This window comes from Schistocerca americana, chromosome 7 (assembly GCF_021461395.2).
Source record: "Schistocerca americana isolate TAMUIC-IGC-003095 chromosome 7, iqSchAmer2.1, whole genome shotgun sequence".
Lineage (NCBI taxonomy): Eukaryota > Metazoa > Arthropoda > Insecta > Orthoptera > Acrididae > Schistocerca > Schistocerca americana.
The window spans coordinates 271,257,429-271,329,517 of record NC_060125.1 but is presented as its reverse complement, the minus strand read 5'-3'; the positions used below and the strand labels follow the sequence as shown (position 1 = coordinate 271,329,517).

Here is a 72,089-nt window from a genome sequence, read left to right as displayed (position 1 = left end):
TGCACTTTCGGGTACATGTTCATGTTTGCTATATTTCCAGTCAGGAATCCTTCCCTCCAATTTGTCGGTTTTATGTTCACCCTGTATTGTCACAAAATACGCATATATTAAAAATGCCACACCTCTTACCAAAGAGTAAGTCTGCGTAAGAAGACTAACACAAAAGAAAGTGAGTGAGGGAGGCAAAACACGTCCCAACAGAAGCTGTTTCAACAGAAATTCATTCACATTTGAAGATTCACAGATTAGTTTAACATAAATGTTTTACTACGGTGCATCGCCCCATCTGTGGGTCCGTCAGTTGTCCAGTTAATTTAGAATAAGGGCCAACACATTTTACAACATGAATGATGAAACTAATCGTCATGTAGTCTTTGAATTTTTTGTGTGGCATTTTTTAGGTAACGGTACTAGACTGGTCGTAAGTAGATCTTGAGACTAGATTTTTGATTCATACATTCTACTTACTACATCAGTCAGTCTGGCTGTTGAGTTCAGACCTAAGACTTTCATTGCCTCGGACGGTATTATGTCACCGCCCAGTGCTTTCTGTTCCCTAAGTTCCTGATTTGCTTTCACCGGTTTTAAAACATTAGGACCTCGGTCTTACTTTTTTTTCCCTCCATCCTTTACATAATCTATCCGAAATTCCGTCTCCCCATCTATTAAGCCTGTCTTCTTCCCTCGTTTGTTTAGCGTTCATTGTTTGCTTCTCCCTACTTCTCTACTTGCTAAGGATTGTACTGCTTTGTACAGTTCTTCAATTACCATTTTTTCCTATTGTTCTATTTCCTCACGCTGTTTCCTCATCCAGTCCTCTCTAGGCATATCAGTTTAGATTCCTAGTCAATTGTTGAGGTTTCAGTACTGTCATCATTTATCTGTTTTCTGTGCTCCACCATTTTGTGAAACGTACTTCATGTCGTTAACCCATTCTAAATTCTTGTTCTTTTTTCTCCTACAATTTCTATCTTCACTCCGTCGAACATTGTATTTCTAGTAGTATTCTACATCTATATCTTCATCTACTTGGCTACTCTGCAATACACACTTAAGTGCCTGGCAGAGGGTTCATCGAACCATTTTTGTACTACCTCTCTAGCATTCCACTCCCGAATGGTGCATGGGAAAAAGGAACGGCTAAATCTTTCCGTTCGAGCTCAGATTTCTCTTATTTTATTATTATGATCATTTCTTCCTACGTAGGTGGGTGTCAACAAAATATTTTCGCATTCGCAAGAGAAAGTTAGTGATTGTAAATAGATCTCGCCGCAAAGAAAACCGCCTTTGTTTCAGTGACTGCCACCCCAACTCGCGTATCATATCAATGACACTCTCACCCCTATTGTGCGATAACACGAAACGAGCCGCCATTCTTTGCACTTTTTCGATGTCCTCCTTCAATTCTACCTGGTAAGGATCCCACACCGCGCAGCAGTATTCCAGCAGAGGATGGACAAGTGTAATGCAGGCTGTCTCTTTAGTGGGTTTGTCGCATCTTCAAAATGTTCTGCGAACAGAGGGCAGTCTTGGTTTCACCTTCCCCACAATATTATCTATGTGTTTCTTCCAATTTAAGTTACTCGTAATTGTAATTCCTAGGTATTTAGTCGAATTGACAGCCCTTAGATTTGTGCGATTTATCGTATACCCAAAATTTATCGGATTTCTTTTATTACCCATGTGGATTACCTCGCACTTTTCTTTGTTTAATGCCAATTCCCACTTTTCGCACCATAATGAAATTCTCTCTAGATCATTTTGTAACTGGAATTGATCGTGTGATGATTTTACTAGACGGCAAAATACAGCGTCATCTGCAAACAATCTAAGGGGGCTGCTCACATTATCACCTAGATCATTTATGTAAATCAGGAACAGCAGAGGGCCTATGACACCACCTTGCGGAACGCCAGATATCACTTCTTTCCTACTCGATTACTTACCGTCTATCACTACGAACTGTGACCTCTCTGTGAGGAATCCAGTCACACAAGTGAGGCGATACTCTATATGCACGTAATTTAATTAGTAGTTGCTTGTGAGGAATGGTATCAAAAGCCCTCTGGAAATATAGGAATATGGAATCAATCTCAGATTCCTTGTCGACAGCACTCATTACTTCATGGGAATAAAGAGCTAGCTGTGTTGCACAAGAACGATATTTTCGGAATCCGTATTGGTTATGTATCAATAAGTCATTTTCTTCAATGTGATTCATAGTGTTCGAATGCAGAATATGCTCCAAAATCGTACTGCAAATTGAGGTCAGTGATATGGGTCTGTAATTCAATGGGCAACTCCTATTTTCTTTGTTGAATACTGGTGTGACCTGTTCTACTTTCCAGTCTTTAGGAACAGACCTTTCGTCAAGTGAGCGGTTGTATATGATTGCTGAGAAAGGCGCTATTGTGTCTGCATACTCTGAAAGGAACCTGATTGGTATATCATCTGGACTGGAAGACTTGCCTTTCTTAAGTGATTTGAGTTGTTTCGCAACACCTAAGATATCTACTTTTATGTCATTCATGCTAACAGCTGTTCTGGTTTCGAATTCTGGAATATTTACTTCGTGTTCTTTCGTGAAGGAATTACGAAAACTGTATTTAGTAACTCATCTGTAGTGGCACCATCATCGGTAACATTTCCATCGCTTTCGCGCAGTGAGGGTATTGACTGTTTTTCGCCACTGGTGTACTTTATATACGACCAGAATCTCTTTTGGTTTTCTACCATACTTTGGGACAATGGTTCATTGTGGGAACTATTAAAAGCATCTCGTATTGACGTTCTCACCAAATTTTGAGCTTCCGCGAAACTTAGCCAGTCTTGAGGATTTTGCGTTCTTCTGAATTTGGCATGCTTTTTTCGTTGCTTCTGCAACAGTGTTCCGACGTGTTTTGTGTACCATGGTGGATCATTCCCGTCTCTTATTAACTTACGCGGTATGAATCTATCTATTGGCTGTCGATACTGTATCTCCAGTGACACCTTCTCCTAACGTGTTCGCCGGCCGGAGTAGCCGAGCGGTTCTAGGCGCTTCAGTCAGGATCCGTGCGACCGCTACGGTCGCAGGTTCGAATCCTGCCTTGGGCATGGATGTGTGTGACGTCCTTAGGTTAGTTAGGTTTAAGTAGTTCTAAGTTCTAGGGCACTGATGACCTCAGCTGTTAAGTCCCATAGTGCTCAGAGCCATTTTTCCTAACGCGTTCCAATTTGTTTTCCACATAGTTACTGTAATAATTCTTAAAGCTCTCATTATTCAATTTGTTGTTTTTATTAATATGCTGTAATCTTGGCGACGAATAAATTATTATGTCTATCAGCATCTGGACCTGGAAAGGTTCTTTTAATCTCTAACTCTAACGAAGTCTGTTCGATTTCTAGCAGTATCACCTGGAGCTTTCCATGTATTTAATCTTCGATCATGGTCCTTGAACCGAGTATTAAGTATCCAGAGATCAAATCGTTCACAGATGGCTGTAGGTTTTTCTACGTTTTCGTTGGTCTTTCCTGGCCGTGGTCTCCAACTACATTGTTTCTTCTCTCTTTCTCACTGCGCTTTTCCAGTCCCCCGTCAGTACGATACTCATTTGGGCTTTTCCACTTTCATCAAAGACTTCTTCAGTCTCCTCATATATTTTGCTCGCCTCCTCTTTTTTCGCGTGTGTTATTGGCACATATACTTCAATCATCTTTGTATCCGCAAGGTTACTGTTTAATTTCACTGCTAACACTCCTTCAATAAGTGGAATAACCCTCATTATGTTCTTGTCCAGACATTTCTTGAGTGTAACACCGACTACGTTTTCAGTTCATCCCGACCCATTGTAAGTTACGTTATATTATCCAGATTAAAATTATCCGTCCCATATAATCTCACTTAGGCTGAAAATACTGGTATTTTGTCTCTCCAGTCTTCTCTTCGCGTTTTCAAGTTTTCCTTTCTTATACATCGTCTTCGCATTCCACGTAGGAGTCCTTAGTGAAGATGTTTCGAACTGTAACTATATGGTTCCAGAGACCTTTTCAAGTCTGGAACATTTATGTTCTATATATAGAGAGTGAAGCGAAGAATGAAAATTTGTGGAAAGCCAGGTGTCCTGCGCACGAGGCAGATGCTCTAACCACCACGGCACCCTGGCACAGTGGCTTTGTATAACTGCACGGACTGTCCTACCATTCCTCGCTCCACAATCCAAATTCGCATTCACGCCTCTGCCCACTTGGTATTACCCATAAACTGAAACAGCATACCAGAGGTTCCCCAGTTGTACTGTAATAGCACCTAAGCCTTGAATGAAACGAGATAGTCAGCCTGAAACGCAGTCATAGGTGCTTTAATCAAATGAAAATATACGGTTGTAGACACATGTCTATGATATATACAAGGAGTTCGGAAATTCCAGTTACAGTGTTCTAGAACATGTAGATGAGAGTGAGTACTTTATATTTTGCATACGAAGTCATGTCCTGAAACCTACGGTCTCCGTCCTACGACGATTCCAATTTACATGTTTACCTCATTCACAACTGCTTGAGGAATTGAATTAGGTGTGACGCTGTACAGTTATCAGGAAAAAGTTAGAGAGTAGTCATATCGAAATACCCTTTTATCACTTAAGGACATTTCTTTGTGTTAACACTTGAAGAAGACGTGTTTACATTATTCCAAAACGAAAAAGAACACAGCATAAGTGACGTTAAGTAATATTTCGTAACCGTCTGACGTAGTAAACGTCACCCTGTCTGCTCTGTTGCGTACTAGGACAAGCAGATCTGAGACGTTTCTCTTTCCCTCAGCAGACGTACATGCGTTACACATCTGTAACAGTATGTTTCCAGATATGTGTACCTACGAAAATATTATGTACTCATTCTCCTCTACAATTCACAGAATTTTCCAAACACTCTGTAAATGCAAACTGAAGCGACGTATGAAAATTTGTACCAAGGACAGGATTCGAGCTGAGGCGTGAATGGGAATTAGGATCGAGGAAGTAGGCATGCTAGTGTATTTCGTGGAGTAGTCCATAGTAGTCCATAGTAATCGTGGCGTTATGGTTAGCGTGTCTGCCTAGTGAGCTGCAGAAACCGCTTCGGTCTACATTGGTCCATTGATAGTGACCGGGCCAAATATTTCACGAAATAAGCGTCAAACGAAAAAACTGCAAAGAACTAAACTCGTCTAGCTTGAAGGGGGAAACCAGATGGCGCCGCCATAGGTCAAACGGTTATCAACTCCTTTTTTTAAAATAGGAACCTCCATTTTTATTACATATTCGTGTAGTACGTAAAGAAATATGCACGTTTAAGTTGGCCCACTTTTTTCGCTTTGTGATAGATAGCGCTGTAATAATCACAAACATGTAAGTACGTGGTATCACCTAACATTCCGCCAGTGCGGACGGTATTGCTTCGTGATACATTACCCGTGTTAAAATGGACCGTTTACCAATTGCGGAAAACGCCTATATCGTGTTGATGTACGGCTATTGTGATCAAAATGCCCAACGGGCGTCTGCTATGTATGCTGCTCGGTATCCTGGACAACATCATCCAAGTGTCCGGACCGTTCGCCGGATAGTTACGTTATTTAAGGAAACAGGAAGTGTTCAGTCACATGGGAAACGTCAACCACGACCTGCAACAAATTATGATGCCCAAGTAGGTGTTTTAGCTGCTCTCGCGGTTAATCTGCACATCAGCAGCAGACAAATTGCCAGAGAATCGTGATTCTCAAAAACGTCAGTGTTGAGATGCTACGTCAATATCGATTGCACCCGTACCATATTTCTATGCATCTACATAGCACTCCGTCTTCAGGCTACAAGTGGCCCATCGGGACCATCCGACCGCTGTGTCATCCTCAGATGAGGATGCAGATAGGAGGGACGTGTGGTCAGCACACCGCTCTCCTGGTTGTTATGATGGTTTTCTTTGACCGGAGCCGCTACTATTCGGTCGAGTAGCTCCTCAATTGGCATCACGAGGCTGAGTGCACCCCGAAAAATGGCAACAGCGCTTGGCGGCCTGGATGGTCACCCATCCGGGTGCCGGCCACACCCGACAGCGCTTAACTTCGGTGATCTAACGGGACCGGTGTATCCACTGCGGCAAGGCCGTTGCCTACATCTACATACATACTCCGCAATCCACCATACGGCGCGTGGCGGAGAGTACCTCGTACCACAACTAGCATCTTCTCTCCCTGTTCCACTCCCAAACAGATCGAGGGAAAAATGACTGCCTATATGAATCTGTACGAACCCTAATCTCTCTTATCTTATCTTTGTGGTCTTTCCGCGAAATGTATGTTGGCGGCAGTAAAATTGTACTGCAGTCAGCCTCAAATGCTGGTTCTCTAAATTTACTCAGTAGCGATTCACGAAAAGAACGCTTCCTTTCCTCTAGAGACTCCCACCCGAGTTGCTGAAGCATTTCCGTAACACTCGCGTGATGATCAGACCTCCCAGTAAAAAATCGAGCAGCCAGCCTCTGAATTGCTTCTATGTCCTCCCTCAATCCGACCTGATAGGGATCACAAACGCTCGAGCAGTACTCAAGAATAGGTCGTATTAGTGTTTTATATGTGGTCTCCTTTACAGATGAACCATATCGTCCCAAAATTCTACCAATGAACCGAAGACGACTATCCGCCTTCCCCACAACTGCCATTACATGCTTGTTATCGCTCTGCAATGTTACGCGCAAACATTTAATCGACGTGACTGTGTCAGGCGCTACACTACTTATGGAGTATTCAAACATTACAGGATTCTTTTTCCTATTCATCTGCATTAATTTACATTTATATATATTTAGCGTCAGGTGCCATCCTTTACACCAATCACAAATCCTGTCCAAGTCATCTTGTATCCTCCTACAGTCACTCAGCGACACACCTTCCCGTACACCACAATATCATCAGGAAACAGCCGCACATTGCTATCCACCCTGTCCAAAAGATCATTTATGTAGACAGAAAACAACAGCGGACCTACCACACTTCCCTGGGGCACACCAGTTGATCCACACTCACCATCGAGGACAACGTATTGGGTTCTATTACTTAAGAAGTCTTCGAGCCACTCACGTACTTGGGAACCAATCCCATATGCCCGTACCTTAGTAGTCTGCAGTGGGGCACCGAGTCAAACGCTTTCCGGAAGTCAAGGAATATGGAATCCGTCTGACACCCTTCATCCATGGTTCGGAAGATATCGTGTGGAAAAGGGCGAGTTGCGTTTCAAAGAAGCGATGCTTTTTCTAAAGCCGTGCCGATGCATCGAGAACAACTTCTCTGTCACAAGGAAATTCATTATATTCGAACTGAGAATATGTTCGAGAATCCTACAACAAACCGATGTTAAGGATATTGGTCTGCAATTTTGAGGATTCGTCCTTCTACCCTTCGTATATACAGGCGTCACCTGCGCTTTTTTCCAATCGCTCGGGACTTTACGTTGGGCAAGAGATTCACGATAAATGCAAGCTAAGTAAGGAGCCAATGCAGTAGAGTACTCTCTGTAAAACCGAATTGGAATCCCATCAGGACCTGGCGATTTATTTATTTTCAACCCATTCAGCTGCTTCACAACCCCAGGGATGTCTTATCACTATATCCTCCATACGGGAATCTGTACGAGACTCAAACAGCGGTATGTTTGTACGACCCTCCTGCGTGAAAGATTTCTCAAATGCTAAATTTAAAATTTCACCTTTCGTTTTGCTGTCTTCCGTTGCCAGGCCAGACTGATCAGTGAGTGACTGGATGGAAGCTTTCGACCCACTTACCGATTTTACGTAAGACCAGAATTTCCTTGGGTTTTCAGCAAGATCTTTTTCTAAGGTATGTAGGTGGTAGTGGTTGAATGCTTCGCGCATCGCTCTTTGTACAGCAGCACGAATCTCTACTAACTTTTACCTGTCCTCATTCTCTCGATCTTTCTTGTACCGCGAGTGCAACTGCCTTTGCTTCCTGAGCATTCTCCGAACTGCGCTGTTAAACCACGGTGGGTCTTTTCCGTCCGTAACCCACTTTTTCGGCACATACTTGTCCAATGCGTGATTTACAATGTGTTTAAAATTTGCCCATAATTCTTCTACGTTCATCGTACCGGAAGTAAATGAAGTCGATTCATTTACTAAGTGGGATGCTAACAACTGCTTATCTGCTCTTTCTAGTAAGAATACTCTCCTAGCCTTCTTGACCGACTTTTTAACTTTCGTAACCATAGTCGTAATGACAACATCATGATCATTAATCCCTATCTCAACACTGACACCGTCGATGAGGCCTGGTTTGTTCGTGGCTACCAGAACTAAAATATTTCCATTGCGCGTTGGCTGTCGATTTAGCGGCTCAAGACAGTTTTCGGATTATGTGTTCAAAAGTAATTCACACGACGGCTTGTCTGTACCACCTGTAATGAAACCATAGACATCCCAGACTATACTAGGTAGGTTGAAGTCGCCGCAGACTAATATAGCATGATCCGGGTACTTCTGCGATACAGAATGTAGACTCCCTTTGAATGACTCTAGAAATGTCACGGTGGAGCCTGGTGGCCAGTAATAACACCCCAAAATTAACTTTATTTCCCCTAGCACTGTTAAACGTGTCCAGATAACTTCACAATCACACTCTACTTCGACCTCGGTAGACACAATATTTTTGTCAACTGCAATGAGGACACCACCTCCTACAGTGTCTAATCTGTCTTTCCGATACACGTTCCAACCCTCACTAAATATTTCAGAACTTCCTATCTCAGGGTTCAGCCAGGTCTCAGTCCCGAGAATAATTTGCGCGCCACACGCTTCCTAGAGGGCAGTAAATTCAGGAACTTTATTCCGAACACTCTGAAAATTTACTGCTAATATCTTGATAGCTGAAGTGTCTTTACACTGAGCGCGTCCTGATTTCCCTGCCTGCACGTCGACTGGTGAGTGTTCATCAGGACACCTCGCACTTCTGCCTAGCCTAAAAAAAAAAAAAAACCATGTGCACGCCACAAGTACTCTGCTACCCGAGTAGCCGCTTCCTTTGTGTAGTGCACCCCTGACCTATCTAGGGGCGTCCTACAATTCCCCACCCAATAGCGCAAGTCTAGAAATCTGCAGCCAAGACCGTCACAGAGTCGACGAAGCCTCTGGTTGAGACCCTCCACTCGGCTCCAAACCAAAGGACCCCGATCCACCCTGGGAACGATGCTGCAAATAGAGGGCTCTGCTTGTACCCCACGTGCGAGGCCAGCGGCCTTCACCAAATCCGCCAGCCGCCTGTACGAACCGAGGATCGCCTCAAAACCCAAGCGACAGGCATTATTGGTGCCAACGTGAGCAACTACTTGCAGACGACTGCACCCCGTATGCTCGATAGCCGCAGGCAAGGCCGCCTCCACATCTTGGATGAGGCCCCCCGGCAGACAAACCGAGTGCACGTTGGATTTCTTTCCAGCCCTGTACGCTATTTCCCTAAGGGGCTCCGTAACCCGCCTAACGTTGGAGCTCCCAATAACCGGCAAGCCTTTGCCCCCGTGTGCCTGCTCGGGCCCTGCTGAAGAAGCGGCCACACGCTCATTGACAGGACGAACGGGCGAAGCCAGCCGGACAGCCTCCACGCTGACCCTCCGCCTCGAGCGACGCGAACGCTTTGCAGTCCGCCACTCACCCTGAGGTGAGGGCGGCCCCAACGCGCCGGGTACACTAGAAGGTGCCTCGGCGGCTGAGTCAGCCGACGCAGCAAGCGACACCTGGGGTGTCTCAAGCGACGCGCCAGACCCTCCGCCGTCGCTGCACCTCGAGGCAACAGCCTGATGGCGGCTGACCGTGGTCAACAGCACGCTCAGCTGCTCGCGAACCACGGCCAATTCCTCCTGCGCCCGCACACAGCAGGCACACACCCTATCCATCCTACTGTTAACATCTAACGACTCCGCGAATTTATGCTCTACAGCTATCAATAAGCAATGTTACTCCTCTGAAAAACGAGAATACGCAAGAATTTTATGTAATTAAATATGCAAGCTCATAAACACTCGGAAAGAAATTAAGAATCAAACTACAAAACAAATATGAAAGCTAAATATGCGACTCGCTACTGCACTGCTGCTGCACTGATACTTCACCAGCGGCTGCTCAAGGCTCACTCAAGAATTGCATGGCGACGACTTTGAATGTCGTGTACAGTTCTGCCACTGGGCAGAAGAGAAATTACGGGACGATGACAGATTTTTCTGCACGCGTTCTGTTTAGCGACGAAGCGTCATTCGCCAAAAGCGGTAACGTAAGCCGGCATAATATGCACTATTGCGCAACGGAAAATCCACGATGGCTGCGACAAGTGGAACATCAGCGACCTTGTCGGGTTAATGTATGGTGCGGCATTATGGGAGGAAGGATAATTGGCCCCCATTTTATCGATGGTGCAATGTATGCTGATTTCCTACGTAATGTTCTACCGATGTTACTACAAGATGTTTTACTGCATGACAGAATGGCGATGTACTCCAACATGATGGATGTCCGACACATAGCTGGCGTGTGGTTGAAGCAATATTGAATAGCATATTTCATGACAGGTGGATTGGTCGTCGAAGCACCATACCATGGCCCGCACGTTCACCGGATCAGACGTCCCCGGATTTCTTTCTGAGGGGAAAGTTGAAGGATATTTTCTGTCGTGATGCACTGACAACGCCTGACAACATGCCTCAGCGCATTGTCAACGCATGTGCGAACATTACGGAAGGCGAACTACTCGGTATTGAGAGGAATGTCGTTACACGTATTGCCAAATCCATTGAGGTTGACGGACATCATTTTGAGCATTTATTGCATTAATGTGGTATTTACAGGTAATCAAGCTGTAACAGCATGCGTTCTCAGAAATGATAAGTTCATAAAGGTACGTGTAACTCATTGGAACAACCGAAATAAAATTTTCAAACGTACCTACGTTCTGTATTTTAATTTAAAAAACCTACCTATTACCAACTGTTCGTCTAACATTGTGAGCCGTATGTTTGTGACTATTACAGCGCCATCTATCACAGATCGAAAAAAGTGGTCCAACTAAAACATTCATATTTCTTTACGTACTACACGAATATGTTATAAAAAATGGGGGATCCTATTTTAAAAAAACGCAGTTTATATCCATTTGACCTACGGCAGCGTCATCTAGCGGGCTAACCATAGCGCCATCTGGTTCCCCCCTTCAAGCTAGACAGGTTTTGTTCTTTGTAGTTTTCATGTTTGACGCTTATTTCGTGAGATATTTGGCCCGGTCACGATCAATGGACCACCCTGTATACATGAAAGATATTTGACACAGGAAAAAGTCCCTGGAACAATACAGTTTCGCTTGATTAAAGCACTTATGCCTGGGTTTCAGACAGGATTCCCCTCTCATTCAACGCTGAGGCGCTAATCCAATATAGCTGGAGAGCCTCTGCAATGCTGTTTGAGCTTAGGGGGACACCAAATGGAGTGACACTGAGTGGGAATTAGGACTGGAGAAGGAGGCGTGCTAGGGTAGTCCGTCCATTTGTGCAAAGACACTGTGCCATGGTGGCGTATTGGTTAGTACATACGCCTAGCGAGCTGAAGATTCAGGTTCGAACCCTAGCCTAGATCCAAATTTTCGTTCATTCATCCTGAGTACGCTCATGTAATAGCTCCGTGTTCAGTAGTCATATACAAACGCTCTCTCAGGGAAAGATCCGTACCGAACGAGTGAGAAGTGACACAGGCCACACCAATACACAAGCAAGGAAATATAAGTATTCCGTTGAATGACACACACATGTCATTAACGCCGATATTTCGTAGGGTGCGGGAACACATAGTGGTTTCAAACGTCATGATTTACAAAGAAGATAACCATCTGTACGTGCACTGTATAGGGAAATATTTTTCTCTTGGAACAAAACTAGCTCTTCACTTACACGAAATAATGAGTGCTATTGACAGGGGATCTCAAAATGATTCAATATTTCTAGATCTCCAGAAGGCTTTTGACACTGTGCCTCACGCGTAACTTCTAATGAAATTGCGCGCCTGTGGCGTATCGTCTCAGTTGTAAGACTGGATTCGTGTTTTCCTGTCAGAACTGCCACAATTTGTAGTAGCTGACGAAAAGCCATCGAGTGAAACAGAAGTTATGTATGGCGGTACCCAAGAAAGTGTTATAAGTCCTCTTTTGTTACTGATTTAGGAAACAATCTGAGCAACTTAGGCTGTCTGAAGGTGATACTGCCATTTTCTGTCTAGTATAGTCAACATAGTGTTAAATCCAATTGCAAAATAATTTAAACTAGACAACTGTATGGCATGAAAAGTGATAATTAAATCTAAATGATAAAAAGTGTGAAATTGTGTACATGAGAACTAAAAGGAAACCATTTCATTACGGCTACACAATAAACCTCACAAATTTAGATGCTGTCAATACAGCTAAATATCTAGGAATTACAATGAAGAACAATTTAAATTGGAACGATAGTATAGAAAATGTTGTGGAGAAGTCGAACTAAAGACTGTGTTGTATTGGACATACACTAACAAAATGCAATAGATCTGGTAAATAGACTGCCTACACTGGGCTTGTCCGCCTTTTTCTTTTTGAAGCACCTCTGCGCCGTGTGGGATCCTTACGAAATAGGATTGACGGAAATACCGAAAAAGTTCATAGATCGTTTTTTATTACTCCGAAGTAGAGGAGAGAGTGCCACAGATATGATAACGAGTCGAGGTAACAATCATGAAAACAAATGTGTTTTCCGTGGCGGTGACGTCTTTTCAAGAGATTGCAATCAGCAGCCTCCTTCACCGAGTGGGAAAATATTTTGTTGACAACCGCTTCGTGGGGAGAAATGACCATCGTAATAAATTAAGAGAAATCAGAGCTTGCACGAAAATATGTATATATTTCTCCCGTGCATTGTTCAGTAGGTACGGTTTAGAAATTGTCTACAGATGGTTCGACAAACCGTCTGCAGGCAGTTGAGTTTGAATTGCAGAGTATTCATGTAGATATTGATTCATGTGGAATCCATATATATTTAGACTTCGTAAGTTTATTCGTAAAATTATCGAAAAAATAATGTTTCTACAGTTTCTTTATATTTATTTTAGTCTTTAATAGGACAAATGAACCTAAGTCTGAGTATGTATTTCGATTTTTATAAAAATTTCAAGAAATGTTTACAGACTAGGATTTGTATTAGATATGTTCACGTTATCAGTATTCCGACTGGCTTGATGCTATCCTGTATTTTTCCTATTTTATGCTTCAAGCGAGGCCACGAGTGGAACACTATGCTGCTTCAGCTTGCTCTTGCTGCTCGATGTTGCTCTTGCTGAAGTGAAGAGAAATAAGAGATTATAGTGCAAACATTTGTTTTCAGAACTTTAATTGTATAGGCAGTGCATTAACATTAAGTAGTTGCAGACAATACATTTACTGCTTCGTGTACTGTAATGCATTTTGTATCTGGCAGTAAACTGGGCGTTGACATACTGATGTACCTCCTACAGGCTGTACTGGTCGGGTAGCTGCTTGCTGCTGAAGACTTCTGCCATGAAGCTGGCCGAGTCTTTGGGCGTCCTCGTCCTGTTTGTACTGTTGAAATCCACCTCGTACAGTCCAAACTTAACCCTGCACAGAAAACATGAGAGGGTTGTTTAATGAAATGTCATGATCCACTGACACTTATCCGCGAAGTGTAATGACACAGTGAGTACACTAACACACAGCAGTATCTTTTAATATTGGCTGTGTTATACAAAAAAATACAGTGCCTCCAAGCATTATTTCATGTCTAACAAAATGTGGTCCGCACTTCTGTATTCTGGGTACTCAAATACTAGGTGGGAGTGATTGCCCACGAGTGGTAACAATTCATTTTAATAACATCCTTTCTTTCTGTTACTGGTGCCATGTCCTGCAGTTTCACAGAGTCGGCACGGTTAGGACAGAACTGGCAAGGTGAATTTTAATAATAGTGAATTTTAATAATTTTAATAATTTCGTACAGTCCAAACTTAACCCTGCACAGAAAACATGAGAGGGTTGTTTAATGAAATGTCATGATCCACTGACACTTATCCACGAAGTGTAATGACACAGTGAGTACACAAACACACAGCAGTATCTATTAATATTGGCTGTGTTATACAAAAAAATACAGTGCCTCCATGCATTATTTTATGTCTACCAAAATGTGGTCCGCACTTCTGTATTCTGGGTACTCAAATACTAGATGGGAGTGATTGCCCACGAGTGGTAACAATTCATTTTAATAACATCCTTTCTTTCTGTGACTGGTGCCATGTCCTGCAGTTTCGCAGAGTCGGCAAGGTTAGGACAGAACTGGCAAGGTGAATTTTAATAGGTGGCCAGATGCCCTTCCTGCCACCACCCCGTACACCCCCCCCCCCCCACCCAAGATGGAATGAGTGTACCCCCACTGTCTGCATCCAGTCTGCATCGAATAGTGCGAATGTGTTCAGATGTCTGCAAGTCGTGTAAATGAGGCGTAAAGTGAGGAACAGCCCTGCATTCACTTAGTGGAATGTGGAAAACCGCCTAAAATCCACATCCAGGCTGTCTGGCGCACCGACCGAAGTCGGTAGTCCACCAGGGTGGGGGGGGGGGGGGTTCGATCTGGGCCTGGCGCACTTACCAGAGTCCAGGTGGCAGCTTACTAGCGCTCTCGGCTAACATGGCGGGTCAATTCATTTTTAATAACATTTGGGTTCAAATTTCTTACTTTTCTGCAGCAGGTAGCTTATTAAAGTGTTTTTTACAAGCGTATACATTTTGGGTCTGAGTCTCATTATATCATGCAAAATATATATTTAGATGTTTGTAAATGTAATATCTTGAATGCTTAGATGAGAGCTGAAGTGGATGATTTGTCATGTGAAAATGATACAATCACAGTAGGATAGTGTACTCATTAGAGAGATGAGGTTTAAAAGGGCATTGGACTAGCGGAACTGTCACACGTACTCACTTGAGTCATGTGTAAAGTTGTCAGACGTGATTACGCCCGCACGACCGTAATTAACAGACTCTGAAAATGATTGGTAATGGAGCTAGACACGTGGGACATCCCACCTCGGAAATCGTTAGGGAATTTAATGTACCGTGATCCACAGTGTCGAGAGAGCGCCGAGAATACAAAAGTTCAGGCATTACCTCTCGCCAAGGACTACGCAGTGGCCGACAGCCTTCACTTAACGACCGAGAGCAGCGGAGTTCACGTAGAGTTGTCAGCGATAACAGGGAAGCAACACTGCTCGAAATACTAGCTGAAATCAATGTGGGACATACGACGAACGTATCCGCTAGGATAGAGCTGCGAAATTTGTCGTTACAGACGACCGACGCGAGCGCCTTTGCTGACAGCACGACATCGCCTGCAGCGCCTCTCCTGGGTTCGTGACCATATCAGTTGGACCCTAGACGACTGGAGAGCCGTAGTGTGGTCAGGTGAGTTCCGATTTCAGTTGGTAAGAGCTGATGGTAAGGTTAGAGTATAGCGCAGACCGGTGAAGACATGGATCCAAGTTGTCAGCAATGCAGTGTTCAAGCTATTATTGACTCAATAACAGTGTTGGTTGTGTTTATATGGAATGGATTGGGTTCTCTGGTCAAGGTAATCGATTTTTATTGACTGAAAAAGTTAATGCTCGGCTACTTGGAGACTATTTGCAGCCATTCATGGACTTCGTGTTCCCAAATAAGGATGGAATTCTTAGGGGTGTCAATGTGCCATGTCACCTGGGCGCAGTTGCTCGCAGTTGTTTGAAGAACATTCTGGACAATTCGATCGAATGTTCTAGACACGCAAATCGTCTCACATCAGTCGCATCGACCATTTATGGGACATAATCTAGAAGTCAATTCATGCACAAAATCCTGCACTGGCAACAGTTTCGCAATTATGGACGAGTATAGAGGCAGCATCGCTCAACAATTCTGCAAGGAACCTCCAGCGACTTGCTGAGTTCTTACCATGTCGAGTTGCTGCACTACACCAGGAAAAAGAAGGTCCGATGCGATATTAGAAGATATCCAATGACTTCTAACACCTCAGTGTAAACTCTCTTTTCTATTATTACTCTTCAAGTTTCTATGGTATTCTCACATGCACTTTCACCTTTTCTTCTTCACTGTACGGCGATGGGGCTTCTATTTCAGAGGCAATTGGAGTGGCAGCACTTAATCATGAGTGAAACATAAAACAGTTCTTAATTATCAGGATGAGCGTGAACCTTCCTAGGTTCTAAGTTAGTTTGGGAGACAGATGGGGCGTGTGGGGAAGATGGAGGCCAACCATTGCTTAACCCTCCCGTTACCAAGCTTCTTCATACCTCTATTTTACCTAGCGGGGTATTTGGACTACCCCAAAAGAGTATTGTGTTTTACTGTAATATTTGTTCTCAGATTTCGTTATTTCCGTTGAATGGGTTTATTTAGTATTGAAAACAGCTTTTCAGGTTATTAGAAGTATTTAATCAGATCACAGATACAAAGTACAAAATTTTTTTATATCTTTTACTAAAATAATCTGGTTCAAATGACTCTGAGCACTATGGGACTTAACTGCTTAGGTCATCAGTCCCCTAGAACTTTGAACTACTTAAACCTAACTAACCTAAGGACATCACACACATCCATGCTCGAGGCAGGATTCGAACCTGCGACCGTAGCGGTCGCGCGGTTCCAGACTGTAGCGCCTAGAACCGTTCGGCCACTCCGGCCGGCTAAAATAATCTATGTACCTCAAGAGTCACTGCAGTAAAATAACACAAGACTTTTTTAAACTTTTCAGTCAAATATATTTCTGCACTGCATGCACTTCACAGTAACAGTATCTTCTCTGTGTATATTACAAACAGATTTCTTGCACGTTACGCAAAAGAATCTTGTTTTACGATCTTCGTTTCTCTTGAAATCTTGGTATCGTGGCACTGGTAACTTGCTACACTGGGTCTGCATCAATGCTGTAGGAATTGCAATACCAGAAGCTTTCAGTGCATCTTGTACATATTTATGAAGACCGTTGATATTTTTGGCTCTTTCTTCCATGTTGTCTCTGCTGACTCCAAATGCCAGTTCAGTCTTGAAGAGTTTACGTCGGATTCGGTTATTCTTCTGTCATTTAGGAAATCTTTGAGTGTACAGAATATATGGATTCAGCGCTGCAATATCTATCATTTACATGAAGATTCTTAGTGGCCACCGCGTCGTTTCTCTAACTCAACTGTATTCTCTTATAATTTTGTCCCCATCATCTACAGAACTTTTGGTTTTTTATGTAGTGCAGTATGATTTCGTGTTTGTGTTTACTTTCTTCACCACTCACTTGTCTCTCATTATGCTGAGTAGAGAATAGTATTACTGCCTGTCCCTTGTTTGGAACATAGGAAACTAGGGTAAAGTCATTTGTGGACCCAAACTTTGAGGAGTGAACTTCTCTCTTTCTGTTTGGCAAGAATTCCTTCGGAATCTCTTTCTTATTGGAGCACAAGGTAGCATCCACTGTCGTGTTTCGTTTTAGTAGTTCAGCAGCCAATGGAAAACTGGTGAAAAAATTATCAGTTGTTACACCACGACCGTTATTCAGAAATGGATCCATCAGATCCAAAACAACTCTCTGTCCTTGATTCACTTCCCGGAAATTGTCCACCATACCTGTGTAAATTTGGATCCGTAATAAGTAAGATGTCTTCACATCAGCACAAACCCAAATTTTAATGCCATACTTGCCAGGTTTGCTTTTCATATAAACCCTAAAATGGCAGTTCCCTCGGTACATTGCTAATCGTTCATCAATAGTCACGTATTCATAAGTATAGAAATTTTTGCACAAGTTAGATTGAAATCTGTCAAACAGTACCCTGATGGCTTGTAGCTTGTTCTTGGTTTCTTCAATTCTCTGTGCTCTTGTGTCTCTGTTGACAAATCGCAAGAATTTCAGTACAGACAAAAACCGGCTTCTGGACATGGCAGCAGAAAATAATGGTTGCCAAAAGGCAACATTACCTCCCCACAGATCGGAAGCACGTGTGCGATTTCCATGAGTTCGACCAGCTCCTATTAGAATTGCTAATACAGCGTGCTCTTCAGTTCCATTTATATCTCTCCATGATACCAGCGGTCGCGGTCGCGCGGTTCCAGGCTGAAGCGCCTAGAACTGCTCGGCCACAACGGGCGGCGACAAGCCACACTGATAAAGGAGTTTCATCGAGTCCTGTAAGAGCTACATGACGAGCTTATAGGAGGATTTGCACTCTATTGACTGGATTAATTATTGAATACTTATCGTTGACAGGTTTCAGTATATATACACAGCAAATGGATGGAATAACGTGAGCTGCATTTCTTTGAAGTTCGTTTCGTTAATTATGACATTGTGAACACTTTTCTCCCTTGAACTGTAACGTATCTGTAACTTCTTGAAACAATGATACGTTGTGAGACTACAAGAAATAACCGACATACATTAATCGTATATTTTATTCGAGGACAGAATGTCTTGGCCATAGCAGATAAGTTAGGCCGGTACTGAGCTGGATCAAGGGACGGGAGAGTAATGGTACTTCTTTCCTAGAATTCCCTTTGTTAAGCACCTGCTCTACCTGTCTGCTAGCAAACATCGCCAGCATTACGAAAGAATATCGGTGGTGGGACATGCTTCCTTAAATGTCGACCAAGAACAGTAATAACGATTCCAGAGTAGCTACAACAATTCTGAGTAACATCTTTGAATGTATAATGAAAAGAAGATCCCAGAAAAATTGAACCACCTATGTAAAACGAGAATTAACAATATTATTATGTCGATGTATCGAATTATTTATAGAAAATTTTTCAGTACTACTGACACCATTAATTAACATGTGATATGTGATCTGAATGGAAATGAAATTACCTGTAGGATGAACCTGTCAAACATTATGTTTAGAAAAAGAGGAATTTGTTATAAAGAAAACTATTCTGTTACTGTAGTGATCTGCCAAATCAGAATCCTCCACAGATACATAAGCAAGGTTAGCCATGGCATGATCTGTTTACACTATTGTCTATTACTGTCATATTTATTTTATAAGATACGAGGGCTATCCACAAAGTACGTTACGTTTTGGAATTAAAAATAAATAAAGTATTGGAGATGTACCCGTGGTCTAGGGGTAGCGTCTTTGATTCATAATCAAAACGTCTTCGGTCCCGGGTTCTATCCCCACCACTGCCTAAATTTTGATAAATAATCAGCATTGGCGGCCGAATACTTCCGGCATAAGAAGTCAGCCTCATTCTGCCAACGGCCTTGTCAAAGCGGGCGGAGGTGCGGATAGAGGTTCAGGGCACTCTCTTGTCCTAGGGGTGGGAAATTGCCCCTAAAGGCGGAAGAATCAGCAATGATCAACGACATGAGGATGCAGAAGGCAATGGAAACCACTGCATTAAAGACACGTAACGTGAATCCACAGGACATGTGGCATGTAATTGAAGAAGTGTCATGATGATCTCTCCATTGGCAAAAGATTCCGGAATAGTCCCCCATTCGGATCTCCTGGAGGGGACTGCCCAGGGGAGGTTACCATGAGAAAAAGATTGAATAATCAACGAAAGGATAACGTTCTACGAGTCGGGGCGTGGAATGTCAGAAGCTTGAACGTGGTAGGGAAACTAGAAAATCTGAAAAGGGAAATGCAAAGGCTCAATCTAGAAATAGTAGGGGTCAGTGAAGTGAAGTGGAAGGAAGACAAGGATTTCTGGTCAGATGAGTATCGGGTAATATCAACAGCAGCAGGAAATGGTATAACAGGTGTAGGATTCGTTATGAATAGGAAGGTAGGGCAGAGGGTGTGTTACTGTGAACAGTTCAGTGACCGGGTTATTCTAATCAGAATCGACAGCAGACCAACACCGACAACGATAGTTCAGGTATACATGCCGACGTCGCAAGCTGAAGATGAACAGATAGAGAAAGTGTATGAGGATGTTGAAAGGGTAATGCAGTACGTAAAGGGGGACGAAAATCTAATAGTCATGGGCGACTGGAATGCAGTTGTAGGGGAAGGAGTAGAAGAAAAGGTTACAGGAGAATATGGGATGGGACAAGGAATGAAAGAGGAGAAAGACTAATTGAGTTCTGTAACAAGTTTCAGCTAGTAATAGCGAATACGCTGTTCAAGAATCACAAGAGGGGGAGGTATACTTGGAAAAGGCCGGGAGATACGGGAAGATTTCAATTAGATTACATCATGGTCAGACAGAGATTCCGAAATCAGATACTAGATTGTAAGGCGTACCCAGGAGCAGATATAGACTCAGATCACAATATAGTAGTGATGAAGAGTAGGCTGAAGTTCAAGACATTAGTCAGGAAGAATCAATAAGCAAAGAAGTCGGATACGGAAGTACTAAGGAATAACGAGATACGTTTGAAGTTCTCTAACGCTATAGATACAGCAATAAGAAATAGCGCAGTAGGCAGTACAGTTGAAGAGGAATGGACATCTCTAAAAAGAGCCATCACAGAAGTTGGGATGGAAAACATAGGTACAAAGAAGGTAGCAGCGAAGAAACCATGGGTAACAGAAGAAATACTTCAGTTGATTGATGAAAGGAGGAAGTACAAACATGTTCCGGGAAAATCAGGAATACAGAAATACAAGTCGCTGAGGAATGAAATAAATAGGAAGTGCAGGGAAGCTAAGACGAAGTGGCTGCAGGGAAAATGTGAAGACATCGAAAAAGATATGATTGTCGGAAGGACAGACTCAGCATACAGGAAAGTCAAAACAACCTTTGGTGACATTAAAATCAACGGTGGTAACATTAAGAGTGCAACGGGAATTCCACTGTTAAATTCAGAGGAGAGAGCAGATAGGTGGAAAGAATACATCGAAAGCGTCTATGACTGTGAAGATTTGTCTGATGTGATAGAAGAAGAAACAGGAGTCGATTTAGAAGAGATAGGAATCCAGTATTAGAATCGGAACTTAAAAGAGCTTTGGAGGACTTATGGTCAAATAAGGCAGAAGGGATAGATAACATTCCATCAGAATTTCTAAAATCATTGAGGGAAGTGGCAACAAAACGACTATTCACGTTGGTGTGTAGAATATATGAGTCTGGCGATATACCATCTGACTTTCGGAAAAGCATCATCCACACAATTCCGAAGACGGCAAGAGCTGACAAGTGCGAGAATTATCGCACAATCAGCTTAACAGCTCATGCATCGAAGCTGCTTACAAGAATAATATATAGAAGAATGGAAAAGAAAATTGAGAATGCGCTAGGTGACGATCAGTTTGGCTTTAGGAAAAGCAAAGGAACGAGAGAGGCAATTCTGACGTTACGGCTAATAATGGAAGCAAGGCTAAAGAAAAATCAAGACACTTTCATAGGATTTGTCGACCTGGAAAAAGCGTTCGACAACATAAAATGGTGCAAGCTGTTCGAGATTCTGAAAAAAGTAGGGGTAAGCTATAGGGAGAGACGGGTCATATACAATATGTACAACAACCAAGAGGGAATAATAAGAGTGGACAACCAAGAACGAAGTGCTCTTATTAAGAAGGGTGTAAGACATGGCTGTAGCCTTTCGCCCCTACTCTTCAATCTGTACATCGACGAAGCAATGATGGAAATAAAAGAAAGGTTCAGGAATGGAATTAAAATACAAGGTGAAAGGATATCAATGATACGATTCGCTGATGACATTGCTATCCTGAGTGAAAGTGAAGAAGAATTAAATGATCTGCTGAACGGAATGAACAGTCTAATGAGTGCACAGTATGGTTTGAGAGTAAATCGGAGAAAGACGAAGGTAATGAGAAGTAGTAGAAATGAGAACAGCGAGAAACTTAACATCAGGATCGATGGTCACGAAGTAAATGAAGTTAAAGGATTCTGCTACCTAGGCAGTAAAATAACCGATGACGGACGGAGCAAGCAGACTCGCTATGGCAAAAAAGGCATTTCTGGCCAAGAGAAGTCTACTAATATCAAATACCAGCCTTAATTTGAGGAAGAAATTTGTGAGGATGTACGTCTGGAGTACAGCATTGTATGGTAGTGAAACATGGACTGTGGGAAAACCGGAACAGAAGAGAATCGAAGCATTTGAGATGTGGTGCTATAGACGAATGTTGAAAACTAGGTGGACTGATACGGTAAGGAATGAGGAGGTTCTACGCAGAATCGGAGAGGAAAGGAATATGTGGAAAACACTGATAAGGAGAAGGGACAGGATGATAGGACATCTGCTAAGACATGAGGGAATGACTTCCATGGTACTAGAGGGAGCTGTAGAGGGCAAAAACTGTAGGGGAAGACAGAGATTGGAATACGTCAAGCAAATAATTGAGGACGTAGGTTGCAAGTGCTTCTCTGAGAGGAAGAGGTTAGCAGAGGAAAGGAATTCGTGGCGGGCTGCATCAAACTAGTCAGTAGACTCATGACCAAAAACAAAAAGTATTGGAAATTTTTTTTATTATATACAAATGAAAGCCACACTTAAATACTACTTTTCTACACAGTTGCCATTTAAATTAAGGCACTTATTGTAGCGATGGACGAGCTTGGAAATTCCTTCGTCGTAAAATTCGGCCGGCTGCACCTTCAACCACGTGGTTACCTCTTCTTTTGGGACAGAGAAGGTGTGATTTTTGTGGATTTCCTGGAAAGAGGCACTGCAATAAACTCTCAAAGGTATTGCCAAACTCTACACAACCTCAGAAGAGCAATACAAAATAAGCGCAGGGGAAAGTTGGGCTCAAAGATCTTGCTGATTCCCGACAACGCCCGGGCCCACACAGCAAATGCCAGTCGTGAAGTTCTCGAATCTTTTAAGTGGGAGTTGTTTCCTCATCCGCCGTACAGTCCCCACCTGGCACCGAGCGACTTCCACTTATTCCCAGCAATGAAGAAGTGGTTGGCTATACAGCGTTTTGATGACGACGCACGGCTTCAAGAAGATGTAACCACGTGGTTGAAGGCGCAGGCGGCCGAATTTTACGACGAAGGAATTTCCAAGCTCGTCCATCGCTACGATAAGTGCCTTAATTTAAATGGCAACTATGTAGAGAAGTAGTATTTAAGTGTGGCTTTCATCTGTATATAATTAAAAAAATCCAATACTTTATTTATTTTTAATTCCAAAACGTAATGTACTTTGTGGATAGCCCTCGTATTTGTGGAATAAGTCTAATAGACGATATTTAAAGAACGCAGTACAGTTTGTGTTAACATTCTACATCAACATCTACATAGATACAATGCAAGGCAACGTACGGGGCGGGCGGAGGGTCGTACCACGATTAGTCATTTCCTTCCCTGTTCCTCTCGCAAATAGAGCGAGGGAAAACTACTAGCTATATGTCTGGGTATCAGCCCTAATTTCTCATGTTTTGCTTTCATTGTCCTTATGTGCAATGTATGTGACGACAGTACAATCGTTTGGCAGTCAGCTTCAGACGCCGGTTCTCTAAATTTTCTCAGTCGTGTTTCTCGAAAAGAGCGTCGCCTTCCCTCCAGGGATTCCCATTTGACTTTTCGAAGCAACTCCGTAACACTTACGTGTTGTCTGAATCTACCGGTCACAAATGTGGCAGGCTGCCTCTGAATTGCTTCGATGTCTTTCTTCAATCTGACCTGGTACGCATCCCAAACACTCGAGCAATACTCAAGAATACGTCGCACCAGCGTCCTATATTCGTCTCGTTTACAGGTGCACCAACCTTTGCTAAAATTCTCCCAATAAAGCAAAGTCGACTACTCGCCCTCCCTACCACAGTTCTCACAAGCTCGTTCCATTTCATATCGCCTCGGATCGTTACGCCCAGATATTTAAACGACTTCTCTGCGTGATATAGGACACTACCAACACTGTATCCGAACATTACAGGTTTGGCCTTCCTACTTATCCATATTAGCTTACATTTTTCCACATTTTGAGCTAACTGCCATTTACAAAACGAACTGGAACTTTTGTGTAAGTCGTATCTTCTACAGTCACTCAACTTCCGCACATAACGTCACCTTCAGCAAGCAACCGCAGGTTGTTGCCCACCCAGTCCGCCAAATCATTTATGTATACAGAGAAGAGCTGCAGTCCTATCTTACTGCCCTGGGGCACTCCTGTCGATATCCTTGTTTCTAATGAATACTCGCCGTCGAGGGCAACATAATGGTTTCTGTTATTCGAGCCGCTCAACTATATGTGAACTTATACCATACGTTCCTAACTTTGTTAACAGCTTGCAATGGTGCACCGTGTCAAATGCTTCCGGAAATCTAGAAATATGGAATCTACCTGTTGCTCTTCATCCATAGTTGGCAGTATATCATCTGAGAAAGGGGCAAGCTGAGTTTCGCACGAGCGATGCTTTCTAAGACCATGAAGATTCGTGAACATAAGCTTCTCAGTCTCAAGAAAGTTTATTTTGTTGGAACTGAGAATACGTTCAAGGATTCTGCAGCAAACCAAAGTTAGGGGTATTGGTCTGTAATTTTGAAAATATGTAACAAAAGAGCATTATTATTCTATCACGAATGTTTGCAGATGGATATTATACGACGGTTGCCCAGAAAATACTGCACCTCATATTTTTTCTCAGCCGAAAACACTGCTACCTATGTGAAACGTTGCGTCCGTATTATTTGAAGTCTGCTGAGCGAGCGCACCAAGTTCCCGTCACTTCCGACTGATAGGGTAACTGCAGCACAGTTTCAAAATGGCGTCTGTAGGTGATGTACGTTACAAGCAACGTAAGACCGTCCACGGTTGTCACACCGGACATATTGCAGCGAGCTGATGTTGTCATTCGCGAGGACAGACGCATACCTATTCGGCAATTGGGGCTGCATCTGTCAATCAGCAAAGGAAGTGTGGATGCAATTATCCGTGCTCTTGGATATTCAAAAGTGTGTGCAAGATGAGTCCTGCAGTGTCTAACGGTGGATTACAAATTGCACAGAAAAAAACATTTGTCTTGATTTGTTGCAATGTTTTGAAGCTAAGGAGAAGGCCTTCTTGTCACAGGTTTTGACAGGTGATGAAACCTTTGTTCACCATTTTGAGGCCGAAACAAAACGACAGTCGAGGGAATGGTGCCATTCCCACACTCCACAGAAGAAAAAATTCAAAGCAATTTCTTCCGCCGGTAAGGTCATGATCACCGTGTTCTGGGACTGTGAAGGCGTGATTTTCATTGATGCGATGCGAAGAGGCGGTACCATTAATTCAGAAGAACATTTCAATACATTAACAAAACTCAAGGTGCGCTTCGTTCGACTTCGGAGCTACAGCAACCGAGGGGCGTTTTGTTGCAGCACACTAGTCTGATGACTGCTGAACCCATGGCAAAACAGGGTTGGACAGTGTTATCCCGTTCACCCTCCAGCCTAGACCTAGCCTCCTCGGACTTCCACTTCTTTCGGCCATTAAAACATCCCATTCGTGGAAGACATTTTGAGGACGATGAGCAGTTGATTTACAGAGTGAAGCACTGGCTCCGCCACCTGGACAAAGATTGGTACTGACAGGGCATACACGCCCTTGTTTCTCCCTGCAGGAAGATCATAGAACGGGAGGAAGATTACGTGGAAAAATAGGGTGTCTAGATAAAACACCATTCTTCCATTTGTGTAATTCTCATTATGTTCAATAAAGAATTTGTGAAGAAAAAATGCGTTCCATTACTTTCTGGGCAATCCTGGTACGTAATTGCCGTGATTAAAGAAACCTGTATACAAGTTTATTTGGAATGGTGCTCATGCGAGTAGTAATCCATTTGACTAGATAGGTTAGTCATGTGACGTACTTGAGGAAAGCAATGCAGACCGGAGCCGGAGTCTTTTGTTACGCTCTCCTATTGGGGGAAGGGGTGAACGGCCATTGAGCCGATTGTGTCAGCTATAACGTTGTTTGCAGTCACTTTGATCTGAGCTATTTTACTGCATCAGCTTGTCATTTACTTAATCGTTGTATATGTAGTACGGACAAATGTCACTGAAGAGCATTATGTGCATAAGGTAGTCAATAGTCTTTAGAGAACTGACTGGAAGTGGAAGATCAGCTTCCATAAACGAATCAGTGCTCTGGACAATGTCACTGGCAATAACTTATTAAAATCTAAGCTTACTTATTTGTAATATTATTAGTCATTTGTTAAGTCACCATTGGTAATAGCTTGTTCTTGTCTTAAATAAAATTGAAATTAATTCTAATTCTTGTCTTAGGGTACATCTCTGTCCTTGTGGATTACTTCTGATTCATTTCAACTAATATTTCATATTATCTGTGGATTTATATTTACACATTGACTGTTCATTAACGTGGATTATCTCTATCTGAAGAATTTTTCTATAGGCGTAATCCAATAGCGCACAACTAAATCTTTATGATATTAGAGGCGCCGCTAAAATTATTAATTAGTTGTGTTCTTGTCCATGGTAGTTAGGCAGCCAAATGTGGGTTTCCAGTGAAGGTCGATTTCACTTCTTGCCATGTTGCTATGGAGGGCGACTATTTCCAGCGTGTACAAACCTTGGGGATTGAACGATGAGAGGATACGGAACAAAAACGTACAATCAACTAATGTCCGGAAATATATGGTTTTCATCCTAGAACCCATTTATTCAGTCATATTGTTACAGAGACTGTTGTCTAATGGCCGCTGTACAATGGTGCCACAGTTACTGCATGTGTTGAAAATGGTTTCAATGCTCCTCAACGCATGAGTGTACGCTCCACAGTATGTTTTCCCTCACACGTTCACGTCGGCCGCGCTGCATCCGAACAGTGTTAAAGGCAGCATGAATACGGTACTCCAGTGTGTCCACATCTGGAATGGGTTCTACATAAATGGTACTTTTGAGACGGCCCCGTAACTAGAAATCGCACGGTTTGAGATCTGATGAACGAGCAGGTCATGCAACTGGACCCCCTCGGCCGATCCATCGGTCAGGGAAGATTAAGATGCATCCGGACATTAAAGGCGAAATGGGGTGGAGCACTATCACGTAGCAGACACATAGCCATTCGAATCGTCAATGGCATTTCTTCCAGCAAGAGAGGCAAAGTCAGCAGCAAGAATTTCCGGCCTGTTAGGCGACGTGGAAGGAACACTGGTCCCAAAATACGGTCGTCAATTATCCCGGCCCACACATTCCGGCTGCATCGATGCTGATGTTTCACTGTCACCATACCATGGGGGCTCTGCATACAATCTCACAGATGACTGTTATGAAAGCTGAAGCGCCACTTCTCGGAAAGCTGGTCTCATCTGTGTGTAGGGTGGATCACACAAAACCCCGGAATCGTTGTTGTCTGGTGAAGGAACCAGTTACAAAACTGTTCGCGATGTGGAAAGTCTGTCGCTAGCAAGCCCTGCACAAGCTGTAAGTGATAAGGGTAGTAACAATTGTCATGGAGAATGTTCCACACAGTCGTCTGGTTTATCCAATATTGGCGGGCCAACTGTCTGGCACTGACACGACGGTCGCCTTCCAGTGTTTATCACATTTTCCTCCAAGTATGGTGTCCCAACTTTTCGGGTACGTGCTTCATGATTTCCTGCTTCCTGAAACGACTGTCTCAAACAAACGGCGAAACACTATTGCAAACATTGAATGCTTTGACGGCGGGAATATGTCTCTTGGTACAATCATGCTGCCCGCCACCCGTTGCCATTTGCTTTACCGTAAGTGAACACTAAGTTGCAAGCTCTCGATGTGAATACGGAACCATTGTGTACAACGCTGTATCACATCCACTAGAAAGTGAGTCAGCAAAGGAAGTTACCAATTACTTTGCCCGGAGAGGGTGCTACGGCACGAAGTATGAGGGTATGAGGAACAGTACCGCCCTTTAAGAGGAAACAATGCATACTGTAACTGTGGCTGCATGGTACAGTGCGTATTAGACCGCAGTCTCCGTAAAAGTATGATTGAATAAATGGTCTCTTGCATGGAAACCATGCATTTACGGACACACGCTCATTAGATCTTTTTGCTCCGTATTCTCTCATCGATCAACCCCTAGAGTTTGTACACGGTGGAAAAAATCACCTTGTATACTAAATAGTACACTACAACTGACTAGATTTCGCCGGAGACTACAGAACAATTGTTCAACATGTGCAATTGTCTCTGTACTGCCGTAGTCACATAGCTGTGCGTCCATTATCATAGTTACTTATCAAGTAGACGTAACTAAATGCAGTACATTGTATGTGGAGTTCAGTGAATAATTTTATCGCTTGGTAAAAGTTAAACTTACTGGTTATGAAAGAAGGATGTTGACATGGATTGGTCTCTCTAATAAGATAACAGTAGTCACGAAAGTAACTGCTGAATTTAGTACAAACTGACATGATACTGCTTCGTAATCTGAAGCATTTACAGGTCTTATCCTGTGTATATACACGTGTTCTGCATTAAGAGGCAGTTTTTGGCTCAATAGAGCACCTAAGAAAGTGAAAATAGAGCGTTCGAACAAAAAGGAGGTAATCCGTTTTGCATTATTTTTAAGTGAACAATAGCAACAGTACAAAATACACGCACCTAACTCACTGCATTAGGCTATCAAAACTGATACGAGATTCTAGGAGAAATAAGCGCTGCTAATGGATCAGCGAACCCATGTCTCGTACGTTGATAGTGAAATGAAGGCAAAGAGCTTCCTGACACGACTGATGTAAACTGCCTTCGTAAAAAGATGTCTTCTGCTGTCAAACTTAATGTAGAATGTAGGAGTATAGTACTGAAACTCACAGTCTCCATTGGTACTAAAAGCTAAACGATGGCAATACTAGGAAATAAGAAACAGATATTTTGAAAGTAACGTTATTCAATGGGTATATACTGTTCTCTTTGTCATTGTGAGAACTGAAGATAGATAGCGTACCCATCGAAAGAAAGAAAGGAAGCAGACAAGCATTAAAAGTTCCGTTCAAGCTGAGATCATTAAAAACTGAGAACAGGCTCCATCTGGGGAAGGGTGAGAAGAAAGTTGGATGTGGCCTTTTCAAAGATAAGTTCTGGAAGCTACTAGAAGCTACATCTTGATAGCTGGACGAAGATTTGAAATGCCCTTCTCAAGAACGCGAAACAACCTTCGTAGTAACTGCACGATTACGTTCATTAAAAGGCCTATGGAAAATTGTAAACTGAAAGAAGAATAATTATGTGGCGAACACGACAAGAGAAGAGTAGTCTGTTTGGAAATGCAGGGAGGTGAAGGTGGTACTAAAGGAGATGTCCAGGATCGGATTACATACTACAACAACGTTGTGACCACTGCCCAACGCGAGTATAAAAGCTGATCAGAGACGAGTGGGGACTCGCTCTAGTGACGATAGACGTCGCAGTTGGTGAAATTTACTGAGACAAGCGCCTTTCACGAAGGGCATGTTGTTACGACCGGGCACCTGAGAACAAGCAACTGGTCGCCTGTTCGCGTGTTACTGAAGTGAGAGTCTATGGAGAGTGGTCGAAGGACAGCGGAATCAGGGGAATGTGGCAAGGTATTGGACTGTCATACCTCATCACAGAGCTCGCCGGTGTGAAGAATACTCCCTCTGTAGAGACGGGAAGGTGGCGGTGAATGATAGATCTGGCGTCGAGTACAGTGGCTGTCCGAGCAAACGTGTTTCTGAGCACATTATCCAGTGCACACTGTTCAACACGGAGCTCCGCAGCAACAAAACCGATACGTCTTCTCATGTTGACCAAACGATATCGTCAACTGAGCCTGGACTGAACACGGAATCATCGAGACTCGACTGCGCATCGATGGACACATGTCGCCTGTGTGGATGATTTACTCTTCATATGACACAGGGTCGATAGTAGGGTCTGGAAATCGCATCATAGAGGCGGACGACTGCTCGAAAAATGATTTGTCTAAGGGATGCAAACATGCCCCGATGGGTGCAATACTGTGCTATAGGTTAGTTTCATGTTCTTTGGATGATTATGTATGATAAATCCTAAAGATTTGTCCATTAAAAATTATTTTGGGAATATGGCTACATGCTGAATTTTTTTTCATATACAGATGTTGGGTGGTAATTCCTACCCACGACCTTTTACACATTATGATAATAGAAATTCTTCTACGGAATGGAAGGAGTTGTGATACAGAAACTTCTTTAGTTTGTTTTCAAATTTTTTTTGCTGTCTGTTTCGTAATTTTGCTTTGCTTTCTGTCGACCAAGTGATTAAATCTTTTTGTCGCAGCATTGTGCACCCCTTTTTGAGCTAAAGACAAACTTAATGTGGTGTAATGACTTTCATTTTACCTTCTGGTTTGTAATTATGTACAGCATTGTTTCGTTTGAACTACAGTGCATCATTTACAAAGACTCCATCAGGGAAAGAATATACTCTGAATAAGGAGATTTAATGCTTAACTCCTTAAACAGATGTCTGCAAAATGATCGTGGGTAAGCACCACATTTTATTTTTACAGGACGTTTTCGAGTAACGGAGACTTTCTTTCATAAAGACGAGCTACCCCAGAACATTATTCCAAATGACATTAATTAATGAAAATATTCAAAGTATGTCAACTTACTCAGTTGTCTCTCCCCAGCATTTGGGATGATTCGAAGTGGAAATGTGGCTGAACTAAGTTGTTTTAGAAGTAACAAAACGTGCTTTGTTCAATTTAAATTCCCATCAATATAGACATTTAAGAATTTTGAAGTTTCAACCATATTTATTATTTTCTCACCTGTATTACACTTGTCATTAGTGTAGTTCCCCAAGATGTGCAGAACTGAATGTTATTTTTTTTTTTTTAATTGAGGGCAAAACCATTCACAGAAAACCAATCAATGATACTTTTAAGAACATTGTTTACCATTTCTTCTGTTTCTGTGTGCATGCTTGAATTGATTACAGTAGCAGTGTCATCTACAAGAAGAACTAATTCTGCTTGCTGTATATTAAACGGAAGATCGTTTACATGTATGAGAAGCATTGGTGGAACTGAGATTAAGCCTTGCAGAATCCCATAAGTGATTCCCTCGAAGTCAGAATTACGTCCACGGAGTGTATTGGTTGTGTTACTAAGTACAACTTTCTGCATTCTCTTGCTGAGACATGACGTTATACCATTGGTTGGCTATAACATAAATCCCATAAAACCTGATTTGTTGGTTGGTTGATTTGCGGGAGGAGACCAAACAGCGAGGTCATCGGTCCCATCGGATTAGGGAAGCATGGGAAGGAATTTGGCCCCGCCTCTTCAAGGAAACCATCCCACCATTTTCCTAAGCGATTAAGGATAAATCACGGAAAGCCTAAATCTGGATGGGCGGACGCGGGTTTGAACAGTTGTCCTCCCGAATGCGAGTCCAGTGTGCTAACCATGGTGCCAACTTGCTTTGTCATAAAACTTAAATTTAACTAATATAATACTGTGATTTACAGAGTCCAATGCCTTAGATAGGTCGCAGAAAATGTCAGCCGACAGTATTTTATTATTTAATGATTAGTAACTTGCACCTGTATATTTTTCTTCTTTTTCTTCAAAATAATAAGCATATGTACAAATTAATAAGCGATGTTGTAACATGACTCGTTTCACATCATTACGATCTATCGTGTAAAATGCTGGCCGATGTGGCCGAGCTGTTCTAGGCGCTACAGTCTGGAACCGCGCGACCGCTGCGATCGCAGGTTCTAATCCTTCCTCGGGCATGGATGTATGTGATGTCCTTAAGTTAGTTAGGTTTAACCAGTTCTAAGTTCTAGGGGACTGATGACCTCAGATGTTAAGTCCCATACTGCTCAGAGCCATTTGAACCATTTATCGTGCAAAATGACCCATTACGGCTATCGTACAAAATGACCCATGGAACTAATTTTAAAATTTGACGAATGAACATGTAAATTAGATGAGAACATTCGCTTAGTCATACATGGGACCTATGACAGTAATCGAAGACATGAATGGCTGCTACGAACCAACAGGACATTATTGAGAACCCCTTATATTCCTTCATGATGACGGTGTCACAACGTCAAAGTCGTGAACAGTGGTTCGAGAAGCTTGATAGTGAGCTGACACTCATATCTTGGCCATTCAGTTCGCCGACGGAACACATGTGCTACCCTGCTGTGTGACAACTCAGCAGCCACGAGCCAGCGGCAAGTATTTTTTGGGAATTGCGTGATCTGTGCGTAAATGTCTCGTGTCATATACACTGGGAAACCTGCCAATGACTTGCCAAATCCATGCACGCAGAACCAGTGCCGCATTGCGTTCCAGAGGTGAATCAACACGCAGTTAAGTGGGTGATCATAATGTTTTGGGGTCTTAGATTGTATGAGATTGCTGAATGATTGTGACTATAGGACATTCAGACTTCTGAAATTCATTTGGAAAGAAGTAAACACTACCGAAATCTTCTAAATTATTAAGTTTGGCTTGCATTGGAGTTGCTCCAATGCTCCAAATATTGAATTAGTTTCTGTAAACACTACTAGATATATAAGTTCGTAAGCTTCCACTACCGGTGTCAATTTGGGTAAAATCCTTTTGAGTATTACACTCCTGGAAATTGAAATAAGAACACCGTGAATTCATTGTCCCAGGAAGGGGAAACTTTATTGACACATTCCTGGGGTCAGATACATCACATGATCAAACTGACAGAACCACAGGCACATAGTCACAGGCAACAGAGCATGCACAATGTCGGCACTAGTACAGTGTATATCCACCTTTCGCAGCAATGCAGGCTGCTATTCTCCCATGGAGACGATCGTAGAGATGCTGGATGTAGTCCTGTGGAACGGCTTGCCATGCCATTTCCACCTGGCGCCTCAGTTGGACCAGCGTTCGTGCTGGACGTGCAGACCGCGTGAGACGACGCTTCATCCAGTCCCAAACATGCTCAATGGGGGACAGATCCGGAGATCCTGCTCGCCAGGGTAGTTGACTTACACCTTCTAGAGCACGTTGGGTGGCACGGGATACATGCGGACGTGCATTGTCCTGTTGGAACAGCAAGTTCCCGTGCCGGTCTAGGAATGGTAGAACGGTGGGTTCGATGACGGTTTGGATGTACCGTGCACTATTCAGTGTCCCCTCGACGATCACCAGTGGTGTACGGCCAGTGTAGGAGATCGCTCCCCACACCATGATGCCGGGTGTTGGCCCTGTGTGCCTCGGTCGTATGCAGTCCTGATTGTGGCGCTCACTTGCACAGCGCCAAACACGCATACGACCATCATTGGCACCAAGGCAGAAGCGACTCTCATCGCTGAAGACGACACGTCTCCATTCGTCCCTCCATTCACGCCTGTCGCGACACCACTGGAGGCGGGCTGCACGATGTTGGGGCGTGAGCGGAAGACGGCCTAACGGTGTGCGGGACCGTAGCCCAGCTTCATGGAGACGGTTGCGAATGGTCCTCGCCGATACCCCAGGAGCAACAGTGTCCCTAATTTGCTGGGAAGTGGCGGTGCGGTCCCCTACGGCACTGCGTAGGATCCTACGGTCTTGGCGTGCATCCGTGCGTCGCTGCGGTCCGGTCCCAGGTCGACGGGCACGTGCACCTTCCGCCGACCACATCGATGTACTGTGGAGACCTCACGCCCCACGTGTTGAGCAATTCGGCGGTACGTCCACCCGGCCTCCCGCATGCCCACTATACGCCCTCGCTCAAAGTCCGTCAACTGCACATACGGTTCACGTCCACGCTGTCGCGGCATGCTACCAGTGTTAAAGACTGCGATGGAGCTCCGTATGCCACGGCAAACTGGCTGACACTGACGGCGGCGGTGCACAAATGTTGCGCAGCTAGCGCCAATCGACGGCCAACACCGCGGTTCCTGGTGTGTCCGCTGTGCCGTGCGTGTGATCATTGCTTGTACAGCCCTCTCGCAGTGTCCGGAGCAAGTATGGTGGGTCTGACACACCGGTGTCAATGTGTTATTTTTTCCATTTCCAGGAGTGTATATTACCGACGTTTCGACCGCCTTTGTTTTGGTTCTCTTCAGAGGGAATAAATTGCTCGCCCTGATTAGTATCCCTGTACAGACGCCAGAACTGAGGGTAATACAACTGCTTTAGCATTTCATTTTGAAACGTCCTAGAACTCCAAGGGATTTTATTTAAACTACTAGAGATATTTCATTAACTCTGTGGTGACATAAAGATGTGTGACATTGTTTGAAAAATTAATGTACCAACACAGGGCAACTTACAACACCGTATTGAGAATATATCGCCGCTGTCCTCGTCCCACCTCTCTCCGTTTCTAATCATCTGTTAGTTCCCGAAGACGAACTGAAGCCATTAGGAAATATGATACATTCCTCAACTTGACACTATGTTGTACCAACTCCAAGGAGGGCGCCATTATTTATTGATAACTAAATATATTTATGTTTTATCTGTATTATTTCATTTAACAGAAGCAAGTACGACAGGTACTCACGTGTATCCCGAGTTCCATTCAAAGTTGTCCATGAGACTCCACGCCGTGTAACCGATTACTGGAACACCATCAGTGTTTATCGCTTCTAGGACAGCTCCGAGGTATTCCTAAAAATAATACCGCAGATTGCTGGTAATGAAATGACATTCGGAGAGTAAAAGCGATTACTAGATTCGTGTGAAAACATCTACTTACTGTAAAGTAATCGATGCGGTCTGTGTCGTTTAGCCCTCCAGAGTTGGAGAGACCGTTCTCTGTTATAAAGATTGGATATCCTGGGTATTCGGTGGCAACCCAATTCAGCTGATTTCGTAGTCCCCAAGCATAGTGCTGAAAATTTAAATACTTAGTTTAGATTTTATTTCTATCGCACTCTACTTCATCAAGATGCATGCACAAATATAATAATTAGTTTGTTGGAAATTTTATCTCCACATTAGTTAAAAGTCTGGCATTGACCATTTACTTACATTCACTTATTCCAGGTCTGTGTTTGAAAGAAAAAAGACCATAGTGTAAAATCCAAGAAATCCTCTGGCGTATTCGTGAAAGTATTAATACAGTGTAATAATTACAGGTTTCTTTCCGCAACCATCGAACTTAAATAGTACATACTACCTGTTTGCTGAGGGGAATTTCGCAGAATAGAAATAAGTTAGTCCTGGGCTAAGGAAATAAGATTTGGAAGAGGATCAGAGAATCTCGACGTACTGTTCTGAAGAAGTTGCTAGTGGAGGCAATTTGCCGTTGCCTTCTGCCGTAGTATCAATCATCGCGTGTATGGCTGTGATGAGAGGTTGTGGGCAGTTTAGAGTGGTATTTTCGCGGTTTTCACTTCTTCATCCGACGGACGAATCACCATCAGCAGTGTCTCACTTTCTCACTCCACGTAGCTGTGGGGCGTGAGCTGGAATGTAACCCTTCTGACTAGCGCAACATCTGATGGCTGAGCAGGAATTTTATGCCACCACCTCTCTTCCTCTTGGCAGCCTTTTTCTCAAAATTCTGCAAAGTTCCATTTTTAACTACCAGTTTGAAGAGGATTCAGGATTACGCTTCTGCTGTTTGATTAAACTTCGAATCACAGACTATTGCATCACTAATACACCCATCAAATCTGAAAGCTGTCGGTTCAAGATATTTCTATGTAGTTTCGAAATTTCTTCCATTTCCATCCTAACTCATCCTTAGAGGAACATGTGAAAAATTATTTAGGCACAACCCGTGTACAAAATTTGGACCGAATTGTTGCTGCCGTGTCCCAGGAAACACACATCTATTCTTCTCTTGAAATATATCATTGGAGATAGAAATTGTTATTTTGTTATATTTACAATTTCCATCTTCCTATGTAAGACTCTAAAATTCCTAGGTTTCGCATTAAAATTATTGCTGGTACCGTATTGGGTTATATTTATACCTCCCTTATGTACACTGCTTACTAACCATCTAGGCTTTATGAGATTATCACATTGCTCAGGGCTTATTTGTTGTGGTTTTATAGGATTTATTCGCTACAGTTGTTGCTGTCTTTACGATACTTTCATATGATACTACTTCTATAACGTACGCTACGTAAGGTTTGTTCTTTCTGTGAGACTGCGCTTCCAAGTACTTAATACACACTGAAGCACGATCTATAGTTGTCGACTGATTGATTTGAGTGAGGGGACCAAACAGCAAGGTTCAAATGGCTCTGAGCTCTATGGGGTTTAACTTCTGAGATCATCAGTCCCCTAGAACTTAGAACTACTTACATCTAACTAACTTAAGGACATCACACACATCCATGCAGGAGGCAGGATTCGAACCTGCGACTGTAGCGGTCGTGCGGTTCTAGACTGTAGCACCTAGGACCGCTCGGCCACTCCTGCCGGCAAACTTCGAGTTCATTGGTCCCATAGGATTAGGGAAGGATGGGGAAGGAAACCGACCATGGCCTTCCACAGGAACCAATCCAAAATTTGCTGTAAAACCTACATCAGGTCCACAGGACGCGGATTTGAAACGTCGTCCTCCCAAATTCGAGTCCAGTTTGATAACCACTGCGCTCCCTCGCTCGGTTTTTGCTGTTGTATTTGTCAGTTTCATTAAGTGCGTAGCGTAATCTGTTGCTGAAAACGTTTAGAGTCAACTGTAAATTAAGGTTTGTGTTAAATTTCATATTAAAATTAAAATACTCACATAATTCTTTGCTCTACAGCACTTCGTGGAGTGGATATTGTGTTGTAGTGAAATATTTAGTTTATAAAATCGATTGTTTACATGATTGTAATGTAATGTATATCAGTTGTTTTTTTTCAGATTTAACAGGCATTGAAATTTGACAGAAGTATTCAGCTTTACAATAGTACTAACGTATGGGTTTACAATATAAACTTGAGACGCTAATTGTGGAAAAGTAACTTATCCCCCACAACAGTTATAACTGCAGGCTGCCATTAACTTTTTTCTCCATCACTCTGCTTTCACAAAGCAGTAAAAAAATATAATAAATAAATTAATCCTACGTCAACATGTTGAGATTGATCTTGTATCGCGCACTATGAGCAGATTGTAATTACGTATTTGGAAACAAACTGGCTATGAAATCCGGTTATGAAAAGCTATTATCAAAATTGAAAAACTGCCTACAAAAAATAGCTTGTTTAAAAGGAATAAAATTCTAATATGTCATCATGACCATGAGCTTCATGGATCGTTCGTTCTGTTCCAGCTTATAACTCATGCTTTTCTCAAATGTCCTGCAATGATTCAATGCAACAACCACCTGCCATGTTTCAAAACTTACCAGCATTAGTGTGTACCAACAGTCGAGAGTAAGAAATCGCATCTGATCCTGGATGGAGTCGTGAGCAATTGCATATGTGGTATCAAAATTTTCTTACCTTTGTGGCCGCAATTTTTAAAAACTCAAGAACCTTCAAGGGTCTTTCCACTCACATGCTTTTGTCCCTTGTATTTCTGTATAAGCAGTAATATGAGCTTACCCCACCAGGCATTGTATACACTCCAGAGTCCCGCGATTTGGAAGGCGATTCACCTATGAGGCCTGGCGTCACGAAGTTGGTTGAGTAGTGGTTCATTCCGAGAAAGTCTGCCGACCCTGTAACAAGGTTTATTTCCTTTTCAGTTGACTGATAAACCGAAACGACAGCTTTAACCTTGCTAAAGAATTTATAAAGCTATTTTTCCATTTCGTCACGACGATGCTGTGGAATCTGAATACAGGTAATGATCCACATGAATGTGAACCATTAGAGACTTAGATACACCAGGAAGGAATCAGTGCCCAGTTAAACCTTTCAGTCGACAACTGAGCTGGAGTCTGATCGTTTGTAAGTTAACTAAGTACGAAAGGCTGGCATCAGAGTAAGAGTCTTGGTCAGCTTCAAAGTTTTACGAGGCCACAAACAAATTACCAAACACTTAACGACAAAAATCGTATAAAATTTATTTTTGTGTCTTCAATAATTATTAAATTAGCATCTATTTCGAATCAGCTATAAAACATGAATTTTTATACAGGGTGCTACAAAAAGGTACGGCCAAACTTTCAGGAAACATTCCTCACACACAAATAAAGAAAAGATGTTATGTGGACATGTGTCCGGAAACGCTTAATTTCCATGTTAGAGCTCATTTTAGTTTCGTCAGTATGTACTGTACTTCCTCGATTCACCGCCATGATTTCATACGGTATACTCTACCTGTGCTGCTAGAACATGTGCCTTTACAAGTACGACACAACGTGTGGTTCATGCACGATGGAGCTCCTGCACATTTCAGTCGAAGTGTTCGTACGCTTCTCATCAACAGATTCGGTGACCGATGGATTGGTAAAGGCGGACCAATTCCATGGCCTCCACGCTCTCCCGACCTCAACCCTCTTGACTTTCATTTATGTGGGCATTTGAAAGCTCTTGTCTACGCAACCCCGGTACCAAGTGTAGAGACTCTTCGTGCTCGTATTGTGGACGACTGTGATACAATACGCCATTCTCCAGGGCTGCATCAGCGCACCAGGGATTCCATGCGACGGAGGGTGGATGCATGTATCCTCGTTAACGGAGGACATTTTGAACATTTCCTGTAACAAAGTGTTTGAAGTCACGCTGGTACGTTCTGTTGCTGTGTGTTTCCATTCCATGATTAATGTGATTTGAAGAGAAGTAATAAAATGAGCTCTAACATGGATAGTAAGCGTTTCCTGACACATGTCCTCATAACATATTTTCTTTCTTTGTGTGTGAGGAATGTTTCCTAAAAGTTTGGCCGTACCTCTTTGTAACACCCTGTATAAAAGATGACTGCCACTAGTTACTGACAATATTTGCATTTCATATGTTTTTGAAAGGTTCTGTGACAGAAATCATTTTCTATGTTACAAGAAACACTTTGAAATCTTCATGCATAAAGTGCTGCTGGCACTTCTACTGCATGCGTTGATAGTTGCGTGTTACAAGACTCAATAACGTAATGTGGAGAACAGACCTGTACTGGTTCAGTGTTTCCAGGAATTTTTTTGAATCGTATTGCCTTAGGCTCTGGACAGCCATTTCTATTATTCCTAAAGACACTTATGGTTCAAATGGCTCTGAGCACCATGGAACTTAACATCTGAGGTCATCAGTACCCTAGGACTTAGAACTACATAAACCTAACTAACCTAAGGACATCACACACATCCACGCCCGAGGCAGGATTCGAACCTGTGACCGTAGCGGTCGCGCGGTTCGAGACCGAAGCGGCTAGAACCGCTCGACCACACCGGTCGGCCTAAAGACACAAGTCATGTATAAAGTAGCGTTTGTATCTATTACATTATATAATTTGGAGACGTCCTTCCATTAAGTTCGTATACACTGACTTTGGAATTTGTTTCCGTTCTTCATGACGAAAAGGTGGTTATTCTGATCTGAGCGAATGGATGTGCAGCGCAACCGATGCCAGAAAGAGTCGGGAAGTTATAGAAGGGTTTTGTAGTGCAGGTTGTGCTTAAAAATAATTGTTGAGAAAAATTTATACACGTTGTGCCATTACCGAGTTAACTACCATTGACGTTAGCCATTCGGGCCGTGGCGCCCGCAAATTCAAGCGGCCCGCCATATATTTGTTCTCATAGCATAGGTTATGGCGCATAAGACTGTTTATCCTCAGTTCGGGTTCCATTCTTACTATCATTCCATGTCCAATTTTTGTATCACTCGCTTATTCGGTTTTAGGAAACCAAGCGAAGAACACTTTTGGCGACACCGTGTCTGGCGGGCAGCTTGTGTTTGCGCGCGCAGTGGCCTGATCGGTTAACTTCAAGGTTAATTAACTCGGAAACGGGGCAACGTGTCGAATCTTTTTACGTAACAAATACTTCTCAGTACAACCTACCTTCCAATGACCTAACGAGCTTTTCAAAGCGTTTCTATTACTCTGTATAAAGGAGAACGAAAATATAGGAGATATTTGAGTATTAAGCCCAGCAGTGTTGTTGGTCTCAAAGCCTGTGGTATCACCCTTGAGGCTGACGGATTTCAGGATCAAAATAGTCAGCTATTTTGCCGCTTTGCCTCTTGAATCATAGCTGACACTTCATATTACGTCAAGAATGCTTTCTAATCCTCCAGCATCACACTGTGAGACAAACAGTGCTGTTTCTTCGAAAGTTTTCCTGGAGAATCTGTTTAAATTCCTTTCGGGTGTATGACTCAGCAAGCTCTCTGGTTCTGCTCAACATACAGGCAACGAAACTTGCCGATGAAACGAATTCCAGCGGCGAGAGACTCAATATCTACTGCTGTTAACACTGGGATGGTGACATGATTCAGTCAGAAAATTTCATTAGAAATAATGGTATAAGCTGAACGAAAATGTGATAGGAACAATTTATATCACAGTCATATCCTGACATTACTAGAAATGTTATATCGTCAGTTGTTGAATCCAAAGTATCCTCCACTGCTGTGTATTTGGAGACTCACCCCTAATGTATTCGATCTCTTCCTGTGTGAATTTTGGTAGCCTTGAGTGGTTTCGTCCCTCACGAGCACTGTTGTCATCCACTAACTGTTGCACCACAAGTGGGTAATCCCCTTCCTCAGTGTAGATTGGGTGTGCGAAGATACCCATCTGCAGAACAGAATGAACATTAGTTTTCTTCACTGTCAAAAAATTCTCGTATGTAGGCTTCATAACTCGCGTGATTGCTATCCGTTGAACACTCTAAGGTACTAGCAATACACGGAAAATTTAGAGGAACTCCAACTGGTTGGCAGCAGGGCTGAAACACCCACCTGAAACTGTCGTGCTCGTTCACTGGCATCGTTTTCCCCTTCTGTGTTACTCGCCGGTTCAAGCCCATCCATATTAAGTGTGATTCCCACACTACCTGTAAAGTATACCAAACCATATACATATACACATACATATAAATTAAATTATATGACATAGTCATGCTGAAGAAGAGAATGCTGCTTGTCTGGACGAGTTCTTGGAATACATCCTTTGAGTTTGTTGGGCCGTTTCTTATGCACCTATAAAGTTACGTTTGACACCCTGTTGATACACGGTGCAGTTTGGAACCCTATAGCGGCAGAGGGTTGCAAGGTGTGTCAGCAAATCTGGAAGTCATGTGAGTAATACACGTAAAATGTAATACCTCATCCGATTATGGGAAGAGAATAAAAAATTCTGAGTCACTACTTTTCAGCACACCCTCGTGTTGCATCAGGTGGCTTGCCGTCTACACGGTATTTCATCGTCCTTCAACCGCTTCAGTTAGTAGGTTAGTTACATGTTTCATAGATCATTTGAACGATTCTTTTATCGAAATGATATGGAACGAGTCAGTTTATAGTGTATGTATACTTGCATACATGATTAGTGTTAATATTAATGAACACATTAACGTTTTATTCCTACCATGCAATTACACTTAAAAACATTTTTAAAATATTTTTATTAGCTACCAGTATTGAAGTAGAAATTTATCAATGGAATAGAAAGAGTTGTCTGGGAAAAATGACTGCAAATTAAATTTAAGACTTGCTCCGCTACTGTCAGACATTTTATGTTAGTGTGCAAATGAGCAAAAATTTTTGTTACTGTTTACTGAACTCGTGTCTGAGCCACTGTCAGCTTTAACAATGAGTAATAAAGGTCATTTTCCCTCCAGTGTTGTAAGTATGTGCATCACTGTTCTTCTTAAATTGTGATGGACGTTTTATGAGTTACTTCATTAGCGAAAATATGTATTGCCATGGCACAGTTAAAATATTTAGCTCCTTTAAAAGATACCTACTGATGTCCATGAGTGAAAACCACGCGTTATTTTTTGTGCTAGCTTTTTTGAATCAATTCTTTCTTCCTATGTGATGAGTTACACCAGTAAATTATTCTGTATAGCAATAATAGAATGGAGATATGCAAAATAAGTCAAGAGGTTGACACATGTTTTCTAAGATTAGGAATTATATGAAGAGTAAAAGTAGCTGAACTTGATTGGTGGAAAATCTCGGTAATACACTTCTTCCAATTCACCTGTTCATCAGTATGAACCACCAAAAATTTGAAGCATTCTCTCCTACTTACTGACTCCGACTAAAGTGCGACATGAATTATTGATACGATTCTGTTTGTTGTACAGAACTGAATGTAGTGTGTTTTTTCAAAATTTAGTGATAACTCATTTGCAGACAACTTAATAATTCTTTGGAAAATATCATTTACTAACTTTTGTTTCGTGTTCTCTCTAATGGGATTCATTGTAAGACTAGTATCATCTGCAGAAAATAACAATTTTTCTTGTTGAATGTTAAGTGAAAGTCATTCAGATATATAAGAAGTAGGACTGGACCCAAAATTGAACCTTCCAGGACTCCATTTGTGATTTTTTTTTCCAGTCGCAATAATTTTCTACCATTCCGACGTCTGAATTATTCAGCACAATGTACTGGATTCTGTCAGTCAAGTATGAGTGAAACCAGCTGAGTTTAAAGCCATCAATTCCATAAAACCTGTTTTTTTTTAGAGAGAATAATGATCTAAAATGTCGAAGGCCTTGGGGAGAAAATATCCACAGGCGATATGTTATTATTTAAGGCTTGTGGTATCAAATAAGGCAGTGTATAAATAACATTCCCAGCTGAGCAGCCTTTCTGAAATCCAGACTGCAATATGCTAAATAAATTGTTTACTAAATGTGTGACTACATTTCAGTATATTACGTTTTCAAATATTTGGGAAAAAGAAGTCAGTAAGGAAACTGGACGATAATTGTTTAAGTCTGTCTTATCATGTTTGTAATGAAGTAGTTTAATAATTCTATGATCTGTCTGGAAAAATTGCCTGTGCCACAGATGCAACGCTTATTACTGATTATATTAAGGACATATTGATTAAGTTGGAACAATTTGTCAGAATTCTGTATGAAATACCAACAACTCCATAAGAGCATCTGTTGTTTAGAATTTCTATAATTGTATTAACCTCAGTGAACCATATTGATGCTACTTCTAGTTGCTTAAAGGTTTGTGGAATGATATTTTAGTATATTTTCTTGCTTCTTCAACTGAACAATTTAATCCTCTATTTCCTGCTATATTTAGAAAGTGATATTTAAAGGTGGCGAAACTTGTGAATTAGCAGTCAAAACCTTGTCATTTAGGTTAGCTGTTATGTAATCGTGTACACTGACTGGCTTTCTTGTCTTCCATTTGACAATGTCCCATATAGCTTTAATCTTATTATCTAAATCATTTATTTGGCTCAGGACATGCACATGTCTGGATACTTTAATGAATTTCCTTTTAAGTTCTACAGCGTTTTATGCAGTATGTAAGTAATGCGGAATCTCTGTTTATCCTGGCCCTTGCATAAACTTTTCCCTTCCTCTTCTATGAGATTTTATATCTGTTAGTTATTCATGACTTATTTCTTTTTTAATGAATCTTTTGGATAATTATTCAGGAAAGTAACTTTCAAATATTGACACAAATTTACTATGGAATAAATTGAACTGGATATTTGCATCTCTTCTGAGATGTACCTAATCCCATTGCACCCCTGTTACGTAACAGATAAGTAAACCTCACTGCTTTATATGGAACTGTCTCCAAGTTGTGAGGTGCCATAGAGATTATTTCTATTTATTGTCCACTATGATCAAATAGTCTATTAGCAACTGGGTAGACAAAATTATTTCACCATGAGCACTGTTTATAAAAAGGTTGTGAAGTGCCATACTATTTATTTATATTAATTGTCCATTACGATCATATAGTCTTTTAGCAACTAGGTAGACATAATTGTTTCATCCTGAGCACTGTCCACAAAAAAGTTATCATTCAATGTTCTACTTTCTTGCTGCACATGAGTTGAGAACTGACTGCTGAAATTAGATTGAAACATCCAAATTTTAATTCTAGTCTGTACCTTTTACGAAATCTTTAGTGTAATCTCCACAACCACTAACTTTTTCTTCTTGTCTGGCAGGCAGATAAATAATGCATCTGGATATCTCATAAATAACTGTAAGTTTTGTAGAAGGGATCTGTTGAATTTTGCAATTATCAAAGAAGTATTCTGGAGTAACAACTCACAAGCACATACTTCTGGGTTTTGATCAACATAAAAACTATTTATTTCAATATTTTTTGACTGCGTGTCCCATTTTTACATATACTGCAATTCCTCCTTTTTCCATGTTAACTCTAGATTAAAATGTTGCAAGACTTTAATCTCTGATACTTAACTTCTCTATCCCTGTGGTTATATCCTATCAGTATTTTCCACATCTTCTAGACATAAAGTAAGCTCATCTATCTTGTTTTTGACCCTCTAATGTTCTGATGAAACAAATAAGTTTTATTTTAATGGAAGATGTTAAGTGTATAATAGCGTTGTCTTGCTTTACAAAGATGCATTATTGCACGAAGAACACCCGACTAACTTCGCCGTTTCCTAAATGATTGTTCCCTGGCTTTGCGAGATAGCAATCTGCCCATTGTCAGAGTCACTTAAGTAGGTTGATTTCACGATCGATAGCCCTTATCATTACTGTAAGCATTCCCCAACCATCTCTGCTGTACTTCCCTTGTCGCCAGTGTCACGGTGGACAGTAGTTACATTGTTCTGTTTTCTTGAGGCACTGACCGTTCTGTGATGCTCTGAACTCTTCATCATACAGATGCCAGACCCGTGCGTGTGCTTTGATGACGGTGTGTGTCGCCAGGTAGTCACCAATGCCCGACGCTGGCTGAGAAGGGGCGATACCTTCCGCCGCGTAGCCGTTCACGAAGACAGCAGGCTCGTTAAATGTGATCCACCACTTCACCTGTGTAACCGTACCGTGTCATTACGCTCGGTAAAGTGAACGTGGTTCAAGCCTCTAAGAACTTTTAAAGTTTTACTCACCCTATCACCGAAGTTTTGGAAGAGTATCCTTGCGTATTGAACGAAGTAGTCGGCCAGCATCTCGTTGGGCCAGCCTCCGATGTACTGCAGTGCTTGAGGGAGATCGAAGTGGTACATTGTAACCTGCAGACAGTGTAGTGTAGTGTAAAACTTGATGAAGTTTTTGGTCAAGTAATCAGATTAGGCCTAGTGGTGTTGAGAGATGCTGGAACAGCGATGTGGGCTTGTTGTTTTCTTATGATGCCTGTAATCTTTTCTGGTAACTGGTATTTTGAGGACACAAGGTGATGACCTGATACGAGACCAATTCTTTTCTCAACCTCCGATTGGTCGCCAGGTTAAAACTGCAGTGAAAATCCGATGAAACGTTGCGCAGATATGTTGCTCTAGTATACCTGCCGATGGCGTCACAGCGTGTTTTTCAGTTCTGAGCTCATAGTGAGCATACAAAGCTGCTTAGAACAATAGAGTTCCTGTCGGGTGTAATGTGCCTGTCGAGGCGTCCGGTTTGTTTTCATGTAGCCAACATAACGTAAATGTCATGAGTTTCATTCATCATGACAGTGCTCTGCCGCATACTCCAGGTGCAGCAACAACGCATCTGCAGCGTTTTCGTTGGGAAGTGATCGCCCACCGTACAGCCTGGACTTGCTCCCTCTGATTTCCGTATCGTCGCTCATGTGAACCGTTGGCTATGAGGACAACGAGCTGCAGACCAACGTAAGCAATTGTAGGAAAGCACAGGTGGGTGCCTTCTACGAAGAGGTTATTGGAAAGTTGGCGAAGTAGCTGGAAGGTGTGACTAAATGTCCCAATAAAACATTTTTGATATTCATCGTGCTTTCCATTTAGTGAGCAATCGGAAGTTGGAACGAAAATAGCCCTTGTATTATGCTACATCAAGAATATTGCTTCCGTTAAGAAACGAGGATGTAATCGTTTTTAATGTGAGGTTAATATCTTCATAAGAATTACTCCAAATCTAGCTTCGTGATGGATGCCGAATATAAAAATGGGTGCAGAAATGAACAGGTTGCAAGAACGATCCAAAGATAATAGCAGTGCAATCAATGACGGACAAACTCTGCCTCAACGTGCGGAAGGTATAACAGATTTGAACTGCGCTAGTTGAAATATGGCTTAATATGTTAACTATAGCTGTTCTTACGCTAGCAACTTTAAGTCTAAGTTAATAACGAAAATGTAAACTCTCTTATTGTGTCGTTTTCTTGATCTCTTACGTGTGCAATGGATTCATTGGAACTTCCATACTGCTGGATATCTGTAAAGTGGCACTGATACAAAAAGTAAAGCAACGTCCCAGCAACAGCTTGAGAGGGGAACGCTTGGTTATGTTCACCAAGGGTAAAGACGGACATCAGCCATTGTCTTACCGAGGGTATTCATGAACCATTCGCAAGAACTGTTTCAGTGTAACTAAGCGGAATGTAACTACGGAGTCCGGAGCTCGTGGTCGTGCGGTAGCGTTCTCGCTTCCCGCGCCCAGGTTCCCGGGTTCGATTCCCGGCCGGGTCAGAGATTTTCTCTGCCTCGTGATGACTGGGTGTTGTGTGATGTCCTTAGGTTAGTTAGGTTTAAGTAGTTCTAAGTTCTAGGGGACTGATGACTATAGATGTTAAGTCCCATAGTCCATAGTGCTCAGAGCCATCTGAACCATTTGTAACTACGGAGCCGCGCGGGATTAGCCGAGCGGTCTCAGGCGCTGCAGTCGTGGACTGTGCGTCTGGTCCCGGTGGAGGTTCGAGTCCTCCCTCGGGCATGGGTGTGTGTGTTTCTCCTTAGGATAATCTAGGTTAAGTGTCAGCTTAGGGACTGATGACGTTAGCAGTTAAGTCCCATAAGATTTCACACACATTTGAACATTTTGTAACAACGGAAATACCAAAAGGAATTTGAGATCTCTCTCCCGTTATGCTTCAAACAATCATAACAATCGGCGATAATGTCAAATGTACTAGAGTTAGTGAAGTTACTTTGCTATTTACCTCACTGAGACTGCTTGTACCACATATACCTGTCCAGTAATAATACAATTTTATAATTTACTTTGTGAATGCATATCATGGAACACCGCTCGTTTGGGACGGATACCAGTGAGCTGATGTTAAATGGGCGTCGGCAACCACCATGGCTGATTTTTTTCTTTTGTTGTTCTCGCAAAGGCTAACAGTACGTTGGAGTAGAATATTAAATTAACCGCTTTACAACTAGCTGTGGAAAATAGATGTACGAAGTAGTTACGTCCGGACGCCGTTTCCATGATGTCACCTGTACAGAATGAAATTTCTCCGCATAACTAAAGTGCACACAGTCGGTGCAACTGTCCATAAATGAACATAAAAGCCTGTAGATTTTCTTCCAGTCCAAGATGTTTCAAAAAGAACGACCTGATAGTTACAAAACATGGGACGTGCCGGCAGGGAAATGTGCGTTGTTTGAATGGCTTAGAGTTTCAGAAAATCACCGTTGGATGTCAGTCTTCTCAGTTTTCAGTCAGCCAGAAGTGAGATGGCGTCCGCTCAACAGAGGAAGTTTTGCATGCTGCAGTCTGCGAAGAGTAAGTCAGAGATTTCGCTCCAGCGTGTTTTCTGTCGGCGTTTTGACATTGATCCGCCTGCACACAAAACCATTCGTAGTTGGTATTGGTAATCTGAAGAGACAAGATTCTTGTGAGAAGGTCAGTGACCAGGTCGACCTTGAACTTCTCGTGACATGGTGGAATGAATTCGTCAAACATTTAAGCGGAGTAAACGAAAGTCTAGTTGCTGCGCAAGCAGAGATCTGGTAATGTCTCATACGACCCTCTGGTGAATGTTAAGGCATCGTTTGGGTTGTGAAACACAGAGACTACAATTGGTGAAAGTTCTTCGGGTTGCTGATGAAAGAATCCGATTAACTTCAACAACGCTCTGCTAGAGGACATGGAATGCGATTCATTTGTACCACGATTAATTTTCAGTGATGAAGCAACATTTCATGTTAGCGGTGAAGGAAACCGACATAACGTGGACATGTTGGTACTCCAGGACCGTCATGGCATGTCTGAGCACGAGAGATATTCATCTAAAGTGAACCTTTTTTGTGCCATTTCTCGTGAAGAAGTATGCAGTCCCTTCTTTTTTAAGGAAAATACACAGATTGGAATGAGCTATCTTCAACTGCTGCAGAATTAGCTTTCTCTGAAACTTCAGGAGCATTCTGGTAAGTTCATTTTCAAATAGTATACAACTCTGCCTTGCTGGTACAACAACGTACGTCACTTTCTAATTACTCTCTGCCCCAACGCTGGATGCGGCACAAGGGACATCGAGACACTGATCTCCATACTGGACCCCATGCGGTTTTTACTGTGGAGATCTGTGAAGGAAAGTGTGATACAGAAGACGTGAAGAGCAGCATAACAGCCGCCACATCTTCTGTAAAACCAGATACATTGTGTAAAGTTTATGACAGATTTAGCTATCGTCCAGCCGCTGTTCGTTCGGCTGCTGGTGGGCACATGGAGAATTTGTAATACCACAGTTAACAGTTTAAGATTTTGTGAGTGTTTTGCAATTCATCCAATATTTGTAGTATTTTTTGTCAAATACTACGGAGTTTTAAATTCAGGTCACTCTTTTTGAAACATCCTCTATATCAAAGATAGCTCCGTTTCTCCTGCCTACAGAGGGACGTCTGGTAACATCAAAAGTTTCACAACGTGAACTAAGTCATAGCAGTCAAAAATGACTGTAGTAGAAAAAGATTTAACGGTGCCGTTGTATAACTTCCTAAGATTAAAAGTGTGTGGTGAACTGGGAGCCATACTTGATCTTTTACTTCTCAGTTGGACTTGAAGTTATGAACCTACAGTGTAGCTCGACAAGAAGGTCTTTACACTACGGAATTGTTTCAGGGTCAAAATATTCCGTGGTTGACTTTAAGGACGTGTGAGAAATACATAAACTTTCTTCTATTGCTACTATTTCTTACTGTGTGTGTTGCACACCCTTAGGACCAATGAAGTCATCATTATACGTGCCGAGAACTCTTGGTACGGAAATAGTCTGTCGCATCCACAGAAGTAGTAGAGAACGAACCAGAATGTGTATCAATCGAACTGGCAGGCCTCATCGAACTTTCCCTGTGGAAGAAATTTGTGCCACCTATGGCTAACCGTGACAGAAGAAGTAGTTTTGGTGTACAGTTTCCGTTGACTAGGCTCTGTGCTACTGTCTACGGTTGAGTCTTCTTTCCACACTGGACTATGGATATGTTGCACTGCTGAGTCTATTCGTCAGTTGGATAGAACAGTTAAGCTCACTAGCCTCCATGGAACTATGCAAGACTATTAGGTGACGTATTGGAGAAATGTAGCATCTCACCCAATTTTTTCTTATTGCTTTCAACAGCACAATCCTTGCACTAAAAAAATACGTTATCAACAAGGAAACTTTATCTGAAACAGTGACTGACGATACATGGCATGAAGTAACATCCACGCTGTTGGTCTAGGCCGCGATCGACACGAGCTGATTTCCACATGACGCCGTTTCCTCTTATTCTCCTCCGTCCTCTTCTCTTACGATCTCCGTCTCACCCCTGTCTCTGTCCAATTCGTCCACCCTTCCAGCCCCACCCCCTCCTCCCACTGTCTGTCTCCACATATTTTCTCTCTCTGTCCATCTTCACCTGAACCTTTTGTTCATCTCCTCCATTGCCCTCTCTTAATCCATCTCACCCTGCCTTTCTACCTCCTCCCTTTATCTCTTCCTCCCCTTTCTCTCTGCACATCTCCTCCTCCCTTCTCTCTGTCCTTCTCACCCTATCCCTGTCCAACCCCCCCTCTTTCTTTATTCTGTCCATATCTTCCTGTCCCCTTCTCTGTCTCCACCCCCTCATTGTTCCCATATGATATTCCATCATATCTGTGACCATACCCTCCTCTCCCTCTGTGTCTCCCCACCTCTTCCTCTGCCATTCTCTTTTCAGGTTATCGACCTCACTCTAGCAGTATTTATTCCCAGATAGTAATTTGCGTAAGACATTTGGCTGAAGCAGATACAGGAGTTAGGTGTTTTTTACCCGGAGTGCACATATACCACACAGATTTAACATATATCTCACATATTTCTACACATATGTCATCTGTATCTGTAGCGAATTTCGTCCTGCAGTTTCGATTTCACGCAGCTCGGCGTCTATGACTTACAGCTCCTGAATACTGTATCGTATAATGATGTAAGTTTACAGGCCCATTCAGTGGTATGGTATTATAGAGTACGTTAAATATTTTGCGAATAGAGTTAGTGTCAGATAAGTAATAACTTTAAACGTCAAGCATGCTGTGACAGTTGTTGACGCATCTCATCTCAGTGCTTCTACGTTAATATCTCCCGAACAATGTGTCATACAACAGTATAATTTTGCATGTACATTCAGCGGTGTGTGTAAATACTGTCTGCAGAATGTGTCCTGAAAACAATAAGCAGTAATAAATTAAAACTTCAAGCCTGGTGCGGCAATTCTGCTGCATGAACAGCGAAAATTTAGTAAGTGAGGATCTTTTTTTCTTTCATTAGTTTTGGGGGTCGTCACCGAGAAAAAATTTCATAAAGTTCTGAAATTATATGCAAAGTTTGTTGCAAATGACTAAGCGCTGTCATTCTCAAATACTGGATGAATGAAGTCTGCGCTTTCGCGCGTCGTGAGCAACACTACTTTTTCACCTCTCCCCCCTCGCCCTCCTCTCCCCTTTGATAGGCTGCAGACAGTGAGTGATGTGTGTAGAGAGTATGGCTGAAATCGCGCCTGTACTTTAGATCGAAATGTGTACATACATACAGACACAGATTCATTTATACAAACATAAGTATATCCATTTTTATAATATGTAGACATATGGGACCAGTATATAGGCTTACTTATTTTTCTTACATAACTGGCTTATTACATATATAAATTATAAAGGTGATATAATCCCATATTTTTGGGTATGTTAATTATTATTGCTTATTATATGCTATCATTACAGAAACCTGCCTGTTACAAAACTTCTATTGATCCCTCACCCCATTACCCAAATTCTAATATTTGTGTTCCTATTCTCGCCGTGAGATTTGGCACAGTGGTTAAAATACTGGGTTCAGGTTTGATAAACAGAGGTCTAATCATTCAGACTGGATTTTCCCTATGTTTCCCTAAATCGATTAAGGAATTGTTTTCACTAAGAATCCAATGGCGGATTTCTTCATAAATCTTTCTTAATTTCCTCTATTGTGCCCTGTCTGCGTAAACATCCCCATGGAAGGTTCTTAAATTATAATCTTGCTTCAGTTTCACTTGGTCTCATGATTTCACCAAATGTGCCCGCCTTTTCCTTGTAGAACCAATGTCATCAAATTGCTGACGGTTTTCTTTTTCCCTCTGTAATGGTCCTGGGACTAATTAAGACAACAGAAGTGCTCAGTTGTATTGCTTGAACACATAACGGCAATGTCGTTCCATTGAAACGTGAGAACTTATACACCGCTGCAGAAATTATGTTTCTGATACCACTCTCACTAACTCAATGAACTACTCGTTACCGTTTTCTTCAGTGCCTTAGAAACAGTCGTATAGTTGAATCTCTTGTAATATCTCTTCTGGTTACCGCTGATATTATGCTTGTCGCACTGTCAAAGACGCGAAGAACTAATCGTTTCTCACAGTAGTTTTGGAAACAATTTCCCTTATTTTCGACCTTTCCCCAGTGCATACTTGTGTTGATAGCCGTTCGCAACTCATGGTCTGAAGTACCAAGTGCCACAATCAGAACTACATTTGGCCATTGTTTCTACTGAATACAAAAGATTTGCATATGTGCTACTTTCATTAAGGCAGTGAAACAGACAACCCGACAGGAAGGGGGTTATGTCTCAGCACCTATATGATGTTACGGAAAAATTCACATTTTTTTCTGCTTGTATCATGAGTGGCTCAAAAATTTTGTTACAGCTGTAAAGAACAAGAATCTTTCGTTTTTCTCAACCTGGCATCAACAGTCTATTGTATGTAGACATCTGTAAATGCAAGAAAGGAGTACTGCACGAGATCAGGCTTGTGGTTGCTGTCAGTTGTTACTTACCACAGGCTGAATTCCATTGGCAAGCAGCTCGTTGATGAGGTTGTTGTAATAGTCGATACCAGGCTGGTTGATAACGTCCACGTCCCCGGTAGGCAACACACGTGGCCAGGAAATCGAAAATCGATATACGTCTGCCTGTTCAATAAAAGTGTGTTAATGGTTGTGACAAACGTTAGGGACTGATGGCTGAAATTTCACTGTTAATTTATTTAGAAGCGCTGAGCTCATAGAATAAGACATATCTAAGATTATAACTATCTAATTAACCAACACTATTGGACTTAGATAGGTAGAAGAATAAACTATTTGTCTGAGTATAGTTACACTTGGTTACGCTGTATACGCATTGTCTAATGAACCAAAAAGTTCTTTTTATAGTATAAGATAATTGAGCCTTGCTGCGACTCTCGTTGGTGCTGTTGATTGGTTTCCGTCTTCTGTTGGAGGGCAGACGGCATCGTTTAGTTGGCGTAGTTACGGCTGTTTGTCTTCTTCTCGTGTTGACTGGTGCTACTCGGTTTTGCAAGCGTTTCCTGTCCAGTAGTGGCAGCAGCGGCGGTTGTTGATATCTAGTAACTGTTGCACTATCTTTGGGGTGACGTCGTGGTGTTTCTGGGTCGTGTGAGTCAGAGTTCGGTTGGGGACTCCGGAGGAGCCATGAGTGCAGTGCGTCACACGCCAAGACCGCTGGCGGCACGCATGCACTGCCGGATGGAAGGGCTGTCGTCGCGAGTGCACACGACCTAGTCGTCAACCGGATCTATCAAGCTTTAAGTTGAGTGTATTTTAATCCTAGTAGTGAAACCTCCACCATTGTGAGATCTCGCAATTCTCCAATGACTTGGGTTCGTGTTGTTGCTCGCTGTGTCGCCGAGACGAAGAGCAGCTAGTGGTGTGCTTGGGCAAGGCGGATCTAATTAGCTTTCCTCGACTACTTCCTACTAGTTGCTGCATTCTATATGTTACTATTTGTTAAGTTCAACCAGCGGTATTTTTCCTGCCTGGTGGCCGCTGACGCCCCAGTTACCTGCCCTGGAGTTTAGTGTATGTAACGGCAGTGTACGTTTCCTCGCCTTGCCGCTGCTGTCCGGTAAGGCGTGTAGTTTTGACGGTTTCCTTGATTTGTAGGTGGGTTGGTGTTTCTTATACCCTGGTAGCAGTGGTTCCTTCCTCCTTTCGGACGCTCTAAACACAGGATTCTGAGAACGTAGTGCTGACCGCTGGTTCTGGGTTTGGCGTGTTGTTCCGTCGTTGCATTGGTTACCGGACGCTAGGTAGCTTAAACAGATTATCATTAGTCATTCGTTAGACTGCCACTTGTCTGAGTTAACATCTTGTGAAGTGAATGCAACTAATTCCTGGCTGCCTGTCTCATGGCTTGCGAAATTTTTTGGGACCTTCTTAGAGGTCTATTCCTGGAGCAACATCTGCGGCCTCCTTGGTTTTGTAAGACATGTGTGTTCTAAAAAGGGGTCTGATGGCCAGTAGTTCAGTGTATTGCTCCTTAAGCCTACGCCTTCCGCTGTGGTCGTGATTGGTCATTAATATTTTAACAACTGTAGTTTGTAAGTTGCAACAAGTTAAACAATTCTTAATTTATTGCCATTAAGGCCTTCAGACGTGAGTATAGTTACATATCTTAAAATTCTAATTTGGCAATTGTATTTTTGCAGTGAATTTTAAGACCTTTGGTCTCTTGTCTTTCATATTTTAATAACTGTAATTGTAAGTTACCACAGGTTTAAACAATTCTTAATTTAATCCCATTAAGGCCTTCAGCCGCAAGGAATTCTTAAATTATTGCCATTATTTTAATTTGTTGTGATTTTAAATAAATTGTGAGCGATTAAAAGAAAAGCCAACGAATAGTAACTGATTACGGCGCCGTCCACAATCGTAAAGGAATCCTGTCTTTCCTTGGTAACCAGGTCTCAATAATATTTGAGGAAATGACCCGGAAATACAGTTTAGCTTTCTGAGTAGCTGTAAGCACCGTTAAACAAGAAGTAGAAATAGACAGCAATACAAACGAATGATACATGGAAATTTGTGTAATATATTACTATGTTATCTTGTAGTTATTAAATAGATGATTAGCAAGGAAAGTGGACACTGAAAATTAAGAAGAACTTAATACATAAGTTACAAAGTTCTGATGGCGTGATAACTCGTCACTAGCTACTAACTGAAGAGGATTTTTTCATGAAAGCACTTACTACCATTAATAAAACCAAACACACGACATACTGTCAGAACGAATTAGGCGAAACATAGTGAAAGGAAATAAAAGGGTAGAAACCGTAAATTCATTGATTTACTTGACGCTGATTAATTTCTCTAAAACTTTGAAATAAAATAGGGTGACTCAATTACATAATGACACGCTTTGCTATAATTTGAAAAATTAAGGAAGAAGAGAGATCATTACGAAATTATGCAGACTATTCCTCTCATGCTGTGGAGAATTTAGGTATGGGTTTTCAGAAAAGACAAAATTGGCAATGTTGTAGTTGTTGTGGTCTTCAGTCCTGAGACTGGTTTGGTGCAGCTCTCCATGCTACTCTATCCTGTGCAAGCTTCTTCATCTCCCAGTACCTACTGCAACCTACATCCTTCTGAATCTGCTTAGTGTATTCATCTCTTGGTCTCCCTCTACGAGTTTTACCCTCCACGGTGCCCTCCAATGCTAAATTTGTGATCCCTTGATGCCTCAAAACATGTCCTACCAACCGATCCCTTCTTCTAGTCAAGTTGTGCCACAAACTTCTTTTCTCCCCAATCCTATTCAATACCTCCTCATTAGTTACGTGATCTACCCACCTTATCTTCAGCATTCTTCTGTAGCACCACATTTTGAAAGCTCCTATTCTCTTCTTGTCCAAACTAGTTATCGTCCATGTTTCACTTCCATACATGGCTACACTCCATACAAATACACTCAGAAACGACTTCCTGACACTTAAACCTATACTCGATGTTAACAAATTTCTCTTCTTCAGAAACGCTTTCCTTGCCATTGCCAGTCTACATTTTATATCCTCTCTACTTCGACCATCATCAGTTATTTTACTCCCTAAATAGCAAAACTCCTTTACTACTTTAAGTGTCTCATTTCCTATTCTAATTCCCTCAGCATCACCCGACTTAATTTGACTACATTCCATTATCCTCGTTTTGCTTTTGTTGATGTTCATCTTATATCCTCCTTTCAAGACACTGTCCATTCCGTTCAACTGCTCTTCCAAGTCCTTTGCTGTCTGTGACAGAATTACAATGTCATCGGCGAACCTCAAAGTTTTAACTTCTTGTCCATGAATTTTAATACCTACTCCGAATTTTTCTTTTGTTTCCTTTACTGCTTGCTCAATATACAGATTGAATAACGTCGGGGAGAGGCTACAACCCTGTCTCACTTCTTTCACAACCACTGCTTTCCTTTCATGCCCCTCGACTCTTATAACTGCCATCTGGTTTCTGTACAAATTGTAAATAGCCTTTCGCTCCCTGTATTTTACCCCTGCCACCTTCAGAATTTGAAAGAGAGTATTCCAGTTAACAGTGTCAAAAGCTTTCTCTAAGTCTACAAATGTTGGAAACGTATGTTTGCCTTTTCTTAATCTTTCTTCTAAGATAAGTCGTAAGGTCAGTATTGCCTCACGTGTTCCAACTTTTCTACGGAATCCAAACTGATCATCCCCGACGTCGGCTTCTACCAGTTTTTCCATTCGTCTCTAAAGAATTCGCGTTAGTGTTTTGCAGCTGTGACTTATTAAACTGATAGTTCGGTAATCTTCACATCTGTCAACACCTGCTTTCTTTGGGATTGGAATTATTATATTCTTCTTGAAGTCTGTGGGTATTTCGCCTGTCTCATAAATCTTGCTCACCAGATGGTAGAGTTTTGTCATGACTGGCTCTCCCGAGGCCATCAGTAGTTCTAATGGAATGTTGTCTACTCCCGGGGCCTTGTTTCGACTCAGGTCTTTCAGTGCTCTGTCAAACTCTTCACGCAGTATCTTATCTCCCATTTCGTCTTCATCTACATCCTCTTCCATTTCCATAATATTGTCCTCAAGTACATCGTCCTTGTATAAACCCTCTATATACTCCTTCCACCTTTCTGCCTTCCCTTCTTTGCTTAAAACTGGGTTGCCATCTGAGCTCTTGATATTCATGTAAGTGGTTCTCTTCTTTCCAAAGGTCTCTTTAATTTTCCTGTAGGCAGTATCTATCTTACCCCTAGTGAGACAAGCCTCTACATCCTTACATTTGTCCTCTAGCCATCCCTGCTTAGCCATTTTGCACTTCCTGTGGATGTCATTTTTGAGACGCTTGTATTCCTTTTTGCCTGCTTCATTTACTGCAATTTTATATTTTCTCCTTTCATCAATTAAATTCAATATTTCTTCTGTTACCCAAGGATTTCTATTAGCCCTCGTCTTTTTACCTACTTGATCGTCTGCTGCCTTCACTACTTCATCCCTCAGAGCTACTCATTCTTCTTCTACTGTATTTCTTTCCCCCATTCCTGTCAATTGTTCCCTTATGCTCTCCCTGAAACTCTCTACAACCTCTGGTTCTTTCAGTTTATCCAGGTCCCATCTCCTTAAATTCCCACCTTTTTGCAGTTTCTTCAGTTTCAATCTGCAGTTCATAACCAATAGATTGTGGTCAGAATCCACATCTGCCCCAGGAAATGTCATTACAATTTAAAACCTGGTTCTTACCATTATATAATCTATCTGATACCTTTTAGTATCTCCAGGATTCTTCCAGGTATACAACCTTTTTTTATGATTCTTGAACCAAGTGTTAGCTATGATTAAGTTATGCTCTGTGCAAAATTCAACAAGGCGGCTTCCTCTTTCATTCCTTCCCCCCAATCCATATTGACCTACTATGTTTCCTTCTTTCCCTTTTCCTACTGACGAATTCCAGTCACCCATGATTATTAAATTTTCGTATCCCTTCACTACCTGAATAATTTCTTTTATCTCGTCATACATTTCATCTATTTCTTCATCATCTGCAGAGCTAGTTGGCATATAAACTTGTACTACTGTAGTAGGCATGGGCTTTGTGTCTATCTTGGCCACAATAGTGCGTTCACTATGCTGTTTGTAGTAGCTAACCCGCACCCCTATTTTTTTATTCATTATTAAACCTACTCCTGCATTACCCCTTTTTGATTTTGTATTTATAACCCTGTAATCACCTGACCAAAAGTCTTGTTCCTCCTGCCACCGAACTTCACTAATTCCCACTATATCTAACTTTAACCTATCCATTTCCCTTTTTAAATTTTCTAACCTACCTACCCGATTAAGGGATCTGACATTCCACGCTCCGATCCGTAGAACGCCAGTTTTCTTTCTCCTGATAACGACGTCCTCCTGAGTAGTCCCCGCCCAGAGATCCGAATGGGGGACTATTTTACCTCCGGAATATTTTACCCAAGAGGACGCCATCATCATTTAATCATACAGTAAAGCTGCATGTCCTAGGGAAAAATTACGGCTGTAGTTTCCCCTTGCTTTCAGCCTTTCGCAGTACCAGCACAGCAAGGCCGTTTTGGTTAATGTTACAAGGCCAGATCAGTCAATCATCCAGACTGTTGCCCCTGCAACTACTGAAAAGGCTGCTGCCCCTCTTCAGGAACCACATGTTTGTCTGGCCTCTCAACAGATACCCCTCCGTTGTGGTTGCACCTACGGTACGGCCATCAGTATCGCTGAATCACGCAAGCCTCCCCACCAACGGCAAGGTCCATGGTTCATGTGGGGGTAAAAAAATTGGCAATATATATATATATATATATATATATATATATATATATATATATATATATATATATATGACAGGCTTCGAGTCACAGACGTGGTAGTACACATGCAGAACAACGGAAGAAAATGAGTACATAATTTATGTGGAATAAACCGCTGTCGTTACTTCTGGGTGAAGACATATACGTGTCATTCAAGGGAATGAAGACCATTAGAATGGATGAACAAGAAAAAAATGTACAAAGCCTTACATGGAAGACGAAAATGTCGTTAGAGAGGAGAAGAATTAACTACTTCTTTAGTAGACAATGGTTGTACGTTACACTTCTATCTTGCAGACGTAGTAAATATACTTTAAAATAACGGTGCATAATCAGGACCGAGATCAATGGGAGGGGGACAGTAGGACGAACCGTGTCTCCGGCCATTCTGGTAGGTTTTTGAGGGTGGCAGAATCTTAATATTAATGTGCTTCCAGGAGAGTGGATTAAACACACAATAATAGCTTTCCATAAATGACTAAGTTCCAGAATAATTAGGAAATACAAATCATTCATATAATGTATTGTCTTGGTTGAAGTTATCTATGGTCTCGTAAAAAGATGAAAATTGATGTGCTAGAGTTGGTAGTCTTGGGTGCGTCTTTCAAAATAGCAGAGTTTGGTAGTGGCATTGTTGCTAACTCAATATGTTTCCAGACAATACATGAAATATACCTACCTCAGCTTCACAGCTCCTACAGAAGCGAAAAAAAATGATGCTTGACTGTTCCTATAAATCATCCTTAATCACCTATAGCGGTACCATTAAGATAAACTCTTTGTGTTAAATAAAATAGAAGTATAAATAACACACACTGCCCGTCACATGCTATAATCTTTTGACTCCAGACATTATTATTAAACGGAGTTTACACGCGGAAAGATGAATGGCATGCTCTCCCTACCATTCCCTCCCCTTCGGATATGCCATTTAATACCATTTACATTGCTCTTCTTGTAAACATCGACTCATTTCTTTTCCTTCTCCGTGTTGAAGGGGCCATAATCAGTAGATATTAATATTAAGATCAAACCTTGTTTTAGAGCTGAAGCAGCTAAATGGCACTCAAAAATTCTTTAACTTTAACCCGCTCAAAACTGCTTGTTTTAAGCCATAAATCGTGATCGTGGCATTGCGGAGACCACGCCTTCTCGATAACTTACCAGAGGCGTTTTCCTTTATGTAATACGTACACAGTGAAGTGTCAAGGGCGATTTACATATTTTTTCTCAACAAATAAATCTTTTAAATGTAAGTCACTTGCTCACCTATGACCTTACAGCAGAAGCCACGATGATGGCGCCGACAATGCAGTACTGAGCTGGGCTGACTGCTACGGGACTCGCACCACGCCCTCACTTGTGTCCAGGGAACGACAGAAAGTGAGCGTAGCTATAAGCTGGCGAGTGATAAAAATCAGTTTTGGTTGACATAATTACGAGGTGCATGCAAGTTATAACACTTCCCACTATTTTCCTTTCTCACAAATTGATTGCGTGGAAACCGTGGAACATGTGTCACCTCTCAACGTTATCTCCCTGCAGCCGTACTCATATTTCACAACATCGACGCTTCCTTAGGAGTCTGGTTTGACCACCGGAATATCGCATCCACGTCGCATCCATTGTTACAGTCACTGAAAAGAAATCGCCATTCAGGCGTCAGCGTCAGCTTTGCCTAGCATCATGCCACGCGCTCGGATTTTGTGGCACCCACCTGGAAGGTGTACACTCATGGTCGACAAAGTTCCTGGAGCCGGTACTGCGTGTAATACTAATTGTCATTCATTTGCATTTTTGCATCTGGTACTGTACTGATTAATAGAAAAAAATTGTGATGACAGCTGATATTTGATTTATTGTTGTCAACGAAGAGAATCAGAGAAACTCATCTATGCGGTTCCAATTTTCGCTGATGTCACTCCAAGATTCGCACTTGTTTTACTTTATTTCTGATAATCTACAATCCTCAGTTTCTCGGTCCGCTTGAGGAACATCGTTAAATTTTGTCGAATATAATTGTTTCTCATGTATCACTGGATTTAGTCGTTTATCTCTTCGTGGAAGCTACGTTTCTACTGTAAATTTTATTTCCCTCTCTGTACCTCCTCGCCCCCCTCAACCGCCCCTTAACCTCCCCCCTCAGCAGCCCCTATCCCGGCAACGAGATTCTGTGTGCGAAAATCATTCTAATATAAACAGCTAACTGGAATTCTTTTCTTTAATGTCTTTCTGCTGGTAGAATACTTGTTCCCCAAGACCTTCGCAAGCACGCGTTAGAGCTTATAGGCTCTCTGGACTGCAGTAAGAGTTGGTTATGCGGCAGCACAGGCTTTACTCGATTATGTGTTCCCTGTTTCCATAATGGTCCGTAGTAACACGATGACACCATGATGATATACCCGCATTGATGACTCTCACGAAGATGGCGCAAAGACACATGTAAACCACTGAGGAATGGAGAAACGCTGTACATTCATTTTAATGGGCATTATGTGAAGATTATGTGAAAATGGCGCGCAGGCTTCGGAAGAAAGAGAATCTGGCGCACTGGTTGTAGCACCGACTCGCGTATTCGGGGAGTGTGGTTCATATACCCTTCTGATCGGAATTACTTTTTCCGCACATTCCCCAAATCGATTAACTTGAATTCTAGAATGGTGCCACCGTGCTTACCCCTTTCGTAGCTTAGCTGTATGTATAATAAGTTCGTCGTTGACGGAACATTGTTCCATGATCATCCTCCCTTTCGTTTCTGTAGACCTACTATCGAGATTCATTTACGAGGGGTGTTCAATAACTAATGCAACACTTTTTTCTCTGAAACAAGGTTGGTTTTATTCAGGATTACTACACATAGTGTTATTCTCCACTCTTATACCTACAAAACACTACTTTTCAAAATAATCTCAATGCGTGGGTCTTACGTCAATTTACTGGGAGGACATTTATGCCCACATGGTACCATCCCACTGGTCGACGTCGGAGCCAACGTCTTACTGCAACAACAACTTCCCCATGATCCACGTACTGCTTCCCGCGGAGTGCCTCCTACATTGGGCCAAACGGATGGAAGTCTGAAGATGCGAGATTTGGACTGTAGGGTGGATAAGGGAGAACAGTCCAGTGAAGTTTTGTGAGCTCCACTTGGGTCCGTAGACTAGTGTGCAGCCTTGCGTTATAGTGACGAGGGAGAAGTTCTTTCGCATCACCTCGAATGAGAGTGTCCGCACTTTCCAACACTGCAGGAGTCACAACTGTGTGCGGCCGGCCGGCACACGGGAGATCAGAAAGGCCTGCGCGACCTTCTTGCATTGATGACAGACGCCTTGCCCAACGACTCACCATGCTTTTGTTCACTGCCAAATCTCATTAGACATTCTGCACGGGTCTATGACTATCTGCACGCTCTGGTTTTCCGCCAAAGCAACTCAGTTACATCTCGCTGCTTGAAACGCACCTACATTACAGACGTCACCTATCGCAACTTCACAAAATTATAAAGACTGAAGCAGGAATGTTCCACGATGTCCGAAAATAAATTCCGTATTTCTTCTACTGAAATCGGCTGAGGAAAAAATGCATTGCATCAGTTATTGAACGCCCCTCGTTCTTTGTTCTTCACTGTCTATTGCAGTCTAGAAGCGGAAATTACTGCTAAAATGATCCCTGCAATCATTGTAATTACTGACGAAAACAGGCGTATTCTTTCATGTATGGGTCCATGTATGGATCGAAGGAAGGCTATATCAAATCAAAAAAGTGTAGTCTCCCCAGATATTTGACTTTCCTAGGTTAAAGGATTTCGGCGTGATTAAGGTTCACCATTTAGTTCGAAATCGGACATTTAACCAAACCATATTATTTCTGAAAATGAGTTGACGTACCGTTTTCGAGAAAAAAGCGCTGTCTCTGAATTAACAGAACACATTTTATGGCTAGCGAATTGGGTAGGTAAATCACCAGATTTTTGCTATCTCAAAGGAGTTGAAGAGACCATGAAGACACACGTCGTGCTGCGATCTACAAGAGCAGAAGCTAGTCTTCTTTACTTTGGAAAATATACTTACGTTGAGCGCCTTCAGCATCTGCACGTCCTCCTGGTACCTGTGGTAGGAATCGCAGGCAACGTCGCCGGTGTCTCCTGTGGTGTATTCCGGATAGTTGTGGAAGAAGTAGTCCTGAATGCTTTCCCCTTTGCCTGTACAAATATGCAAGAACATTGCAGTATATGATATGTCATCCAAGTTTGTTATTGGCTTTGTGTAAGACTAGCAACAACATGGAACATAATGAAAGCATACATGATATAGATGATTTAGTACCTTCTGCAGGTGCCATTCATCTTTAATGGTTGTTCGATCATACAGTTTCGGTCTTAGTCCATTATCAAGTGATTTATATCCATTTCTTCGACATCACAATTTATGATATTTTAAATAATAAAATAATGAAATATATCCCCGGAATTTATTTTAAGTAAATCTTCATTACCTCTTTTAAGTAAACATGAAGGAGGAATAGCCCTGTGTGCATCATCTGTTTACATTTAGTATTTCTGTGTATACTTCAGCACAGGATCTTCGCAATAATTTTTCCGTAAACACGTGGTCTTAAGGTGTATGTTGAGTGGGATGGGTATTAAAATGTATGTACATTTAAGCGTTTTTTGTGTTATTACAATTACAACACCTGCTGCCGGCCGTGGTGGCCGAGCGGTTCTAGGCGCTACAGTCTGGAACCGCGGGACCGCTACGGTCGCAGGTTTGAATCCTGCCTCGGGCATGGATGTGTGTGATGTCCTTAGGTTAGTTAGGTTTAAGTAGTTCTAAGTTGTAGGGGACTGATGACCTCAGAAGTTAAGTCCCATAGTGCTCAGAGCTATTTGAACAATTTGAACAACACCTGCTCTATAGACACTATAACACTGGACGCTATTTAAATATACACAGATGGAGTGATTTGTATTGCATAAGGTCACATCTATGAAATTTTTGGAAACTAGTTGATAATGGTCTAACGCCGAAATTGTAAAATCGTACAACCAAAAAGGAGAACGGACAATTGCAGACTAAACTAAATCATTGCAGGTGAGGACCCAGCCTCAATGAAGATCATAGAAATATATCATTCTACGAGTAAGCACTAAACGTAATGTAACGTCTTCTAACACACAGCTTTTTTTATTCTTTGTTACTTTGCTACGGAATGACAATAATGCTTCTAAACTCACCGTCTTCATTCCAAGCTCCTTCGATCTGATATGCGGCTGTCGCAGCTCCAAACATGAAGTTATCTGGGAATCGGTTAGTGGCATTCTGTGCAGAAGCACCGACGAAAACAGCCGTAAAGGCAATGAGGAACTTCGTCATTGCCGTTGTTCAGTGACTTTGTGTGAGCAGCTTCAAGGACTACGTATATATAATGTAGTTACCTTGCAGTTTAGTGAGATGTTTTCATAATCAGCAATAACTAAACCATTATTTCTGTTATCATCAGTTAATTAGAAAATTTCCGTAGCGCTGTTGTGAAGTACAAGTGCTTCTCGCTGATACTACCACATATGTTGGGGGGGGGGGGGAATCTTAAGGACTTGCGTGTGACACAATGATATCAGTAGAAGCTTTCTTATCAACTGCGTTTGGATACTCTGGTGTATTTAAAAAATGGATTAATACAGACCTGACCACAATCAAATATTCACTTTTGATGGTAACCGGTTTCGGTCAGACTATGACCATCATCAGACCATTTATACCGTGAGGGTAGGGGTGCTGGTGAACGAAGCGGGTGTCGTTGCACGAACTGCAGTTGATATTCGTGGAGCCACGACATCTACCCCGTTCGTCGCCACCGCCTACCATCCGGTATAAACGGTCTGAAAATGGTCACGTTCTGACTGAAACCAGTTCCCACTGCTAATAAATGTTTCATTGTGGTCAATACTTTTATCAATCCATTTTTTTTATTTTACCTAGACTGCTGATTTTTTCTAGGTGAAATGTTCTCAAGAATTACTCTAGTGTAGCGTCAGTCTGATGTTTGGAAACGCTAGTCCTGAAGAAAAGGTAATAGTCAACAATTACAAGGAAATAAGTGACTCATTCCTTCGTTAAATGCTAATTCCCAATCACAGATACAGTAATTACATAAATTTTTTGGAACAATAGTGTAAATCAATAAAATTCTATTGCTGAGGGTGCCGACCATTGGATCCACCTCGTTGAGCCCTGACAGCACTATGTATGGGTGAGAACGATTTCAGGAGCCAAGAGTGACGTCGGTGGGGCGCAGTGACAATCTGGTGGCGAAGAGAAACTTTTCATTACATTTAACTTATACATTTCATCACTGACAGTATGAAGCAGACACGCCCCACTCTGGTGTGGCAGACCAGTGATGGCCAGTAGACGGCTTGTATCCACCCTATCAAAGTGATACATGTGTCAGTGCCCTATAATGCTGACGTCAGGCGGACGGCAATAGAGTGGTCCGTCAGTAGGCCAAAGCCTCAGAGGCACTCCCCTTGGGTTGCGACTGCGTTCACTATAGAACGCCTGCACTTAGGCTACTCAGGCCCAGATTCTGTCCACCGCAGAGATGAGTCAAGACTGCCATGCATGGAACACAACCCGCTGCCCCCTGACAGGAGTTTGTCGGCGGCAGGCACTGATCGCAGGTTGGCATGCTTCGGAACAAAGTACCACAGTGTGCACTCAGTGCAGGAGGCGGCTGGCCTGTTCTGGTCTCCAATGGATGGCCGCAGCTGGTGGCATCTAGCTGTCTTGTCTTCATCATAGTTCTGGCGTCATGGTGGTGCTGCTGGATTCTGAATGTATCTGTCTCAAATCTCACTGTTCTTTATATGGCTCTGGGGAGCATTTGTAACAGTATTACCCAGCCCTCGGTCATGTAGCTCGTAACATTGTTCTTGTCCTGACCATTACTGCTGTACAGTGCAAATTTCAACAAAAATGGTTAGACCGACTAGAAATACTTTTGCGTACATTTTGTTATGACCTGTATGTGACCACAGCGTTCTTACGTCCAGCGGTAGAGTTTCACTTAAAACTAGCTAGTGACACTGCACTGTCTGCAGTCTGCGTACATGTACATTTGACCCAAAAATTGCACCTTGTAATCTAATCTTACGTAAAGGAAGTGTGGGGCAATCGTTCGATTCGTTGCATTTACTGGAAGCTGTTTCACTAATTACCAAAATAAGACTGCCGGAGTCAAGTACTGACGCAAATTTTATGTCATTTGTTGTGATGTGAATTACTGGATAGGCAGTATTGTTCTGTTCATGTCTTCTAAAGTTGGTCTTGCTGCCCATTTATTTCAAGAAGCTATAGAAATTGACATTACTGTTCAGAAAGCCATGGCTTTTGCTAGCCGCGTGCTAAAAAAATCTGAGACAAATTATTCCGTCACTGAATTGGAAGCTTTAGCTGTGTTTGGGTATTTGACAAATTTCGTTTCTTTCTTTCCGGCAAACTTGTAAAAGTTTATAGCGATCATCGAGCATTGCAAATTCTTATGTATTCAAAATTAAGTCATCACAGATTGAAACGTTGGGCATTGTTCTGCAAGAATTCCGTTTCACAATAATCTAGATTCCTGGCGCGGAAAACATTGTCGCAGACGCACTGTCACGTGTATCGGCTGGCCTTGAGAAAATCAACACAGAAGATAGCCTTGAGAAAAATTTCAGTATTCTTTACATTCAAAAAGTAGCATTTGAAGACTTCATCACTGCATCTTTAAAGGACATTGCTCATGAGCAAGACAAAGATCTGATTTGGAAAGATGTTAAAAGTAAATGGCATGAAAAGACCCACAGACACACACACACACACACACACACACACACACACACACACACAGCTTCGTCATTATTATCTGGTTACAAATAACATACTCTTCAAACGTTGCACTGTTGATGACACGCTGTGGGTACTTTGTATTCCTGACGATTTTTTTAGTAATCTCATCTGGTACATTCATTTCAGCTACGCATGTTTTGGTCCGCGAAAATGTTATCATATTCTTCGGACGGCTTGTTATTTTAACAACACGGAAAAGAGAATTAGGAGAGTCTTGTCCATTTGTAAACTTTGTCAAAAAGCTAAATGTCTACCACCTTACATCGTGCTCCATTGCTTCCTATTACTCCTACTAGAGTAAAAGAATTAGCTGCTGTTGATCTTCTGGGACCCTTTGTTGAAACACTGAATGGATTTCCGTACGTTCCCGTCGCTGTTGAACTTACTTCAAAATTTGTGTCTTTCACACACTTACGCAAAGTCACTGACGTTCTGTATCCAATGCTTGTTAAAAATGTCTCACGTGGAGTTGGACACGTTGCCAAGGTCATTTCAGACAACGGACCACGATTCAGATCTGCTATTTGGTCACGCATGGTTCGGAATCGTAAAATCAAAACTGATTTTATTTCATTGTACTCTTCACGTTGTATCCCGTCTGAACGCATTATGAAAGAAGAAATTAATAAGCTTTTCAGTCTTAATTGTCACAGGAGGCATCAGTATTGAGACAGATACTTACATTTATTTCAAAATGTAGTAAATGAATTCCACAGCTTTACCATCTATTCTTGTACTGAAGAATGAGGAATCACCGAACATAATCAGAGAGCTTGTACCTTTTCCTAGTACACGTAAACTTCGACATAAAGACATAATTGATTTGTCTGTTAAAAATATGAATTCCACTGCAGACAAAAGGAGAAAGGTACACGGTAAGACAAATGCAAAGAAACTACACATTGGTCAAAAAGTTGTCACTGACGCCGTTTCATTGTCACATAAGAAGAAACATTTGAGTCACAAATTCTTTCTCATTGACAGTGGACCTTACAGGATCCGAGTATACCGCGTGATAATTGCGTTGAAGCTGAAACTCTGCATACTAAGAAAAGTAAAGGATTACTCCACATTTCTAATGTAAATCCGTTTCTTAAGAAATAATCTGCGTTTTGACTTACTCTTTGCTATACAATTTTTCACTTTACTGTTGCGCTTTGTCACATTTAGCATGCAGTGATGTGTTGAAGGTTTACTACCCAGCCAAGAACCTATGGAACATATGAAAACAGTAGTTTTACGAGTTCACTTTTATAAAGAACAGACGTCCAGACTTTTTGTGTGTTTTGCTTGTTAGTTACACGATTACGTCACGACTATAAAGTTCAGATTCTTGGAACATACACTTCTAATGAGGTTTTACTGCAACATTTTGGTTTACTTGAAAAGATATTTTTTATTTAAAGCACTTTCTGAGAGGTCACAGATGACACAGTATTAGTTTTGTTTGACAGCTACAGGATTACATTACGACACTACTTATGAGTAACAAAGTTTTCATTATTTATTTCACGCTGTATTTGTTTTATGTCTGCACAGTCTCACATCAATACGTTACAGTACAGCACTTTCAAGATCACGGCAACGAACGTAATAACTACGACGTGTATACGTATAGCACTTTACTTCTGTGTATGACAAGGTAAGCACATAGATTTTTTGAGAACTATGCTTACGAACGACGATAACTACGACACTTGGCACATTTTTACCGTTAAGCGATGACAGAAATTTTCTTAGGACAAGAAGTACAGTTTAGCTCTACATAACACGCATTTGAATGATTACCTTTTGTACTTCTACATCTACACCTACATTTACACTCCGCAAGCCACCCAACGGTGTGTGGCGGAGGGCACATTACGTGCCACTGGCATTACCTCCCAATCCTGTTCCAGTCGCGTATGGTTCACGGGAAGAACGACTTCCGGAAAGCCTCCGTGCGCGCTCGAATCTCTCTAATTTTACATTCGTGATCTCCTCGGGAGGTATAAGTAAGGGGAAGCAATATATTCGATACCTCATCCAGAAACGCAGCCTCTCGGAACCAGGACACCAAGCTACACCTGCAATGCAGAGCGCATTTCTTGCAGAGTCTGCCGCTTGAGTTAGCTAAACATCTGCGTAACGCTATCACGCTTACCAAATAACTCGGTGACGAAACGCGCCGCTCTTCTTTGGATCTTCTCTATCTCCTCTGTCAACCCAACCTGGTACGGATCCCACTCTGATGATCAATACTCATGTATAGGTTGAACGAGTGTTTTGTAAGCCACCTCCTTTGTTGATGGACTACGTTTTCTAAGGACTCTCCCAATGAATCTCAACCTGGCACCCACCTTACCAACAATTAATTTTATGTTATCATTCCACTTGAAATCGATCCGCACGCATACTCCAAGATATTTCACAGAAGTAACTGCTACCAGTCTTTGTTCCGCTATCATATAATCATACAATAAAGGATCCTTATTTCTACATGTATTCGCAATACATTTGTCTATGTTAAGGGTTAGTTGCCACTCCCTGCACCAAGTGCCTATCCGCTGCAGATCTTCCTGCATTTCGCTGAAATTTTCTAATGCTGCAATTTCTCTGTATACTACAGCATCATCCGCGAAAACCCGTATGGAACTTCCGACACTATCTACTAGGTCATTTATATATATTGTGAAAAGAAATGGTCCCATAACACTACCCTGTGGCACGGCAGAGGTTATTATAACGTCTGTAGACGTCTCTCCATTGAGAACAACATGCTGTGTTCTGTTTGCTAAAAACTCTTCAATCCAGCCACACAGCTGGTCTGATATTCCGTAGGCTCTTACTTTGTTTGTCAGGCGATAGTGCGGAACTGTATCGAACGCCTTCCGGAAGTCAAGGAAAATGGCATCTGCCTGGGAGCCTGTATCTAATATTTTCTGGCTCTCATGAACAAATAAAGCGAGTTGGGTCTCACACGATCGCTGTTTCCGGAATCCATGTTGATTCCTACAGAGTAGATTCTGGGTTTCCAGAAATGACACGATACGCGAGCAAAAAACGTTCTAAAATTCTACAACAGATCGATGTCAGAGATATAGGTCTATAATTTTGCGCATCTGCCCGACGACCCTTCTTGAAAACTAGGACTACCTGTGCTCTTTTCCAATCGTTTGGAACCTTCCGTTCCTCTAGAGACTTGCGGTACACGGCTGTTGGAAGGGGGGCAAGTTCTTTCGCGTACTCTGTGTAGAATCGAATTGGTATCCCGTCAGGTCCAATGGACTTTCCTCTGCTGAGTGATTTCAGTTGCTTTTCTATTCCTTTGACACTTATTTCGAGGTCAGCCATTTTTTTTCGATTGTGCGAGGATTTAGAGAAGGAACAGCAGTGCGGTCTTCCTCTTTGAAACAGCTTTAGAAAAAGGTGTTTAGTATTTCAGCTTTACGCGTGTCACCCTCTGTTTCAATGCCATCATCATCCCAGAGCGTCTGGATATGCTGTTTCGAGCCACTTACTGATTTAACGTAAGACCAGAACTTCCTAGGATTTCTGTCAAGTCGGTACATAGAATTTTACTTTCTAATTCACTTAACACTTCACACAGAGCCCTCCTTACGCTAACTTTGACATCGTTTAGCTTCTGTTTGTCTGAGAGGTTTTGGCTGCGTTTAAACTTGCAGTGAAGCTCTCTTTGTTTTCGCAGTAGTTTCCTAACTATGTTGTTGAACCACGGTGGGTTTTTCTCGTCCCTCACAGTTTTACTCGGCACTTACCTGTTTAAAACGCATTTTACGATTGCCTAGGTTCTTTCCATAAACACTCAACATTGTCAGTGTCGGAACAGAAATTTTCGTTTTGATCTGTTAGGTAGTCTGAAATCTGCCTTCTATTACGCTTGCTAAACAGATAAACCTTCCTCCCTGTTTTTATATTCCTGTTTACTTCCATTTTCAGGTACGCTGCAACGGCCTTATTATCACTGATTCCCTGTTTTGCGCTTACAGAGTCGAAAAGTTCGGTTCTGTTTGTTATCAGTAGGTCCAAGATGTTATCTCCACGAGTCGGTTCTCTGTTTAATTGCTCAAGGTAATTTTCGCATAGTGCACTCAGTTTAATGTCACTCGATGCTCTGTCCCTACCACCCGTCCTAAACATTTTAGTGTCCCAATCTGTATCTTGCAAATTGAAATCTCCACCTAAGATTATAAAGTGCTGAGAAAATTTATGTGAAATATATTCCAGATTATCTCTAAGTTGTTCTGCCACTAATGCTGCTGAGTCGGGAGGTCGGTAAAAGGAGCAAATTATTAACCTAGCTCGGTTGTTGAGTGTAACCTCCACCCATAATAATTCACAGGAACTATCCACTTCTACTTCACTACAGGATAAACTACTACTAACAGCAACAAACGCTCCACCACCGGTTGCATGCAATCTATCCTTTCTAAACACCGTCTGTTCCTTTGTAAATATTTCGGCAGAATTTATCTCTGGCTTCAGCCAACTTTCCGTACCTATAACGATTTCAGCTTCGGTGCTTTCTATCAGCACTTAAAGTTCCGAAACTTTACCAAAGCAGCTTCGACAGTTTACAATTACAATACCGATTGCTGCTTGGTCCCCGCATGTCCTGACTTTGTCGTGCACCCTTTGAGGCTGTTGCCCTTTCTGTACTTCCCCGAGGCCATCTAACCTAAAAAACCATCCAGTCCACGCCCCACAACCCATGCTACCCGTGTAGCCGCCTGCTGTGTGTAGTGGACTCCTGACCTATCCAGCGGAAACCGAAACCCCACCACCCTAAGGCGCAAGTCGAGGAATCTGCAGCCCACACAGTCGCAGAACAGTCATTATTAGAAATATTTTACAACCACGATGATACAGAGAAGGTTTTTGGTTATACATTTCATTCTGCAGTTTTAATCTGTAAGATATGAGGTGTAATTATATTATCCCTCACGGGGGTACGCCTACTATGTGTACCATGCATGTGGCATGTGCAAGGAGCCCAATCCAATATGATATTTGCGTATACAATTTTGTACATCGGTACCATATTTCTGTAACATAGAATTACCAGCAATTTGACATTTAACAGAGAGAAATAAACGTTTTTGACTACGTCTCTGACATATGTCTAGGTAATTACACAGTTTGATTACTTCGCATTTATGAAATTGTACTTTGTCTGCATTTTGTGAACTGTTCACAAACACTTTAGGAACCATTGTGATACTGTGAGAGCTTTGAGCGATGTATGTTGTATGTGACGTTGAAATAATGCTCTGTTTGATGAGCTACATACTAACCTGCTTGAAATATCCATTGTTGTGTTGCCTGTAAACCTTACTGCTGTCTATTCAGACGCTTTTAAGCCTACTGCACTCCCACAAGCGCCCACGTAGCTGTAGAAAAGAGAGGCCGTTGACTTCGCTGTAAACATTTCATTGCACAACACACCACAAACACGCTATTACTAAGAAGTATATGATTAAAGTTTGGAGTTTGTACTTTGTGATACTTACTGATGAGCTTATGAAATGATGAAATATATTGTTAAGTTTACACACCTCATTATGACAAGTGTCTCTCTACTACAGTTGAGAGAATTTCCACTGGTTTATGAAATGCACATGGCTATTGGACAATGTTTTTATGTTTTGCTTCGACATATTTGCCTATTTTATTTAGTATCTGCTTTCTAGCTGCGCTGCTGCATTGGTTTTAGAAAATAAAATTCAATACATATGCTAATGTGATCACTTTCTATTAACAGATCCATTAAATAGTAATTTTATGATCCACATTCTTAAAAAAGAGCACTTGGAAAGGAAAGAACAATAAGAAGAAGAAAGGACTAGTAACAGGAATCGCATTCATAATTTTATTTTCAAGTACTATGTATTTTTTTGGGTAGAATATGTTATTCTGGTGCACAAATTTAGTGTTAAGATGTGATGTATAATCATTACATTTCACATGGTAGATCATATAGATCTTGTTCCTTGTGCTGGTCCTTTGCATACTTTTTATGATCTCAGATGCATACAAGCTTACACATATATTTCCGTTATCTACATTGCTGTCTTTACTGTAATATTTTTTCTGCTTAGGCTTTGTCATGTTTAGGTATAATTTATTGCATTTGCTGCTGCTATTTTTCAGGCAGTGTCGTACTGAATTTTGCTTTGTATTACTGTGCTAAGCCAGGTTTACCATTGATCTATTTTTCTTGTTAGCTGCATAATGCCTTATATTAGCCGTAATGTTGCATTTGCTCTGCTAATTTAGATACGCTGCTGTTTGCTTTGCCAATCTGCATTTTCGTTGTTGTTCTTTATGTTAATTGTTTTGTGCTGTTGCATCT

At 41.9% G+C, this 72,089-nt stretch overlaps 1 protein-coding gene across 3 annotated transcripts; it reads right to left on the bottom strand.

Moving 5' to 3' along the window:
* Positions 1 to 13,260: 13,260 nt before the first annotated feature.
* LOC124622480 (myrosinase 1-like) lies at positions 13,261 to 63,248 on the bottom strand. 3 transcript variants are annotated; one of them, XR_006980635.1, is made up of 12 exons: positions 63,085 to 63,248; positions 61,922 to 62,052; positions 52,028 to 52,162; positions 44,902 to 45,024; positions 44,641 to 44,821; positions 40,782 to 40,876; positions 40,470 to 40,617; positions 37,485 to 37,600; positions 34,690 to 34,824; positions 34,495 to 34,601; positions 13,467 to 13,666; positions 13,261 to 13,367 (listed from the first exon to the last, which is right to left on the bottom strand). XR_006980635.1 is itself a non-coding variant. In XM_047148187.1 (11 exons), exons 1-11 carry the CDS (start codon positions 63,221 to 63,223, stop codon positions 13,540 to 13,542), a joined length of 1,437 nt encoding a protein of 478 aa, XP_047004143.1. In that variant the 5' UTR covers positions 63,224 to 63,248; the 3' UTR covers positions 13,407 to 13,539. The 3 variants fall into 3 exon arrangements, 2 of the variants coding, with proteins under 2 accessions (XP_047004143.1, XP_047004144.1); XM_047148187.1 differs by lacking the exon at positions 13,261 to 13,367 and having other exon boundaries at positions 13,407 to 13,666; XM_047148188.1 differs by lacking the exons at positions 13,261 to 13,367; positions 40,470 to 40,617; positions 40,782 to 40,876 and having other exon boundaries at positions 13,407 to 13,666.
* Positions 63,249 to 72,089: the final 8,841 nt, after the last annotated feature.

Coding starts and splice junctions, on each gene's coding strand:
- LOC124622480 (XM_047148187.1), bottom strand. CDS start 63,223: ATGACGAAGTTCCTCATTGCCTTTACGGCTGTTTTCGTCGGTGCTTCT. Junction 37,601..40,469: donor AGAGATCGAATACATTAGGG/GTGAGTCTCCAA, acceptor ACCTTGTTACAG/GGTCGGCAGACTTTCTCGGA. Junction 13,667..34,494: donor GAATGGAACTCGGGATACAC/GTGAGTACCTGT, acceptor TTTTCTGTGCAG/GGTTAAGTTTGGACTGTACG.